Below are 62,917 nucleotides of genomic sequence, written 5' to 3'. Positions count from 1 at the left end.
CACTGATAAAACCTCTGTATTACTGGTCTGGTAGCGCCCCCTACAGTACAGGGAGGTATTACATGTTCTGGACTATTCTTTACCTGTATTACTGAAGTGTATGCACTGACTGGTGTCTAATAGCGCCCCCCCTTGTCTGGTTGGGGGAGAGCGGGGGGTTTATCTTTTATTTTTGTGTGTTTGTGTTTTGTGTATTATGTAAAAATGTACAATAAAAAAATTTCAGATTTAAAAAAAAATAGCGCCCCCTACAGAACAGGGAGGTATTATATGTTCTGTACTACTCTTTACCTGTATTACTGAAGTGTATGCACTGACTGGTGTCTAATAGCGTCCCCCTACAGTACAGGGAGGAATTACATGTTCTGTACTGCTCTTTACCTGGGCCAGGGTTACCTGCTCCTTTGGACACCAGGTGAAAGCGGCTCCATGTTCCTTTTTTAGGACATTGTGTGTACTGTACAGGACCCCCAAAGAAGCTCCTGTCCTCTACATTGACCAGTGTTTCCCAAGCAGGGTGCCCCCAGCTGTTGCAAAACTACAACTCCCAGCATGCCCGGAAAGCCAAAGGCTGTTATCTACTTATTTTTCTTTAACTCTCAATTTTTCCTATTTTTGATGACATTTTGGTGCCTTTAGAACCAATTACCAGGTTTCCATAGTTCTGGTCTCAACATACAATGGTTTCAACAAACAACAGTCGTCCCAGAACCAATTAATATTGTAACTTGAGGGACCACTGTAGTTTTCTATTATGGAGACTGCTATATGGCTCCAAAGGACTTCATGGTTTCTTCTTAATAGAACATTTTATGGGGGTACCGGGGTTCATCCTATGTGGGACCTTAGGGACACTGGGTCATACTTTTTTTTTTTCGGGACTAGTGAAAACCAAGTGGTACTAGCTATGGTGGATCTATGGGGTACTGTGACTAGCAATGGGGACTTGTAGCTACTGTTGTGGGGCAGTGCTAGGATGTAATGAGGGGGTACAGTTGGGTCTTATTTATTTGGCTGCATTTGTGTTTTTGTTGCATCAGTCGATCATGGTAGAGAGTAGGAGAATAAAATATTTCTTGTGGGAAAACCTTATGTCTTGCTGCAGCGCTGCATCTCCTGTAACAAGGGAACAGACAAAATCCAGTATTAACCCCTGGTAGTGAATGGGAAGACTGCCTCCTGAATCCTCCCATTCACTACCAGGAAGCAGAGATCTTGAAAATGGTAAAAAAAAAAAAACTACACAAATGGAGGAATTTATGATTGGTTCTATTCTGGTGGTAAGTTTTAATCTCATTTAGAATTATTCAAGAAAATCACTTGACTGTAGTGTGGCATGTTTAGCTTTTTGCAGCGGTCGCTCATTTATCAACTGCGACTGTCGCAGAATTGTTGCACAAACACTCCCGTTATTTTTTTTAATGAAATGTGTGGTCCAAAAGACAGGGCCACACTTACAGACTTGTTTACATCGAAGTTACTTGGCTATATATGAAGAACATGCACTTCTTCAATAAATGTGGGGAATTCACATGAGTTCATGGGCCAAGTTCTGGAGATAGTGGGGGGGGGGGGGCAGTGGTCTGGGTCCCTGCCGCTTAGGGTTGACACCTGTCCGGTATTTTACCAGCACAGCAGTTATTTTGGCCACCCTGCCAGTATTTTTATATTAAAAGTACCGGCAATGCAATGGCTGGTATTTATCCAACCAATCCTCCAACTCCCGGAATGTTGCACCATAAACTATACCAGTGTTTCCCAACCAGAGCGCCTCCAGCTGTTGCAAAACTACAACTCCCAGCATGCCCGGACAGACGTTGGCTGTCCGGGCAGGCTGGGAATTGTAGTATTGCAACAGCTGGAGGTGCTCTGGTTGGGAATCACTGACCTATACTATATACTAGGGATCGACCGATATCGTTTTTTTAGGGCCGATACCGATAATCGGTGGAGGTTAGGGCCGATAACTTATACCGATATTCCGGTATAAGTTATCGGCTATTTAACCCCCCGTGACACCGCTGCAGATCATTGATTTAAAGCAGGCGCTTTAAATCAATGCATTGCAGGGGCTTTTGCGGTGCCATAGGTCGCTGCCGCTACCACCCGCTCCTCTCCCCCTACCTGTCAGGGTGGTCGGGCCATCCATCGTTCCTGTAGTGTACGGGGGCGTTCCGGGTGAACCGGTCCGAGCTGTCCTTCTTCTCCGGCGGTCATCTTCTCCACTCCGGGCAGGCTCCGGCCTAGTACGCTGCATAGACGCCGCTGCGCAGTGACGCCCGTGCGCAGCGACGCACCTGGCATCGCGGCGTCTATGCAGCGCACTAGGCCGGAGCCTGCCCGGAGTGGAGAAGATGACCGCCAGAGAAGGACAGCCCGGACCGGTTCACCCGGAATGCCCCCGGACACTACAGGAACGATGGATGGCCCGGACCACCCCCATTACGGGTAAGTTTAATTTTTTTTTTTATTGACTCTGAGGGTGGAGGAGGGGCCCGACCGGTATAGCGGTATGGGCAAAAATTGCGGTGCGGGGCATTATCGGCAAGGTAATTGCCGATACCGATAATGCCCAAAATCGTGATTATCGGCCGATAATATCGGCCATACCGATAATCGGTCGATCCCTACTATATACTACTATATAGTCCAACATGCTGGGAGTTGTAGTTTTGCAGCAGCTGGAGGCACCCCTGACTGGGAAACACTGACCTATACTATATACTACTATATAGTCCAATAGGGGTGTAAGAAAAAATCGATTCACTCGATTATCGCAATTTTTCATTTTGCGATACTGTATCGATTCAAAATATTTTTGCATCGATCCTTTTATGTATGTGGAATTCGTATCTCCAGACGCCCGGGACATGCAGTTCAGGGCGCCAGGCAGGTGAATTTTTCCGGCTCGTGCAAGCAGGGCCGGACCTGACAAGCGCGGCGGCGCTCTGGGTGTATGGAGCGGGCTCACGACTCCTGCCGGCTCCATACTCTGCGGCCCCCAGCTGATTTCAGTAGCCGGGGGCCGCCGCTAATAGCCAGCATGCGGCAATCGCCGTGGATGGCTATTAACTTTTTAGATCGCCGCTATCAAAGCTGACAGCGGCGTTTAAAGGGACATGTGTATGCTCCCTGGTGGGCTAGTGGGGTGTCCCCCCGCGATCGCGGGCGGGCGATCCACTGTGGAGGTAGCCGGCAGGCTTACCTCTGCTTCCTGCTGTCTGTGGCTCTGTCATTGATTGACCCTGGCTTGACTAGGCTCTATCAATGGATCGCAGATCAATGGAGTTCAATAGAACTCTATTCATCTGTTGGGGAATCTAATGATTCCTCCTAAAAGTCTAATAAAGTGTAAAAAAAAAAAAAAAAGTTTTAATAAAAGTGTAAAGGACATTGTTGTTGAGACAGAATCAAGATATATCGTCTCGTAAACAGAATCCGGATATATCGGGATATATCGTATCGTCATACGTGTATCGCGATATGTATTGTATCGTCAAATTCTTGCCAATTCACACCCCTATAGTCCAACATGCCGAGAGTTGTAGTTTTGCAGCAGCTGGAGGCACCCCTGGTTGGGAAACACTGACCTATACTATGTACTACTATATAGTCCAACATGCTGGGAGCTGTAGTTTTCGTTTAGGGCAGCTACTGAGCCACAGGCTGTATCAGGGCATGCTGGGAGTTGTAGTTAGTAACTAACTGCAGCTCCCGAATTTAATTTAAAAAAAAATCGATCAAAAAGTCACATCAAAACATGTTATAAGGGTCAGAATAGGACATTTCCCGCGCAAATGTTTATCCTGTGATGCTACGCATATGTAATTATGCAAATTAGCATATCCGGTATTTTTTTTTTTTTTTTTTTTTTTTTTTTTGCAAGAAAGGTGGCAACCCTACTGCTGCTGGACTCTTACGACTTGACTTTTATCCCTCATCCTGTGGATTTGGGACAAGTTCAGTTCCCCAGACTACCCCTCTAAGGCTGCATTCACACCACGTTTTTGCTATACAGTTCCTGTATAAGGTTTTTGATGAAAAACGGATTCCTCAAAACCTGACTAAACTGTATCCAAACGTGTGTACAAATTTCAACCCCTATACAGTTAAAAACCGTATACGGTTTTAAAAAATGATGTCCGGTTACATCCGTTTTTTTAAGAAAAAAAGTATACGTTTTTAACTTTTCACTCCATTATGAATAAAGTTTCACTTGTTTGTTTGAAATTCCAAGGGAAAAAACTGCAAAGTCAAAAACCATATAGTGAAAACCAGATGGAACCGTATGCACACGGTTCTGTATGGTTCCCATTAACTCCCATGTTTAAAAAAAAAGTAAACGGTTTAAGGCTGGGTTCACACTAAGATTTTCAAATACGGTAACTGTATACGGTTTTCCGCAAAAAAACGTATACGTAAAGAGAATGCATTGTAAACCGTATTCCAAATGTTGTGTACGGTTGCATCCGTTTTGCCTCAGATACGATTTTGCCGATTTTTCAAAATCATTTTTGCCTCCGGTTGAAAAAACGTATGCAGTTAGTTTAACATTGTTGTCTATGAGAACTGTACACAGAATTTCAGAATACGGTTGCACACGGTTTTTCTAATGCGTTTTTGGAGTTGACATATGCGCAGAAGGAATTTCAATAGAACAATAGTAACTTTATTAAATTGCTTGAAAACGAATTCCAACAAAATAGCAAAACCGTTGGCAAAAACGGATGCAAATGGATAGAACTGTACATATGTTTTGGAACCGTATACGGTTGTATATGGTTACATACGGTTTTTGACATGTTTTTTAGCTGAAAACCGTATACGGTAACCATATTTGAAAGACGTGTTGTGAACCTAGCCTTATACAGTTTTTCACCCGGAACAAAAACCGTGGTTTTGGGTACAGGAAAAAAAAACTGACAACCGTACATGATGCAAAACGGACACAACCTGACGCATCTTTTGGCATACGGTTTTCAATGGAGAGTCAATGCATTTGGTTTTCAATACGTTCCTTACGGTTTTCACATAGAAAACGTATACGGGAATTGTATTGCAAAAATTGTATTGCAAAAACGTGGTGTGAATGCAGCCTAAGAGTGGTCTGCCTTGGTGTGGATCTATCTCCAAAAGCCAATGATTTCAAGGACATGCTCACAACACCAATAATAAAACGCAGTAAACACTGATTACATGATTTTTCTCAATAGGCATAAAAACCGCATCATAAGTCTAGACTTTTCAGAGTCGCATCATGTAAACAATGTCAATCGCTGCGCAAGCTTTATAACACTACGGATGATGCATTAAGGTGGGAGGAGCGTCGTTTCCTCCTTTCAGCGCCGATTCTTTTCGTCACGTGATGATTGCCCCCCCCCACCCTTCTCTGCGCAGTTAGGTGGTGACGTCAAGGTGGGCGGTTACAATCTCGCGAGATGTGTGGTTTGCGCGCCTGCCAATGCCCTGCATCGGTCCCGCCCACGTGTTTTCCTGAGGCGGAGCGGAAGTGATTGTCGTATTGCATTGTGGGGAGTGTGGTTCCGGTGTGTAGAAGCTGCCCGGGCCGGAGCAGACTACAACTCCCATAATCCTAGTACCGAGCGACCTCTGCGGATACTGAGCTCACCCGGAGACCCCCGCAGACCCGCCCGGTGACCGGACAACATGAGAGACAGACAAAAGCGCCGCAGGGAACGCACGTGGGCCGAGGCCGCCAAGATGGTACCGACAGGGGCGGGGGCGGAAACCGAGTTTAGGGGGGGGGGGGGGGGGTTATATGAGGAGCCATGATGAAAGGGAGGGGGGGGTTGTAAGAGTACACTGGGGGGCAATCTTGAGGCTGATCAGTGGTGATATTAAGGAGCTGAGGGGTTTATTATGGGGGTGGTGAGGGGAATGTTGGGGGACTTCACCTAGAAGACACAATGGAACTTATGGGAAAGAATAAGGGGACATGAGTAGGTTTATTATAAGGGTGAGTTATTGTGGGGGAGGGGCATATAAAGATTAATAACATGAGCTCCAAAATATATTTGAAGTGTAAGACATGGTTCCTGCAATTCCCAACTGTGGGGCGCAGATCCCCCTAGTGACATCTGCAATATATGTACTCACAGCATCAAACGTTTCACATGACGTATCCTGTATTATACTCCAGAGCTGCACTCACTATTCTGCTGGTGCATTCACTATGTAAATACAATACATTACTTATCCTATACTGATCCTGAGATATATCCTGTATTATACCCCAGAGCTGTACTCACTATTCTGCTGGTGGGGGTCACTGTGTACATACATTACATTACTTATCCTGTACTGATCCTGAGTTATATCCTGTATTATACTCCAGAGCTGTACTCGCTATTCTGCTGGTGGAGTCACTGTGTACATACATTACATTACTTATCCTGTACTGATCCTGAGTTATATCCTGTATTATACTCCAGAGCTGTACTCACTATTCTGCTGGTGGAGTCAGTGTGTACATACATTACATTACTTATCCTGTACTGATCCTGAGATATATCCTGTATTATACCCCAGAGCTGCACTCACTATTCTGCTGGTGGAGTCACTATGTACATACAGTCAGGTCCATAAATATTGTGACATCGACACAATTCTAACCTTTTTGGCTCTATACACCATCACAATGGATTTGAAATGAAACGAACAAGATTTCCTTTAACTGCACTCTGTCAGCTTTCATTTGAGGGTATTTAATCAGGTGAATGGTGTAGGAATAACAACAGTTTGCAAATGTGCCTCCCACTTGTTAAGGGACCAAAACTAATGGGACAATTAGCTTCTCAGCTGTTCCATGTCCAGGTGTGTGTTCCCTCATTATCCCAATTACAATGAGCAGATAATAGGTCCAGAGTTGATTTCAAGTGTGCTATTTGCATTTGGAATATGTTGCTGTCAACTCTCAAGATGTGATCCAAAGAGCTGTCACTATCAGTGAAGCAAGCCATCATTAGGCTGAAAAAAAAAAAAAACAAACCCATCAGAGAGATAGCCAAAACATTAGGCGTGGCCAAAACAACTGTTTGGAACGTTCTTAAAAAGAAGGAACACAGGGTAGACCAAGGAAAACAACTGTGGAGGATGAAGAACACTCTCCAGGAGGTAGGTGTATGTGTGTCAAAGTTAACAATCAGAAGACTTCACCAGAGTGAATACAGGGGGTTCACCACAAGATGGAAACCATTGGTGAGACTCAAAAACAGGAAGGCCAAATTAGAGTTTGCCAAATGACATCTAAAAAAGCCTTCACAGTTCTGGAACAACATCCTCTGGACAGATGAGACCAAGATCAACTTGTACCAGAGTGATGGGAAGATAAGAGTATGGAGAAGGAAAGGAACATGATCCTAAGCATACACCTCATCAGTGAAGCATGGTGGTGGTAGTGTCATGGCATAGTGGGCCTGTATGGTGCCAATGGAACTGCTTCTCTTGTATTTATTGATGATGTGACTGCTGACAAAAGCAGCAGGATGAATTCTGAAGGGTTTCGGGGAATATTATCTACACATATTCAGCAAAATGCTTCAGAACTCATTGGACGGCGCTTCATAGTGCAGATGGACAATGACCCAAAGCAAACTGCAAAAGCAACCAAGAAGTTTTTTAAGGGAAAGAAGTGGAATGTTATGCAATGGCCAAGTCAATAACCTGACCTGAATCCGATTGAGCAGCATTTCACTTTCTGAAGACAAAACTGAAGGGAAAATGCCCCAAGAACAAGCAGGAACTGAAGAAAATTACAGTAGGGGCCGGGCAGAGCATCACCAGGGATGAAACCCAGCAATGTCTGCTGATGTCTATGCGTTCCAGACTTCAGGCTGTAATTGACTGCAACCAAGTTTTAAAAATGTAAAGTTTGATGTATGATTATTATTCTTTCCCATTACTTTTGGTCCCTTAAGGATTGAGCGTTTTCCATTTTTGTACTTTCGTTTTTTCCTCCTCACCTTTAAAAAAAAAAAAAAAATCATAACCCTTTCAATTTTGCGCCTAAAAATCTATATGATGGCTTATTTTTTGCGCCACCAATTCTACTTTGTAATGACATCAGTCATTTTACCCAAAAATCTACAGCAAAACAGGAAAAAAAAATTGTGCCCCAAAATTGAAGAAAAAACGACATTTTGTAACACTTGGGGGCTTCCGTTTCTACACAGTACATTTTTCAGTAAAAATGACACCTTATCTTCTGTAGGTCCATACGATTAAAATGATACCCTACTTATATAGGTTTGATTTTGTTCTACTTCTGGAAAAAAATCATAACATGCAGGAAATTTTATACATCTAAAATTTTCGTCTTCTGACCCCTATAACGTTTATTTTTCCGCGTATGGGGTGGTATGGTGGCTATTTTTTTGCGCTGTGATCTGAAGTTTTTAGCGTTGCCATTTTTGTATTGCTCAGCCTTTTTGAGCGCTTTTTATTCATTTTTTACATCACATTAAAAGTGACCAAAAATACCCTATTTAGGACTTTGGAATTTTTTTGCGCACACGCCATTGACCGCGGTTTGATTAATTATATATTTTTATACAATATGTATAAATGTGTATCGGCGCCCTAATAATAAAAACTACAAGTAATAGAGGCTCATTTACTAAAATCCTGATGGGGAGTGTACTTGGAATCTCTGCCCAGAGGGAAGTTCTTGTCTCCCCTGGAAGGAGAAAAGTATATATAGTCCATTGACCACTGTATCAGGAGCAGGATGATGACATGCAAAATAACTCTCCTGGTCCGGCTCAACTTACTCCTAAAATCCTATAGACCAAGTGTATCCTCCTCGTAGGATGCAGAATGCACGGCTAGAGTAAAAAAATCGATCACTCTTGTTCCTTTCTTACTTAGTCCCTTATATTGTGCTACATTATAGAATAGGTAATGATATGGTTAATCCGAGAGTCCTAACTATATCCAGTATAACATACACGCAGATTTAAAAATACCTTTAAGATCCAGCAAAGCTGTAAGTCCGTGTCCTTGATAGTGTGGAGCTTGTCCCGTTGTACTTGCTTTTTGTGCTTGGAGTAGTTTTTAGGAGTCCGTGGCTCCAGTCAGCCTATTAGCCGGGAGATCTGCCCCGGCCAGTGGCGTCTCACCGGCTTGATGTACTCTTGGTGGATTACGGAGTGCTGTGACTTAGCGCTGCGAGTGACGTCACTACTACAGGGAGAGCGCGAGGCCAAAAACCACGGACTCCTGAAAACTTCTCCAAGTACAACGGGACAAGCTCCACACTATCAAGGACACGGACTTACAGCTTTGCTGGATCTTAAAGGTATTTTTAAATCTGCGTGTATGTTATACTGCATTTAGTTAGGATTAACCATATCGTTACCTATTCTATATGTAGCACAATATAAGGGACTAAGTAAGAAAGGAACAAGAGCGTTGATCGATTTTTTTTTTTTTTTTTTTTTTTTTTTTTTTTTTTTTTTTTACTCTAGCCGTGCATTCTGCATCCTACGAGGAGGATACACTTGCTCTATAGGATCTTAGGAGTAAGTTGAGCAGGACCAGGAGAGTTATTTTGCATGTCATCATCCTGCTCCTGATACAGTGGTCAATGAACTATATATACTTTTCTCCTTCCAGGGGAGACAAGAGCTTCTCTCAGGGCAGAGATTCCAAGTACACTCCCCATCAGGATTTTAGTAAGTGAGCCTCTATTATTACTTGTAGTTTTTATCAGAGCGCTGATAGACACAGAGATATATATATATATATATATATATATATATATATATATATATATATTATAAAAATATTATATTGTATACAGCTCAATTTTTTTGTGGTTTTAGCTGAGATCCACCTGTTGTATCTAGGCACGATCTATTCAGCGATGGTGTTATCTTCTCATTTTGTTATACACAATATATTTTTATAATTCGGACATTTCCGCACGCAGCGATACCACATATGTTTTTATTTTTATGTACACTTTTTTTTTTAAATGAGAAGAGGAGGGTGATTCAAACTTTTATTGGGGGGGGGGGTTAAATGATCTTCACTTTTTTTTTTTTTTTTTTTGCAGTGTTATAGCTCCCATAGGTAGCTATGACACTGCACACACTGATCTTTTACATTGATCAATGGTTTCTCATAGGAAACCATTGATCAATGATTCTTCCGATTGACTGCTTATGCCTGGATCTCAGGCACTGAGCAGTCATTCGGCAATCGGACACCAGGAGGCAGGTAACGGGACCCTCCTGCTATTCGGGATGATGCGATTTCGCCGCAGCGATCCTGAGCTGACCGGCAACGCTACTTTTACTTTAGATGCGGTGTTCAATTTTGACCGCTGCTTCTAAAGGGTTAATAGCGCACGGCACCGCGCGCTATTAGCCACGGGTCCCGGCTGTTGTTAGAGGCATGGCACCGCGTACTAGAACGGGAGCGGACTCAAGACCTACAGGTACGCCCTGAGTCCTTAAGGGGTTAACAAGTGGGATGCACATATGGAAACTTTTGTAATTCCTACACCGTTCACCTGATTTTGATGTAAACTCAAATTTAAAGCTGACAGTCTGCAGTTTAAGCAAATCTTGTTTGTTTCATTTCAAATAGAATAGTGTATAGAGCCAAAAATATTAGAATTGTGTATGTCCTAATATTTATGGACCTGACTGTACATTATACTATGTATCTAGTACTGATCCTGAGTTATATCCTGTATTATACTCCAGAACTGTACTCACTATTCTGCTGGTGATGTCACTGTGTACATGCATTACTTATCCTGTACTGATCCTGAGTTATATCCTGTATTATACTCCAGAACTGTACTCACTATTCTGCTGGTGATGTCACTGTGTACATTACATTACTTATCCTCTACTGATCCTGAGTTATATCCTGTATTATACTTCAGAGCTGTACTCACTATTCTGCTGGTGGCTCACTGTGTACATACATTACTTATCCTGTACTGATCCTGAGTTATATCCTGTATTATACTCCAGAACTGTACTTGCTATTCTGCTGGTGGGGTCACTGTGTACATGTATTACATTACTTATTATGTACTGATCCTGAGTTATATCTTGTATTATACTCCAGAGCTGTACTCACTATTCTGCTGGTGGAGTCACTGTATACATACATTACATAACTTGTCCTGTACTGATCCTGAGTTATATCCTGTATTATACTCCAGAGCTGTACTCACTATTCTGCTGGTGGGGTCACTGTGTACGTACATTACTTATCCTGTACTGATCCTGAGTTATATCCTGTATTATACCCCAGAGCTGTACTCACTATTCTGCTGGTGAGGTCACTGTGTACATACATTACATTACTTATCCTGTACTGATCCTGAGTTATATCCTGTATTATACTCCAGAGCTGTACTCACTATTCTGCTGGTGGGGTCACTGTGTACATACATTACTTATCCTGTACTGATCCTGAGTTATATCCTGTATTATACCCTAGAGCTGTACTCACTATTCTACTGGTGGACTCACTTGTGTACACACATTACATTACTTATCCTGTACTGATCCTGAGTTATATCCTGTATTATACCCCAGAGCTGTACTCACTATTCTGCTGGTGGACTCACTTGTGTACACACATTACATTACTTATCCTGTACTGATCCTGAATTATATCCTGTATTATACCCCAGTGCTGCACTCACTATTCTACTGGTGGACTCACTTGTGTACACACATTACATTACTTATCCTGCACTGATCCTGAGTTATATCCTGTATTACACTTGAGAGCTGCACTCATTCTCTTACTGGCTCTTACTGAAAGCAGTCTAATAAAAGATTGCAAATACCCCCTAACAGCTTTACTGAGTTCCTATGATGCAGGGGCACTCAATTTACTGCTGTATTAGGGATGAAGATGTTGCTAAACCAGCAGGGAATGCTGGGCGATTTCTGCTCTCAAGTTGTATTATAGTTACTGCATTAAAGGAGAACAGTCAGCTTTCTCCCCCCGCACTAACCAGTGGTACTGGCTGGTAGTGTGGGGGACGCTGATCCGTTTGATCCTTACCATGCCCGGATTCACTGCGCCGTTCAGCCGAAATCTATTTTTAGTATATGCAAATGAGGTGCTAATTGGCATCGGCAGGGCTAACTGGCACTCTGACATCAGTGCCGATGGCCGCAGTGCCGCCCAGCTCATCAATATTCCTCCCTCTTCTCCCCCCTCTGTAATGAAGAGGGAGGGGAGGAATATTGATGAGCTGGGCGGCGCTGCGGCCATCAGCACGGACGTCAGAGTGCCAGTTAGCACCTCATTTGCGTATACCAAAAATATAAGATTTTTGGCCGCACGGCACTGTGGATCCAGGCACTGTAAGCATCAAACTGATCAGCGTCCCCCACACTACCAGCCAGTACCGCTAGTTAGTGCGGGGGGAGAAAGCTGACAGGTTTCCTTTAATAGCCATGTGATAAATAAAACAGAAAAATATCGGGTGATCAGCAGTTGTGCCCCTCTGATCATTGAGTTATGGTGGAATCCCTTAGGTATGTTCCTTACCGTTGTGTACCACTTGTAGGGATAGAATGAATGAGCAATAGGGTTTTATTAACCCCTTCAGGGCTGAGTGTTTTATAGTTTTTGCACTTTCATTTTTTCCTCATTACCTTTTAAAAATCATAACCCCTTTCCATTTTGCACCTAAAAATCCACATTATGGCTTATTTTTGCACCACTAATTCTACTTTGTAATGACGTCAGTCATTTTACCCAAAAATCTACGACAAAACAAAAAAAAATAATTGTGCGACAAAATTGAAGAAAAAACACCATTTTGTAAATTTTGGGGTCTTCCGTTTCTACGCAGTAAATTTTTCGGTAAAAGTGACACATTCTCTTTATTCTGTAGGCCCATATGATTAAAATGATACCCTACTTATATAGGTTTGATTTTGTCGTACTTCTGGAAAAAATCATAACTACATGCAGGAACATTAATACGTTTTAAAAGCATCATTTTCTGACCCCTATGACTTTATTTTCCCGCATACGAGGCGGTATTAGGGCTCATTTTTTGCGCCCTTATCCTGAGTTTTTAGCGGTATCATTTTTGTATTGATCGGACTTCTTGAACGCTTTTTATGCCATTGACCGTGCGGTTTGAGTAACAACAATATATTTTTATAGCTCGGACATTTACGCACGCGACGATACCACATATGTTTGTTTTATTATGGGTACGTATTTTTTTATATGGAATTTGGGAAAAGGGGGGGGTGATTAAAATGTATAATAAGGAAGGGGTTAATGGGTGTATTTTAAACTCTTTTTTTTTTTTTTTTTTTTTTTTTTTTTTTTACACTTTTAGTCCCCTTAGGGGACTTTTATGAGGAATCAAATGATTCCTCCAAAAGATTAATGTGGCTCCATAGAACCACATTGATCTGTGTGCTCTGCGCTCAATTGATAAAGCCTGGTCCTGCCAGGCTTTATCATTCACAGTGCAGCAGCCAGCAGAGGAACAGCGCTAAGCCTTCCGGCTACCTCTACAATGGATCACCTTTGACAGTGGCGATCTAAAGGGTTAATTGCCGATCTCCGCATGTCTGCTATTATCGCCGCCCCCCAGCTACAGGAATCAGCTGGGGGCCGGCCGGTATGATGCGGGCTTGAGTCGGGAGCCAACGCCGTACAACGGTTGCCGTCTCAGGACGAGCCGGCTCGTCTTTAGACGGCAACCAGTTAAACTGCTCCTTGGGACCCCAATACTGGAACACCGTGACTGTATAAACAATGGACCCTAAAGGCATTACACAGTCACATGACTAATTAATGTAGCACCTTTCATGGGGTCCTGCGACAATTACTGTGCCATTCCCACCGCCTGAAGTAATTCAGACTCTGCAGCTAAGTGGTATTCCTGATCACGATGTCTCTAAACCCCTTAAATTATAGATACAGGTTAACCGCACCTCAAGGATACTACTGGGCACACAATGAAAATGAGTAGAAACAGTTTCTGTGAAAAAAGTGGACTATTTATTAAAATTAAGTTACCTAAAATGAGCATGAAATATAACATTATTAGAGCGAATGAATTAAATTACAATTATTATGCCATTGGGCCCTAATGGCAAAAAAATATAAGATAATAGGTGTAGTACTGCCGATAATAAAAGTCTGCAATTAAGTTTGGTGCAAAAAAGCAGATAATCCGGAGGAAACTGATAATCCGGCAATTGGATGTTATATGTTTTTAAGTCTCTGCGGAGGTTAAAACATGCTGCCCGTAGTCTTTGCACAAAAGAATGATTTTCTCACCGCATCCAGAGCTGCTGGTCCCGTACTGCGACGGGCCGGTGTTGGCAGATCCTGCGGTTGCTGGAAGGTCACTGGCGGTTGTTAAATATAGAGATCCTCATGAGCCTGCAGAGCTCTGGCATGAGACTCCTCTGTGCGGGGTCCGTACTGGCAGTGTGCCCGTGTTGGTGTGTCGGACCCTCGCTGTAGAACTTGTAGCAGGATACTCGTGGTGAGAGCGGACAAACTGGAAGTACACCCGGTGGGGAGGACAGCTTATTTGGGAAACGGGTGCAGTGGGCGGTAGGGCTGGGCGGTATGACCAAATATGTGTATCATGGTATTTTTTTTAACTTACGGTGGTTCCACGGTATACAACTGTGTATTTTCACCCGCCCCAATCATGTGACCCGCGGTGTTCGGCTACCCATCCCCCCCCCCCCCCCCCCGCCAGCACTGTTCTGCTCCCCCCAATTAATGATCAGCCCAGCGGGGTACTACTCACATATGTCACCTTCAAGCACTGCCCTCCTCCTCTATGTTGGGGGCCGCTGACGCTGGAACTCACTGTACGCCAGTGGTCTCCAACCCGTCGGACCTCCAGTTGTTGCAAAACTACAACTCCCAGCATGCTTGGACAGCCAATGGCTGTCCGTACATGCTAGGAGTTGTTGATTTGCAACAGCTGGAGGTCCGCAGGTTGGAGACCACTGCTGTACGCTGTATCCCTATGCCCGGGCTGCAAAAGATACAGAAAATAAACTTTAAACTCACCTATGTTGCCCACACGCTGGGGACTGGAACGTCAGACAGCCGTCAGCCTGTCACCGGCTGGAGCGATGTCCCGCCCCGGCCAGCGATAGGCTGAGCCCACTGTCATGTAAGGAACTCTGGCCGGCTTCTTACATGACAGTGCGCTCAGCCTATCACTGGCCGGGCGGGACATCACTCCTGCCGGTGATAGGCTGACGACTGTCTGACGTTCCAGTCCCCAGCGTGTGGGCAACATAGGTGAGTTTAAAGTTTATTTTCTGTATCTTTTGCAGCCAGGGCATAGGGATACAGCGTACAGCAGTGGTCTCCAACCTGCGGACCTCCAGCTGTTGCAAAACGACAACTCCCAGCATGCCCGGACAGCCGTTTGCTGTCCGGGCATGCAGGGGGTTGTAGTTTTGCAACATCTGGAGGTCTGCAGGTTTGAGACCACTGGCGTACAGTATAGAGCTCCGGCGGCCCCCAACATAGAGGAGGAGGGCAGTGTTTGAAGGTGACATCTGTGAGTAGCACCCCGCTGGGCTGATCATTAATTGGGGGGGGGGGGGGACAGAACAGCGCTGGCGGGTCACATAGGTTTAGTTCCCCGATGTGGGGACAGCGCTGCGCTTGGCTGATAATACATTCCCGAGGGGGAGGGGCTCAACTGGTATTGTGGTATGGGGGAAAATTCATATCATGCAGCCCAAAAAATTCGGTATTCGTTATGAACCGGTTTACCGCCCAGCCCTAGTGGGCGGCCTCCTTTTTTTTTTTTTTTTTTGTATGTCGGCTGGGATAGTCAGCAGTGCTATATTGTATCACTCAATTCAGATTTGGATATAAGCCTCGACGCGTTTCAAGGTGCTAAGAATGACACCTTCCTCAGTAGGCAAATGGTATGATGTAAGCAAATGGTGCCAGAAAGTTACAGATTTGTAAATTACTTCTATTAAAAAATCTTAATTCTTCCAGTACTTATTAGCTGCTGAATACTACAGAGGAACATTTTTTCTTTTGGAACACAGTGCTCTCTGCTGACATCATGACCACAGTGCTCTCTGCTGACATCTCTGTCCATTTTAAGAACTTCCCAGAGTAGGAGAAAATCCCCATAGAAAACATATGCTGCTCTGGACAGTTCCTAAAATGGACAGAGATGTCAGCAGAGAGCACTGTGATCATGTCAGCAGAGAGCTCTGTGTTCCAAAAAGAGAAATTTTTTTTTTCCTCTGTAGTATTCAGCATCTAATAAGTACTGGAAGGATTAAGATATTTTTATATAGAAGTAATTTACAAATCTGTTTAACTTTCTGGCACAAAGCTTGCCACCAGAGTACCCCTTTAATGACACAGCCCATTTTTAGTTTTTTGCATATTTTGTTTTTCCTCCTTGTCTTTTAAGAGACATAACTTTATTTTTTTTTCCCATCCACAACTTTTATTTTGCTATGAAATGTGTGATGCAGTAAAAAATTTTGAGGGTGGGGGATTGATAAGATAACCCGCAAGTTTGCGATTTTTTTATTTATTTTTTATAGGGTACACTTTAGGGTAAAACGGACATTCTCTTTATTCTGTGGGTCAATACCATTAGCATGATTTCTAAAATTAAACACTTTTCTATTGTACTGCTTTTAAAGAGTCAAACTTTTTGCTCTGACTGTTTATAATTGTGCTATTCTGACCCCCTATAACTTTATTTCTCTGTTTATGCTGCTGTATAAGGGCTCATGATGCTCCGTCCTAGAGAGATGGGGGGGTCCCAGAAGTTGGACCCCAGCGATCTAAAGCTTATCCCCTATCCTGCAGATAAGGGATACGTTTTTATACTGTATGTGATACTTTTCCTTTAATGCTATACTATGTTTTTATTGGGAGGGGATTTTTCAATTTCTTTTTTCTTTTTACAACTTTTATGTCCTCCATAGGGGACTATCTATAGCAATCATTAGATTGCATAGACATAGCACTGATCATTGTTATCGGCGATCTCCTGCTTTTGGTCTGCTCGATCTCAGACCCGAGCAGAAGACCCCAGGAGATGGACGTAATCAAGTGAGGGGACCTCCATCCGCCATTATAGGCTATCGGATCCCCGCAGAAGCGCTGCGGGCGATCCGATCATCCATTTGAAGTGCCACAGATGCCGTCATCTGTATTGATCACAGCATCGGAGGGGTTAATGGCAGACATCATCGCTATCACTGATGTCCATTACTGGAAGGTCCCTGGCTGCTGATAGAAGCCGGGACCTGCCGTGCAAGATGTGAGTGCGGTCATGTAAGATGTAAATGTCATGGTGCATTAAAGAGTACCTATCATGAAATAAATTGTCCCTGACTCTACCTGGCACTAACTCTGCGCTTGTTTTTTCTCTGAACACCCCCTGCGTACCGCTTTTTTATTTTATTTTTTACTGTAAATTTTTATTAAAGTTTTTCATTACGGAAATAAAATAATGCAAGATATTTTCTAGCACAAAACATGAGTCAGAAACAGGCACCAGGAAAATATCAGGCAGTAAGTAGGACGACTGAGCAAGGAATTTCACCGGCATCTCTCACAATGCTGTCAATCAGTGCGTATACTTTATGAAATCTCCTGTGTCAGGCCCCTGCAAAACAGAAAAAACTATTCTCTACAAGACAAAACTGACAGAAACAGGACTACACAAATACGACAAGGAAAGTAGGAAAAGGTGGAGGGGAAGCACTAGGAAGGGGGAGGGGGAGAAGGACAGCATCAGAAGAACTACTAAGGTGGTTGCCTATCCGATAACCTATCCCAGGGCTCCCAAACACAGGAAGAGCGGTAAGGAATTAAGTGAGGCGGTAAGTGATTAGAGAGAACGTATCTCCCTGATACTCACTACTAGATCCGTCTCAGGTGGAGGAAGGGGTTGCTTACATCATTTTGCGATAAAAGTTTTAGCCGCTAAGACAACAACTTGAAAGGCCGTTTGGGTAAGGCCTTAGTGGAGAGAGGTACAACAAGGAGACCAGGGGGTCCAAGGGGACCTGAACCCCAAGCACTTCTTCCACCAGCCTTTTCACCACTTCCCAATAAGGGACAATCATAGGGCAGGACCAGAATATGTGAAAGACCGTGCCGAGCCCCACACGCCAACATTGAGGGGGAATACTTGGGTTAAATTTATTAAGCAGTGCAGGGGTATGATACCAGCCCATTAACATCTTAAATTGAATTTCTTTATAGGCTGTAAAAATGGAGGCCTTAGAGGCCATATTATCCGCAATTGGGGCAGGGTGATAGTGGTGTTCAAAACCTCCTCCCAACGACTCATGTTACGATGAGATGGGGCATTCCCGTCAAGGGGAGCATTAATAATAGAGTAAATGTCCGAGAGAAGACCCTTTGTCTGTGGCCCTGAGCGGCACAACCGCTTGAAGGCCGTAGGCAGGGAAACCACATGAGTTCCCTGCACAGACGTCATAAAGTGCCTGAGCTGGAGGGAAGACCATGTCGGGAGACTAAGTTCCCAACAGAAGGCAGTGTACGGGATAGGGGGTCAACTAAGTCTGCCCAACAGAAGAGCCCCCTACCTCCCCACTCCCTAACCATACTGGAAGTGAGGCTTGGGGGGGGGGGGGGGAAGCTGGGTGGTAAAGGAAAGACTGCAGGGGGGAGACACAGGAGAAAAGCCGGAATTTCCTGGAGCAATACCCCCATACATATCTAGAGAAGGACATGGGTCCTAGCAAGGGGCCTGGGGGAACTGCAGAGGAGGAGGGACTCCAGAGGAATGTATTTGGGTGAATTGGTGCCAACCACAATTTCTCAAGTTCCATCCAGTGGCTATAAGCATGATATTCGGTCCAGGCAGCTAGATGGCGTAGATGAGCAGCTCAATAATACTTAGTAACATCTGGTACGGAGAGGCCCCCCCATATGCCTACCTGCCAACATAACCGACATAGGGAGGCGATGCCTCTTTATCATCCCAGATAAAAAGAAAAATTGCTGATTGGAACATTCGCAGGGCAGACAACGGTACTCAAATAGGCAGCGTTTCGAAAAAATAAAATAAGTATGGTAATTTTTACCGCCACTATATGCCCGAAAAAGATGTATTGGGACCGCCACTTTTCTAAAGGTGTTGGAATAGAGGACAGTAGTTAGCAGTTAGCTGGAAGTGAGGTGGACACCCAGATAGGTAATAGCAGCTGGAGACCACCGGAAAGAATAGGCAGGTCGCAGTTGAGTGGAAAGAGGAGGCGGGAGGTTCAAAGGTAGTACTTCAGTTTTAAAGAGATTAAAGGGGTATTCCAGGCAAAACCTTTTTATCCCCTATCCAAAGTATAGGAGATAGGATGTCTGATCGTGGGGGGGGGGGGGCCCGCTGCTGAGACCCCCCGCGATCTCCCTGCAGCACCCACTTTCTATGCGGGTGCTGAATCTCCAGTTTCGGAAACCTCAGGGTTTCCGGGACTGGGGATGTGACGTCACGCCACGCCCCCTCCATTTATGTCTATGGGAGGGAGACCCCTAGTGGCCATATTTTAGATTGAAAAATAAATATATAAATAAACATTTTAGGTAATGACCATGAAATTAGAAAAAGTTGTTCGTGAAACATTAATGAATAATATATTAAAAGGGGTACTCCGCCCCCTGGAAAACATTTTCTTTTAAATCAACTGGTGCCAGAAAGTTAAACAGATTTGTAAATGACTTCTGTTTAAAAAAATAAAAAAATCCCAGTCCTTTTAGTACTTATCAGCTGCTGTATAATACAGATGACGTTTCTTTCCCCCCCCCCCCCCCCCCTTTCTGCCTGACCACACTGCTCTCTGCTGACACCTCTATCCATTTTAGGAACTGTCAAGAGTAGGAGCAAATCCCCACCGTAATCCTCTTGCTCTGGACAGTTCCTGACATGGACAGAGGTGTCACCAGAGAGCACTTGTGGTAAGGCAGAAAGGAAATTCAAAAAGAAAAGAACTTCCTGTGTATTATACAACAGCTGATAACTACTGGAAGGATTGGTATTTTTTAATAGAAGTAATTTACAAATCTGTTTAACTTTCTGGCATCAGTTGATTTAAAGAAAATGTTTTCCAGTGGAGTACCCCTTTTAAAAGTTTTTTTGATGACAGGTACTCTAGAAGTCCCACCACACCGTGACGCACATTTACGTCCGATGTTGTTAAGGGGTTAAAGGGGTACTCTGGCCCTAATACATCTTATCCAAAGGCTAGGGGATAAGATGTATGATCGCGGGGGTCCCGCCGCTGGGGACACCTGCAATCTGTCATTCCGCACCCACCTTTGTGAGCTCTCCGCAGCGCTGGAGTCTCCGAGTGTGAAGCTTGACGACCACGGTCCAGAGTATCATGACGTCACGACTCTGCCTCGTGTGATGTCACGCCCCGCCCCCTCAATGCAAGTCTATGGGGGGGGGGAGCGTGACTGCTCTGCTGTTTTTGTGCGCCCGCATTCTCCATCTCTCCTCTTGTTGATGAAACACATGGGGTGGGGGATTCTGATTATCTGTGTATTTTCAGTATTGTGTGGGTGATACTATAAAAAGATGCCTTGAGATGCTGCAGAGGAGGTGAAGAGGTGTATTTTTCGCTACATAACCAACAAATTCTGTGGGGGCGCCATTTGGTGGCTGCAATTTTCCCCAGTAGTTGTGTTTGACCATACTCTGCCCCCTTGAGTCTTTTATTAGAACACACAATATATGTATGCCTTTCATTGATGGTCTAGTGTAATCTATCATTCTTTACTGTTCAGTTATGGGTGGTGTTTTGGGGGCATCTGTTTCTATCACCTTCTGTCTGACTTGTTCACTGTGGGGGGCAGTGATTGACCAGTCACCCATTGTCAAGCATTTCACAAGTCCACTGAAATAAATGGAGATCTGTGTAATACATTGCTCCTGCTGTTTCACCTATTATCTGTGCTCGGATTGGTGGTGGTTTGGGGTGCTCCCAGTTTTTTCCTAAAATGTTAACGATTAAAGGAAAACTGTTTAGAGCAGGAACCGAGGGGGTGGGACTTAACTCAAAAACACCAGCCTTGTTTTATGCTCTGCCCCCATAGAACTTGCACTGTGGAAAGGTATTGCTTGTTGTGTTATTGTGTCTTCTGGCTGGTGGCACGGGGGACACCCTCCTCATTCTTCCTCCTTTTCTTGTAGGTTCTAGAGAATTATTCAGATGCACCAATGACCCCCAAACAGATACTGAATGTGATTGAGGCCGAGGGTCTAAAGGAGACAAAGTAAGTCAAGGAGGCAAGAAGGTGAAGACATGGGGGGGTGGCGGGTTTGTTGTTGCTCATTTGTGTCTGCTGCTTTTACTACGTTTAGGATGAATCAAGTATTCCCATGATTGTGACTCTTTTTTTTTTCTCTTCTTTTTTGTCTGCTTTTTCTTCTGCTTGCCTGTGTCAATGGAATCTACAGGAGGTAAGATTGGTGGGAGAAGTAAGGGGTGGTCATGTGGACATCCATAGATTTAAAGGGCTTGTTCAGTCTTATGTTGATAGAGCTCTAATTGTTGAATAATGGCACATTCCTCCATTTTCTGCATTTGCATAACGATTTGTGGCACAGATATGATTTCTGAGACTGGCTGCAATTGTAGTCCTATGGTTGTCAGACTATTCACTCGGATTGAAAAAATATATATAAATCGTGACAGACCACGATTTTCAGTAAGTCAAAAGTAAAATAGAAAATGACCCAAACATAGTCACTAGATGACTGCCATCAGGTCTGTGCTGGTCATAGGAGTATATGGGGATTGCACCTAATTTGAGCTTCAGAATAAATCATGATGTGAATGCGGCCTAATGCTTTAACCCCTTAAGGACTCAGCCCATTTTGGCCTTAAGGACTCAGACAATTTAATTTTTACGTTTTCATTTTTTCCTCCTCGCCTTCTAAAAATCATAACTCTTTTTTATATTTTCATCCACAGACTAGTATGAGGGCTTGTTTTTTGCGCGACCAGTTGTCCTTTGTAATGACATAACTCATTATATCATAAAATGTATGGCGCAACCAAAAAACACTATTTTTGTGGGGAAATTAAAACGAAAAACGCAATTTTGCTAATTTTGGAAGGTTTTGTTTTCACGCCGTACAATTTATGGTAAAAGTGACGTGTTCTTTATTCTGAGGGTCAATACGATTAAAATGATACCCATTATTATATACTTTTATATTATTGTTGCGCTTAAAAAAAATCACAAACTTTTTAACCAAATTAGTACGTTTATAATCCCTTTATTTTGATGACCTCTAACTTTTTTATTTTTCCGTATAAGTGGCGGTATGGGGGCTCATTTTTTGCGCCATGATCTGTACTTTTTTTTGATACCACATTTGCATATAAAAAACTTTTAATACATTTTTTATAATTTTTTTTTAAATAAAATGTATTAAAAAAGTAGGAATTTTGGACTTTTTTTTATTTTTTTTCGTTCACGCCGTTCACCGTACGGGATCATTAACATTTTATTTTAATAGTTCGGACATTTACGCACGCGTCGATACCAAATATGTCTATAAAAAATGTTTTTTACGCTTTTTGGGGGTAAAATAGGAAAAAACGGACGTTTTACTTTTTTATTGGGGGAGGGGATTTTTCACTTTTTTTTTTACTTTTACATTTTTTTACATTTTTTTTTTACACTTGAATAGTCCCCATAGGGGACTATTCATAGCAATACCATGATTGCTAATACTGATCTGTTCTATGTATAGGACATAGAACAGATCAGTATTATCGGTCATCTCCTGCTCTGGTCTGCTCGATCACAGACCAGAGCAGGAGACGCCGGGAGCCGCACGGAGGAAGGTGAGGGGACCTCCGTGCGGCGTTATAAATGATCGGATCCCCGCAGCAGCGCTGCGGGCGATCCGATCGTTCATTTAAATCGCGAACCGCCGCAGATGCCGGGATCTGTATTGATCCCGGCACCTGAGGGGTTAATGGCGGACGCCCGCGAGATCGCGGGCGTCGGCCATTGCCGGCGGGTCCCTGGCTGCGATTAGCAGCCGGGATCAGCCGCGCATGACACGGGCATCGCTCCGATGCCCGCGGTTATGCTTAGGACGTAAATGTACGTCCTGGTGCGTTAAGTACCACCTCACCAGGACGTACATTTACGTCCTGCGTCCTTAAGGGGTTAAAGGGGTACTCCGGCGGAAAACTTTTTTTTTTTTTTTTTTTTTTAATCAACTGGTGCCAGAAAGTTAAACAGATTTGTAAATTACTTCTATTAAAAAATCTTAATCCTTCCAGCACTTATTAGCTGCTGATTACTACAGAGGAAATTATTTTCTTTTTGGAACACAGAGCTCTCTGCTGACATCTCTGTCCATTTTAGAACTGTCCAGAGCAGCATGTAAAATGGACAGAGATGTCAGCAGAGAGCACTGTGGTCATGATGTCAGCAGAGAGCACTGTGTTCAAAAAAGAAAATAATTTCCTCTGTAGTATTCAGCAGCTAATAAGTACTGGAAGGATTAAAATTTTTTAATAGATGTCATTTACAAATCTGTTTAACTTTCTGGTACCAGTTGATTTAAAAAAAAAAAAAAAATGTTTTCCACCGGAGTACCCCTTTAACCACTTAGCCTGTAAAAGAGAAAAAAGAGAGACCGGAGGGAGGCGCCTCGTGTGATACCGTATGGGTAAGCAACATGAAAAACTTGGGGGTCGGTTAAGACACACCCCTAGGTAGTGGCTGCTCACCTGAGAGCAAGTGAAAACTTGCGTGTCAACCCACAATGGGGTTACCAGAAGTGGCAAAGATGGTAGGACTGCTGCCAAGCCGGAGGTCACAGGGGAGGAAAGACAACCAATCCTGATGAAACTTTAGGCAGGTAGAACAAAAAGACCCCAATAGGCGCTGCAGATTCCCACGAAGTAAACCAAACCAGAGATGAAGTGGTAATAGTGCAAAATACTGGAAGGTTTATTGTAGTAAAAACAATAAAATACAGATTACGCGTTTCGGGGGAGCCACCCCCTTCTTCAGATCAGAGTATGTACAACTAGATGCAGACAGGGTTTAAATACATGGAGACTAAGTGCCAACCACTTAAGTGGGAGGAGCTAGTCCTTTCATAAGTAAATTCAGTGCAGGTGAGCTGCTATCTGCTCTCCCATCTCACCTGGAGCTCCAGGTGAGATGGGAGAGCGGATAGCAGCTCACCTGCACTGAATTTACTTATGAAAGGACTAGCTCCTCCCACTTAAGTGGTTGGCACTTAGTCTCCATGTATTTAAACCCTGTCTGCATCTAGTTGTACATACTCTGATCTGAAGAAGGGGGTGGCTCCCCCGAAACGCGTAATCTGTATTTTATTATTTTTACTACAATAAACCTTCCAGTGTTTTGCACTATTACCACTTCATCTCTGGTTTGGTTTACTTCGTGGGAATCTGCAGCGCCTATTGGGGTCTTTTTGTTCTACCTGCCTAAACTTTAACCACTTAAGTACTGAGCGTTTTTCTGTTTTTGCATTATCGTTTTTTCCTCCTTACCTTTTAAAAATCATAACCCTTTAAATATTGCACCTACAGACCCATATGAGGCTTGTTTTTTGTGCCACTAATTCTACTTTGTAAAGACATTAGTCATTTAACTTCTCTCTTTATTCTGTAGGTCCATACAATTAAAATGATACCCTACTTATATAGGGATCAATATACTTTCTAGAATACCGTATTTATCGGGGTATACCACGCACTGGCCTATAACACGCACCCTCATTTTACCAAGGATATTTGGGTAACAAAAGTTTTTTACCCAAATATCCTTGGTAAAATGAGGGTGCGTGTGTGTGCGCATGCGTATACCCCGATACACCCCTAGGAAAGGCAGGGGGAAAGAGGCCGTCTCTGCCCGCTTCTCTCCCCCTGCCTTTCCTGGGGTCTAGAGCCCTGCTGCCGCCGCTTCCCTCCCGCTGGCTATCTGCGCCGCTGCCCGTTCTCTCCCCCTGACTATCGGTGCCGGCGCCGATAGCCAGGGGGAGAGAAGCGGAGCCGGCAATGGGGCAGCGGTGCCGATAGCCAGGGGCAGAGAAGGGGCAGCGGTGCCGATAGCCAGGGGGAGAGAAGGGGCAGCGGCACCCATAGCCGACGCCGCTGCCCGGTTGACTCCCCCATCCCCGGTTGCATAATTACCTGTTGCCGGGGTCGGGTCCGCGCTGCTTCAGGCCTCCTGTGTGCGTCCCATGCTTCGTTGCTATGCACAACACGGCGCAATGACGAGTGACGCCATTGCGTCTCGCTGCGCATAGCAACGACGCAGGGGACGCACACCGGAGGCCTGAAGCAGCGCGGATCCGACCCCGGCAACAGGTAATTATACAACCGGGGATGGGGTAGGCAACGGGGCAGCGGCGCCGGCAATGGGTGCCGCTGCCCCTTCTCTCCCCATGTCTGTCGGCGCCGCTGCCCCATTGCCGGCGCCGCTTCTCTCCCCCTGGCTATCGGCGCCGGCAATGGGGCACCGGCACCGATAGGGTGAGAGAACGGGCAGCGGCACCGATAGCCAGCGGAAGAGAAGGGCCGGCAGCAGGGCTCTAGACCCCACCACAGGCAGGGGCAGAGAAGCCGTCAGCGGTGGCAGTCACTGCAGCGGCTTATCGGCGTATAACGCGCAGTTAGACTTTAGGCTAAAAATTTTAGCCTAAAAAGTGCGTGTTATACGCCGATAAATACGGTAATTACTTCTAGAAAAAAAATCATAACTACATGCACAAAAATTTATATGTTTAAAAAAGCCCTCTTCTGAACCCTATAACTTTTTTTTATTTTTCCGCATATGGTATGTATGAGGGCTTATTTTTCGCGCCTTGATCTGGAGTTTTTATCAGTACCATTTTTTGTTTTGGTAGGACTTTTTAATCGCTTTTTATTCATTTTTTTAATGGTATAAAAAGTGACCAAAAATATGCTATTTTTGACTCTGGAATTTTGTACGTGTCTAGGTCCCTCTTGTTTATGATTGCTGCTTGCTTTTCACGATTAGACATTGCTGTTTACATTCAGAGACTACAGACCTAAATCTTGTAATAGCCGAGGGTGTGCTGCAGTTATATCCAGTCTAGACAATCCTCTGTGCTACACATTGATAAATGTAACAGTGAGGGTATCCTGTATCTAGCTATCAGCACAGGAGGAGAAGTTGTGCTGCATACATCACTAGCGCTCTTAGGATTGTCTTGGCTGGATACAATTGTGAACTGTGCCGTTTTTCAGTCTCCATGTAACAAAGAATGTCTTCAGAAGCTCTCATTAAATAATGGTTAAGTTTAAAGTTGAGATAAACCAGACCCTCTATTTCTTCTCCTGCAGCGGATCTTCCCCTCTCGCTTGCCTGAACGCCATGTTACATTCCAACGCCAGGACACGGGAGGCGCTGTTCTACAAGCTACCTGGCCGCATTAGTCTTTTCACCATGAAGGTTAGTCGGGTCATTAGTGATTGCTCACAATAACTGGCGCTGGATTATCAAGGATTCTGGACTGTTCATATAAATTCACATATTTCTTCTGTTGCAGAAATTTCTACATTTGCCCTATTCATCTGAATGGAGCTTGTAGACATCCATAAGTGTGGCTTGATATGTCATGACCTGTCACACATGAACCTACTTGTGTTGTAGTTCTGTAGAGTTGTCTGTGTGTCAGTGCAGCCTTTCATACATGTCTGTTCTCCTGCAGAAGAATGCAGTGCATTGGTCTCGTGTGGTGTCACTGCCAGATGATGGAGGCACAGAGGACACAGCAGATGAAGAAGGAAGCCAGTGGGAGGAGGGCAGCTCAGTGCCTGCAGGTGAGAACAGGGAGAATCTCCAGAATTTAACCTTGATGCTCTCCATCTCTATTTGTGACCTCCTCCCATAAATCAGTTTGTTCATGTGTTAGTGATCAGGGGTGATGCATCTTCTCTTAGGTCCCAGCAGTTTAACTACTTAGATGCTATGGTCAATAACATCTATATTGTTAGGTTGGAGGGGAATCCCTCGCTTGAAAAGTGATTTATAGACTAATAAATTGTCAGTTGTAAAGGCGAGCATTATGAAGTGTGGAAGTGATCAGCAGATTGCTTTTTTTCCTATGTTTTCCCAAGAGAAAGGATTTATAGTTGATTAGTAAATGTATATACCAAGATGGTGCCACTGAAAATTACAGCTGTGGCTCTCCAGCTGTTGCAGAGCTTTGACTTCCAGCATGTCTGAAAAGCCAAAGGCTGTCTGGCCATGTTGTGAGATGTAGTTTTCCAACAGATGGAGAACAGGTGAGTGAACACTATATGACTTGAGTGTAATTTGCCCTTTAAAACCTCCCTGCTTTACACTAGTCTGCATTCAAAACTAAGAAAAGTACTACATATAAACAAAGTTAATACATTCACTTTTTGTTCCCCTTCTGTTTGTCTGTGTTGCAGCAGAAACGTCCGGCAATGCATCCTCCTCTCGCGAGTCACATGTCAGGGAAACCCAGTCCCTAGTACAGGTCAGTACGGGATGTGCACACTGTCATGACACAGCCCCATAGGAAGCAGTAGGAACCCTATTCCCATTGCTGCTTATGCAATGGGGTTACATGAAAGTTTAGGAACCCCTTGACATGTTTCCTTACATGATCTTTGTGTTTAGATAAATAAGCAGAAAAGAAGCGGGGTGTTGCTGCCTCGGGTCGTCCTTACTCCACTCAAAGTAAATGGGGCTCATCTGCCATCTACTTCAGGTTAGTTTCTTGCTTTGTATTGCAGTGAGCTCCCTAGTGGGGGTTCCATGCAGTCACAATTCATCCTGTGACACTGGGGTAGTTTGGAGTTGTGTATCAGATAAAATAAAAACCAAACAAAAAAACATTTTTTTTGGCGTATCGGATTCTGGAATAAAGGAATTGCACTATGCTAGAGGTTTGTTTTGTACCCACATAAGTAGGGTGCCTATTTACCAGTTGACTGCATCATTCTGGCTCCAGGTCTGTCTGTCCGCCGTGTAGAAAGCGAAGCCTCTGGTAATGCGGCTCTGAGAGACAGCCTGACTTTTCACAGGCAAACGACTTTAAGTGGCAACTCCACCCATCATCTAAGAAGCATCAAGAACATCTCTGTCCCAGGTTGGTTTAGTACATTGAGGACAAGTTTGGATGCAAGCTTTTTATTCTTCGCTGGTGGTCCTGAATATAATGAGAAATAGGTAAACAGCATTAAAGGCATAACAGTTCCCAACTTCTTTTCCCAGGACAAGTGAAGAAGAAGGAGGAGGAGATTGATTTTGAGACTCCTGGCTCCATTCTGGTGAACACTAATCTCCGTGCCCTGATAAACGTGCGAACGTTCAATGCTCTACCAATGCACCTCCAACAGCAGCTACTACTACTTCTTCCAGATGTGGACAGGCAGGTAGGTTTATGAGCGGTAAGCTAGAGCAGATAAGGGGCAATAAGATGTGAGAAAAAAGGCATTCTTAATCATTGTATGAGATAAGAGTAGTAATGGATACGAAAACTCCTAAGGATAGGGAATAAGTGTCAGATCGTGGGGGTCCGACCGCGATCTCCTGAATAGGGTGGGGTCTACCACAGCCTGAAGCGACGGCCGACATGCCCCCTCAATGGAGCATGTCGGTGCCGCTTCGTGCAGTGGTTGTACACTCCCCATTCATAGGAGGCAGGGCCCCATACATGAGATTGTGTGGGGCCCAGCGGTCAAACACCTTATATAGTACTATATTTGACCAAACCCGTCACCTTTGGCTGCTCAAGCTGACTGTCCAAGGTGTGTGGTGGTCTCCACATTCTCCACCAATAGATATTGGTGGAGAGAAGCATGAGGCAGACTGTATTGTTCTGGGAGGGGTAAGCTAGCACCAGTGGAGTCAGGCTGCAACTTAACCCTTCCCCTCCCAGAATGGGTTTTCAGACGAATAAATGACAGTTATTGAAAATGTATGGCCTCCTTTAGTGATCACTTTTTTTTTTTTTTACCGTTTTGAAGATCTCTGCTAGCTGACTGTAAATTGGAGGATGATTGTTTAAATCCTAACATATCTGACACTTGAAGGTTTGTTATCAGTGTCTAGTCAGTCCTATACTGTTACAATGTATCCGAGCAGGTGAAATGTAACAAACTACCGGGACAGGAAGAGATTTGTGTTTTAGATGTTAAGTTCAGAGAATTGTCTAGAATAGTAACAAATTCTCAACTGTGAGCAGTATTGGGGTGCATTTACACCACAATTACGAGATATGGCGGCTTGATCTGGCTGGGAAATCTACAGAGTGGACGCTCCCATATCCCAGCCATACCAGCGCCGAATCTCATTCGTTTATATGCGCTGGCCGAAGTGAAAACTGCAGTATACCACTGTTTTCAGTCCAGCCACAAGACCGGATGTGGGGCAAAAATGAGCCGACTGAGTCACTATCTGACTCTGGTCAGTGCATTTTTTGTTTTTTGTTTTTTTTATCAGAAATTTTTATCAAAGTTTTTTTTATACAAAAACATAAACCCATCCCATTTACACAGAAATAACCTCTGCCCCCAAGCCCCGCAATACACTGAATCGTCCCACAAACGAGAGGCATATTCAGGGCTAAAAACAAATTCAAAAACCCTGTATGGGCTTCACAGAAGAGAAAATAGAACAATAGCACAAGAGAAGTGGCAACAACAGGTGCCAAAGGTAACCCGGACACAAAAAACAGGAAATTAGACTGCGGACAACGCACCAAGGCAAACTCAAAACAGAGGAGTAGACGAGACAAGGATAGTTTACAAGCAAAACACAGACAATATTAGTGATTAGACCCCCTCAACCTTCCCAGAAACACCTCCATGAGAGTTCCCGCATATATGTGGATGGCAAACAAGGGGTATCAATCCAAGGCCCCCAAATTGACTCAAATTTACGCATAGCTTTGCTCTTAAGGTATACACCTTTTTCCAGTCTATTTAATTTTACAATCAATTCGGATATAGTGGTGGGGAAGCCCGCAACCAATACTGTGCAATTAGTTTACTAATACCAATGTACAAGCCACCATCCTCATCCAGCCCCTCCAGATATCCCAATACACGTCAGAGCGGACAAACTTATTGGACAACCATACACCCGGCTAATCAATCGTTCCCACATCATTCCAAAAAAGAGAAGTACAGTCCCACATCACATCAAGCAAGTGAGCATCGGGCAATGAACCACAGCTGAACCACTGAGCTGCCGGGAATTATTATTATATATATTTTTTTGACTCCTCAATCAACCTTGAATGTGTGGTGTCTAAGGAGTTAATGCCAGACATCAACGTGATTGGTGATGTCCGCATTAGACACAGGCCCCTGTAGGCCACCGGGACCACCCCGCTATGATGCGGAGTCAGCTCCTGAGCCCACGTCGTAGAAGGGGAGCGGGCGCAGGGTGTTGAGGTATGCTCTACATCCTTAAAAGGTTAAAGTAGGTGGGCTTACTAGGAGGGGGTGTGGCCTCCCACAACCAGGCACATTTTTTATAATTTAATTTCAGAAATTGCTGTAAATTGTCTAAATAACACCAACTTTGCAGTTTGTGGAAAATGGACAGACTTAGGGGCTCAAAATGTAATAAATTCAGTGTATTTTTCTCCAGCATATTAAAATAAAACTTTTTACATTTTTCAAGTTTGCAAAACGTTTCACTCTGCAAAAATTCCACTTTTTGTACCTAATACCAAAGTGGCCTGTTACCTTTTTGTAGGTGAGCCCGGATGGACAGCTGCGGATGAGCTGCAGCGCCCTTAACAACGAATTCTTTGCTCATGCGTGCCAAAGATGGCGGGAGAGGCTGGCAGAAGGTAGGAGTTTGTCCATCTGCAGTTTTGTCTCTGTTGGGGTACTCTTGTGGAAAGAATTGTTCAAATCAACTGGTGCCAGAAAGTTAAAAATATTTGTAAATGACTTCTATTTAAAAAAAATAGGGATGTCCTGATACCATTTTTTTAAGACCGAGTACCGATACTTTAATTCTAGTACTCGCTGATACCAATTAAGAGTACTTATATTTTAAAGGGAATCTGACACCAGGGTGACCTGGTTTCTGGAGCTGCTTACTGTGCTGATATGTGTAACATAGTTCATAAGGTTGAAAAAAGACCGGAGTCCATCAAGTTCAACCTATATCCCTAATGAATCACTGCTGAGTTTATCCAGAGGAAGGCAAAAAACCCTCATACTAGAGGTAAAAATTCCTTCCCGACTCCAAATATGGCAGTCAGAATAAATCTCTTGTTCAACGTTCTGACCCTATAAATCTAGAATCCATTACCTGTAACGTTATTATTATTCTCCAAAAATGCATCCAGACTAGGGATCGACCGATATTGATTTTTTTTTAGAGCCGATACCGATAACGTGAACTTTCAGGCCGATAGGCGATAACTTATACCGATATTCCGTGCATTTGGTTGGAGTGGTTGGACTCAGGACCCCAGGACAGGCAGGGGGAGAGAAGCGGGCAGTGGCGGCGGTCTCTGGCCCCGCAAAAACCGCTGCAGTTCATTGATTTAAAGCTCCCGCATTATCGGCAAGGTAATTGCCAATACCGATAACTTAGAAAATCATGAATATTGGGCGATAATATCGGCCAAACCGATAATCGGTCGATCCCTAATCCAGACCCCTTTTGGAACTCTCTTCCGGAGTTCCCCATGACCACCTCCTCAAGCAGAGAATTCCAGTCTCACTGCTCTTACAGTAAAGAACCCCCGTCTGTGCTGGTGTAGAAACCTTCTTTCCTCTAGACGTAGAGGATTCCCCTTGTTATGGATACAGTCCTGGGTATAAATAGATCATGGGAGAGATCACTGTACTGTCCCCTGATATATTTCTACATAGTTATTAAGTCGTCCCTAAGCCTTCTTTTTTTCTAAATGAAATAACCTAATTCTGATAATTTCCACTAATAGAGATTAGAACACACACTGCACTGCTGCTTTCTGTATAGCGTCAACGTGATAGTACCTCTGCTAGCTGATCCACGCCAGGTGGTGCTCTCTGTATAATAGATCTGCGTTTCTGCGATCTGTATAATCAGTGTTTTCTTCACCACTTCTTTATTCAAGAACACATGAAGGATACAGACAGTGCAGGACACGGATGGAGGATAGACACGGGGGGGGGGGGGGGGAATGTAGTTTGGGCTACAATGCCGTTTCGCAGTGTATACTTCAACTGGCAATGTAGCCCCGAACTACATCCCCTGTGTCTATCGTCTACCCGTGTCCTGCACTGTCTGTATCCTTCATGTGTTCTTGAATAAAGTGGTGAAGAAAATGCAGATGGTGAGTTGCCCTAATTCTTATTATCTTTCTGGGTACTGTAGTCCTCCAATTCCCCGTATTACCCTGGTTGCCCGTCTTTGAACCCTCTCCAGCTCCACTATATCTTTCTTGTACACTGGTGCCCAGTACTGTACACAGTATTCTATGTGTGGTCTGACTAGTGATTTATACAGTGGTAGAATTATTTCCTTGTCGTGGGCATCTATGCCCCTATTGATGCACCCCATGATTTTATTTGCCTTGGCAGCAGCTGCCCTACACTGGTCACTACAGGTAAATTTACTATTAACTAAGGCTCCCAAGTCCTTTACCACGTCAGTCGTCCCAAGTGTTCTTCCATTTAATACATAATCCCAGCCTGGATTTTTCCTCCCCATGTGCATTACCTTACATTTATCAGTGTTTTACCTCATCTGCCATTTTCCAGCCCAAACCTCCAACCTATCCTGATCAATTTGTAACAGTGCACTGTCCTCTATAGTGTTTACCGCTTTACAGAGTTTAGTATCATCTCAACCCCTCTACAAGGTCATTAATAAATATATTAAACAGAACAGGACCCAAGACGGACCCCTGTGGTACCCCACTAGTAACAGTCACCCAATCAGAATAAGTACCATTAATAGCCACCCTCTGTTTCCTATCACTGAGCCAGTTACTTACCCACTTACACACATTTTCCCCCAGCCCCATCCTTCTCAATTTATCCACCAACCTTTTATGTGGAACTGTATCAAATGCTTTGGAAAAATCCAGATATACGACATCCAGCGATTGCCCATGGTCCAGTCTGGAGCTCACCTCCTCATAAAAGCTGATCAGGTTAGTTTGACAGGACCGATCCCTCATAAAGCCATGCTGATATGGTGTCATACATTGATTTTTATCAAGATACTCCAAAAAAGCATCTCTTAGAAAACCCTCAAACAATTTACATACAACGAAGATTAAACTAACAGGTCTATAAATTCCCAAAGTCACCTTTTGTCCCCTTTTTAAATATTGGCACCACATTTGCCATGCGCCAGTCCTGGGGAACAGTCCCTGTCACTATAGATTCCCTGAATATTAAAAATAGGGGTCTGTCTATTACATTACTTAATTCCTTTAGAACACGTGGGTGAATGCCATCTGGACCTGGTGATTTGTCTATTTAGATTTTTTGTAGGCGGCACTGTACTTCTTCCTGGGTTAGACAGGTGACCTGTACTGGGGAGTTTACCTTTTCTCGCTGTATTTCACCTGGCATTTCATTTTCCTCGGTGAATACAGTGAAGAACAATTTGTTTAATATATTTGCTTTTTCCTGATCCCCGTTTATAATTTCTTCCTCGTCATTCTTTAAAGGCCCACACTTTCATTTTTGACCTTTTTGCTATGTATATAGTTAAAGAACATTTTGGGGTTAGTTTTACTCTCTTGGGCAATGAGTCTTTCTGTCTCTATTTTTGCGGCTTTTATCTGTTTTTTACATATTCTACATTTTTCTCTATAGCTTTTTAATGCTTCTTCACTGCCGTCCTGTTTTAGTTGTTTAAATGCTTTATTTTAGTCATTTATTGCCCCCTTAACATTTTTATTCATCCACATTGGTTTTCTTTTATTCCCATAAGGTATATACTTTTTACAGTGGGTTCCATGTTGTTTACAGTGGAGACGGCTGCTATAGTATGAGCAAAGATTTTTCTCTTCTCCATTGGACAGAACAGTGAATTTGCATTGGGGGTGAGACCAATGTCTCTGGAGTGATTGCGCTGATGTTCACATGGTGAGCAGCGGTAGAAACCAGGTCACTTGCACTTTCTACCTATAAATTCAACTTAGTCCAGGTGACTCTGCTGTAAGATTGCCTTTAATAGTAGGTAGTATAACCTTGTAGGTAGTATAGATAGTTGCAGACATTAGTAGCAGCCCTCTGTATACAGCGCCCCCAACACCACCCGATCCACCCCGACCCCCCTTTGTAGGCAGCAGGCACAGTGCTCTCTGCTGACACCTCTGTCTGTATCAGGAAGTGTCCCGAGCAGGAGAGGTTTTTCTATGGTGATATGCTTCTAATCTGGACAGTTCCTGACATGGACAGAGGTGTCAGCAGAGAGCACTGTGGTCAGACTGGAAAGAATTGCACAATTTTATCTGTAGTATACATCAGCTAATAAGTACTGGAAGGATTAAGATTTTTTAATAGAAGTAATTTACAAATCTTTTTAACTTTCTGGCACCAGTTGATTTGAAAACTTTTCCCGTTCTTTCCACCGGAGTTCCCCTTTAAGTAATTTTTGCATCTTCTCCAGGTGAATTTACCCCAGAGGCTCAGATGAGGATGAGGCAGGAGATGGGAAAGGAGAAGAAAGTTGAAGACTGGAAAGAGATGTTTTTTGAAGATTTCTATGGACAAAAGTAAGTAGCTTTATGGTGTTACTAAGTTCTTCTAGACTGGTCAGGTCTGGACTGTACTAATGCCTCCTGCGGAGTTGTTCTGATATTTGGAGGTTGTCCATTGGGAGTCTGTGGGTGGAGTTGTCCGTTTCGCTCACTTGTTAACTATTTTTCTTTGTCCTGTTTCATAGGCTCGGATATTCAGAGGAGCTGGGGTCTGATTTGGAAGAGAAGTCTATGGAGACGACCTGTCTACAGCAAGAGAAGCCAAGAACCACCCCAGAACCTGCTCAGAAACAAGAAAAGGTTCCTGAGGTTCACATCAGAACTCGGAGAAGTCTCTACAGGAACACAGAGAAGATCCAGAGGAACGTACCAACGGCTGCAGAGGTCAAAGCCTCTACCACCTTTCCTGCACCTCCAGAGAGAACAGAGTCTGATCCTTCATCTGTGGAGAACAGATTGTCACCACAAGATGACCTGAGCCTCCCATCTACCTCTGAGAGAGTGCCGGAGCTTCATCCTGAGACTGCTTCAGAGCAGAAAAGGAAAAGCGCCGAACCAGACACCTCCAGCCCCTCCATCGAGAAGAAGCCACGGATGGAACAGCGTCAGTCCTTTCGTAACACAATTCAGAGCGTTCACCCCGAAAAGCCACAGCCTACCAAAGAAGAACCAAAAGTCCCTCCAATCCGGGTATGAGACGAACGTTCTTTCATTATAGAATGAATATCTTCTGTATATAATTATAAATGGACAATGCTGGTATATACTGTATATAATTATATATGTACAGCTGGTATAAGTTATATATCTTCTGTATATAGTGATATGGACCATGCTGGTATAACCTGGGTATATACTGTATATAATTATATATACACAGCTGGGATAAGTTATATATCTCCTGTATATAGTGATATGGACCATGCTGGTATAACCTGGGTATATACTGTATATAATTATATATGTACAGCTGGTATAAGTTATATATCTCCTGTATGTAGTGATATGGACCATGCTGGTATAACCTGGTTATATACTGTATATAATTATATATGTACAGCTGGTATAAGTTATATATCTCCTGTATATAGTGATATGGACCATGCTGGTATAACCTGGTTATATACTGTATATAATTATATATGTACAGCTGGTATAAGTTATATATCTCATGTATATAGTGATATGGACCATGCTGATATAACCTGGGTATATACTGTATATAATTATACATATATATTTTTAGCAGTGTATATGCTAATAATAGATTTTTCTCCCCCCTGTCTCCTTTTCCCCAGATACAGCTTTCTCGGATCAAACCTCCCTGGGTGGTTAAAGGTTTGCCAGCTTACCAGATCTGCCCCCGGATCATCCCAAACCCTGATCCCACTGGGTGCTGGCCTTTTTCCTGCTCGCCTGCTGACAGTCAGACCTGTGACAATCACTCCCAAGCCTCCGGTGGTGAAGGTAGAGGCGACAGTGGTTTCCTCTGCCATCAGCCAGACAAAAGAAGCTGCTGCTCCAGAGGTTCCAGAAGAAGCAGAAAGAGACATAGACATAGAGAGAAATCAGCAAATCACTGCAGAACACAATTACTGCCGGCCATTACAGTGAAGCCAGAGAAACCAGAAGTTCCAAGGGTCAAAATCAGGGTGTCAAGTGGTACAGTCGACATCATAGATGACTGTGGCCTGACTGACTCTCTTACCAAAGAACACCACCTCGATAATGTATCCCCCCCAGAGGACCTCTCCCAGTGTGGAGATCAGGCAGTTTCTATGGCAGATGCAGAGGAGGAGAATATGTGCAGTGATGAGAGGATGTTGGCGCCTTCTGTAGATGGCATCTTGGGACAAGCATTTGAGACCGCATCGTGTGTTCTGGGTGATGTCTCCAACACATTTCAAAACCGGATCAAACAGGCCACGTCCTGCTCTACTGAAAAGGATTCCTCAGAAAAGAAACCGGATGCAATGCCGGCGGATATTGCGGAGCACCATGTACTCCCTACATCCTCCCTAGTGCAGCTACACTCATTGGACACAACTAAAACCTCACCCCTAGGACAGTTGCCAGTGCATGTGAATGACCCCTCAACACCTGGCACTCTGTTGGACGCGGTAGTTGACCTACATGGTAATGGTCGCCATCATGATAGTGTTCCTTATCCTTCAGTTAGCAACTCGCAAGAGCCAAATGATTCTGATCCTCCCCATGGTGCTTTACAGGCAGAATCCTTTCAGGAGACATTGGTGACCCAACAGTCGCTCACCACTGAGAATGTTGGCGCGTGTACGCCTGTACCTGACTCCTTAAATGATGGTTATAAAGGAAATCTAGAGGTTGCCTCCCCTATCGGTGCCATTCTTTGCACAGCAGAGGATGATCTTCCCAAACACAGTAAAGTTAGTGATTTTTCAGTGAGTACTAACAGACTGGAGAGGTTATGCATGCCCTCTGGTTTGTCACCTCCGAATCTTGAGCCTGGAAAGCACGGCAGCCCTGGCTCCACCACCTCCGTGCCATCATCCGACCCTTGCCCCTTTAAGGAGACTATTCAATCACTGAATAATTCATTTGGAATTGCTGATAAGATTCCCTTATTACTAGATATGTCCTTCCTCCAATTCCCAAAGGAGATGGGGGTCCGTGTCCAGTTGCCAGTAGACCTGGCGAGGTCTCCCCATCACAAGATGAAAGAATCCTTCTTGGAGATGCTGTCACAGGATGTTGGCTCCTACCATTACTCTGCAGGGGTTCGTCTTTCCTCATCGCCCGGAGTGACGGGCAGCGCCTCGCTTTCTGTGGAGGTCTTCTCTGAACATAGCGATGGTGGGGAAGAGCAGGTGTCACTGCGATGTTCTTGCAGCTTCAAAGCCATGACCTTGTGTGAGGGGTGTGGGGCTTTTTGTCACATCGACTGCATTGGACCTTCCAAACTCTGTGTATCGTGCCTTGTCATAAGATAGTGGACTGACAGCTTTGAAGGCGGCATTTTTGTTTAGCAAGATAGTCGGCAACCTGCTCTCTTTCCGGGTGGGGGTGAAACTACAGCTCCCAGCATTTGTTCTACCCCCACCTCCTGGAAAGGAGCACAGGATGGCGAGCACTGGTTTTTAGTGTTGGTATTTTACCTGTTATCCGGAGTTCCGGGATGTTCATATTGTATTATGCTTCTTTTTGTTAGAAATTGAAAAACCTGCTGATGAATATTATTCAGCTCTTATTGTGATACAGACCCTATTGAGGGGGCAGTAATGGGGGCGCTGTTTGGTCACCTGGCTACTTTGCGTTTTGTACCCATAGTGTCAGTTACACCCAAAACCCACAAAATTTGCATAGGAGTGTATCAGTTGTTTCCAGACTTTCTTCCCTTCTAGTAAAGTTTCAGAGCCTGATAGGAAAACGCTGCAAAAATAAACAGTTTCCTATCCTGGCCCAGTCCAGTGTCCCCCATTGACCAGATGACTTGAACGGACAGTAAGATTGGCTCTGGCACCAGTTTCCCTCCAGAGTGGTAGTAAAATACCAAAGGTAAGCTGATGCCAGGACCGAGCCAGTTATTCTCAGAGATTGTTTAAAGGAGTACTCCACCCCTAGACATCTTATCCCCTATACAAAAGGATAGGGGATAAGATGTCTGATCGTGGGGGTCCTGCCGCTGGGGACCCCTGCAATATAGCATGCAGCACCCACCTGTTACTGCTCCGGAAGCGCTGGAGGGTCTGACTCTCGACCACGGGGACGGAAGTTGTCACGACTCCGCCCCCGTGTGATGTCACACCCCGCCCCCTCAATGCAAATCTATGGGAGGAAGCGTCACGCCCCCTCCCATAGACTTGCATTGAGGGGGCGGGGCGTGATGTCACACGGGTGTGGAGTCGTGACCTCACGGTCTTCCGTCCCTGTGGTCGAGAGTCAGACCCTCCAGCGCTTCCGGAGCAGTAACAGGTGGGTGCTGCGTGCTATATTGCGGGGGTCCCCAGCGGCAGGACCCCCACGATCAGACATCTTATCCCCTATCCTTTTGGATAGGGGATAAGATGTCTAGGGGTGGAGTACCCCTTTAAGGCATCTGGCTTTTTTTTTTTTTTTTTTTATACGGTTGTAACAAACACTCAGCTGTGTGAAGCATTAAGGGTTTTTTATCATCTGTGATTGTAATACTTTCATGGATACATATATAAAAAGAGAACAGAAAAAAGAGGCGCTCTTTAAGTGTAGCAGTTTCCCAATCATTGTCAGAAAATGCAGAAATGGCTAATTGTGCAATCTCACCGTTGTGTTGCGCTGCAGGCACAACACTGTAATGCACATAGATGAGTGTATATACTCAAAGTAGAACCTTGTGGCAGCCTTGCGTCCTGGTCCCGGTCAGCAAGGATGGCGGTCTGGTGAATCAAAGGTATGGAGAGATGTGCACCCCTCACTGGTGTGGATCGCAGTTCGGCGCTACACGGTGGCTGCCTGTCACAAATGCACAGAGGTCAGCGGAGGTAAAACCAAACTGGTTTAATGGGTAAAATACATGCAGAGACAACGCGTTTTGCAAGGCTCCCCTTGCTTCGTCAGGTCTCTGGAGCCTTGCAAAACGCGTTGTCTCTGCATGTATTTTACCCTTTAAACCTGTTTGGTTTTACCTCCGCTGACCTCTGTGCATTTGTGACAGGCAGCCACCGTATAGTCCCGAACTGCGATCCACACCAGTGAGGGGTGCACACCTCTCCATACCTTTGTAATACTTTCATGGGCAGCTGAGGTTTTGTTACAGTCTTATTCCGTGTAGGCACTTATCTGGGAGTCTTCAATGCGAAGTTATAATGGGCAGCAGCGACATTCCAGGATTCAATTGTTTATGGAGGAGGTTTGACTTCTCTTTATTGGAGGATCGTACAGTGTTTGGGATGAACAATAAATCTCCCATAATGCAGCAAAGCATACAGACAGAAAGTACAGTGGTCCCTCAACATACGATGGTAATTCGTTCCAAATGACCCATCGTTTGTCGAATCCATCGTATGTTGAGAGATCCGTGCAATGTAAAAAGTGCATTTAATACTCACCTGTCCCCACCGCTCCGGACCGCGTCCTCACCGCTCCCGATGCTGTCCCAGGGGCTCCCGATGCTGTCCCGCTGCTCCGTCGTCTTCTTGGGGATCCTCCGGCTTTTTCCGCATCTTCTGCAGGGTCCGGGCCTCGCTTTCTGGTGAAGTTATTACGTTGCGGCGCCGGGACGGCGTGTAGCGGCGACGTAATAACGATGCCGGAAAGCGAGGCCCGGACCCCGGAGAAGATGCAGAAGACGCCAGAGGATCGCAAAGTGGACCCGGAGCAGCGGGGATAGGTAAGTGAACCTGTCCGGGATGCTTAAACTGCATCCGACAGCAGCTTAAGCATTTTGCGCTGTCGGATAGCAGTTAATGCGATGGCCCCGACATATAAAAGCATCGTATGTCGATTTGATCATATGTCGGGGCCATCGCATGTCGGGGGGTTACTGTAATGTTTTCCATGTTCTTGATCGGACGTGATGTTCGAATGGTTTTTAAAACATTTCAATGCGTACACGCTAGCAGGGGTACTGGCCCTTTAAGCAATGCATAGTGTTGTCATCAGCTGGTGCCCATTGTCTTTTCACCTTTGCTACCTTACTGCCCCTTCAAGCCTTGCACGCTCATGGAGAAGAGTGTATGGGGGTATGGGCTGCATGGCAGGGCTTTGGTCAGTGTTCAGGGGTGGGTGGGAGGGTATTTAGGGGTAATGGGGTCGTCCATCTTTTGTAATGCATGGACAGTATATCTGGAAGTAGCAGAGCGTGTGGTGTCACATGTGAACAGCTGTATATACAGGAGGAGATATGGCTTCTGCATTCCAGTGTTTTATCCCTGTACTTATTATGGTGTACACATTTCTGACCTATAATATAAATGTATATTCTGTATAGATGGCTGAGTGTGGCTCATTTACTGCACATCTGGGACTGGTGCTTCTTATCCGCCTCATGAGAACCTCTGGACCTAATAAGTGATCCCACAAAAAAAAAAAAAACTTATGTTACTCAGTACCTCATCCTGATCACGGACATATAAAATATGATATCACCTATATTTCACACAAATAGCATATTAAGGTTCTATTCACATGTACAGTATTCTGCGCAGATTTGATGTGCAGGATTTGAAGCTGTGTTTAGTCATACAGTTTACATTGGAATCTGCAGCAGAAAATCCTACACATCAAATCTGCGCAGAATACTGTACATGCGAATACACCACAGCGTTTTTCTGTTTTTGCACTTTAATTTTTTCCTCCTCACCTTTTAAAAATCATAACCCTTTCAATTTTGCACCTGAAAAAAATCCATATTATGGCTTATTTTTTGTGTCACCAATTCTACTTTGCAGTGACATTAGTCATTTTACCCAAAAATCTTGGCGAAATGGGGGGAAAAAATCATTGTGTGACAAAATTGAAGAAAAAACACCATTTTGTAACTTTTGTGGGCTTCTGTTTCTACGCAGTACATTTTTCGGTAAAAATGACACCTTATCTTTATTCTGTAGGTCCATATGATTAAAATGATCCCCTACTTATACAGGTTTGAATTTGTCGCACTTCTGGAAAAAATCATAACTACATGAACGAAAATTAATACATTTAAAATTGTCATCTTCTGATCCCTATAACTTTATTTTTCCACGTACAGGGTGGTATGGGGGCTCATATTTTGCGCCGTGATCTGAGTTTTAATCAGTACCATTTCTGTTTTGATCTGACTTTTTGGTTGCTTTTTTTTTTTATGGTATAAAAAGTGAAAAAAAACGCTATTTTGGACTTTGGAATTTTTTTTGTTTATATATATTTTTTATATGGAATTTGGGAAAAGGGGGTGATTTTAACTTTTAATAAGGAAGGGGTTAATGTGTGTTTTTTTTTTTAAACTTTTTTTTTTTTTTATACAATTTTAGTTCCCTAGGGGACTTCTAAGAGGAATCATTTGATTCCTCATACAGATCAATATGGTTTCATAAAACCACATTGATCTATGTGCTCTGCGCTCGATTGATAAAGCCTGGTCCTGCCAGGCTTTATCATTCTCAGCGCAGGAGCCGCCGTGGAAGGAGAGGTAAGCCCCCAGGCTACCTCCACAGTGGAACATCCCATCCCCCCCCCCCGCGCTGTGGGGGGGGGCGGGGGCCCATCAACCCCACTGGACCACCAGGGATGGGATAAAGGCACCTTTAGATGCCGCTGTCAGCTTTGATCTAAAGGGTTAATAGCCGGCCGCGGCGAACGCCGCATGTCGGCTATTAACGCCGGCTCCCAGCTACAGGAATCAGCTGGGGGCCAGCCAGTATGACGCAGGCTCAAGTCAGGAGCCCGCGTCCTACCCCCCTTTACGTCCATTGGACGAGTATAGACGTCCATGGTCGTTAACAGGTTAACATTGCTCTTTTCCATCGTGTCTCCTTCACTCTGCTGAATCACTGCGCTTTGAGGAGCATGGCAGCCCTGCTCTGTAACACTTTCCTCTCTGGATTTATGCTCTACACACACAATGATTATTGGAGATTGCCTGTACTTTAGCACCAAAAACAATATGGTGAGTGTATAACTTACATCTTTCTGTATCATTAATGTGTGTCATCCTTTGCCAGTCCTGTAATGCTGGGACTTGTAGTTTTGGAATAGTTGGAGGTACAGTGTTTGGATAACTTTTTTCCAGCAGTATTTCCTTCAGCTGTGTGCCTACCGCCACTACGACTCCCACCATGCGCAGATATCCTTTGACTGTCCAACATTAAGGATCGACCGATATTGATTTTTTAGGGCTGTTTCCTGATAATATATTAACTTTGAGGCCGATAGCCGATAACTTATACCGATATTCCGGTATAATTTATCGGCTATTCCCCCCAAACCCTCCCCCCCCGGGCCCCATAGAGGCCGCTGCAGAACAATCATTTAAAGCGGGCGCTTTAAATAAATGAACTACAGCGGCTTTTGTGGGGCCAGAGACCACTGCCGCCACCCGCTACTCTCCCCCTGCCTGTCCTGGGGTCCTCCTGAGTCCAACCACCACCGCTGCTGCCCCATTGCCTCCCCATCCCCGGTTTTATAATTACCTGTTCCCGTGTCCGTGCTACTTCTGGCTCCAGCAGCGTCCTGAGCTGTCACTGTGCACACTGACGGTGACATCGCGTTGAGGACGTCACTCCTCATTGCGTAGCGCACAGCAATAGCGCAGGACGTCGCAGAAGCCATAAGTAGGGTGGACCCAGGGCCCCGAGAACAGGTAATTATAAAACTGGGGATGGGGGAGGCAATGGGGCATTATCGGCAAGGTAATTGCCGATACCGATAATGTCAAAAATCGTGAATATCGGCCAAACCGATAATCGGTCGATCCCTACCAAGCATTCTTGGAGTTGTAGGTTTGCAACAGCTGGAGGCACATGTTTGGTAAAACTCTGTTTACAGCAGTGTTTCTGCACGCTGTGTTCCTCCTGCAGCCTTGTCAATTAGCCATCTCGTGTCCATGACCCTTGGACACCCTCATGTTGCTGTGGGACTGTGTCCCAGGAGCTCTATTGGTTTTCAAAGGCAGTTTTCTTTAATAGAATGTGAAATTAAAAATATATATATTAGAAAAACTATTGTTTTGCCAAGATGTACAACATATAAAGTTTTTATCTAACAGTGCTCATTTAACTAATAGGCAAGACATAATATCCTATAAAAATAAAAAAGGTAGAGGGTCACTTGGGCTTTAGTGACCACAACAAGAGAAGACGTTTTTGGTGGTGGGGGGGGGGGCACTACAAAAACAATCTTTAGTGTCACAAATTGGGACTTCCCTTGGACTTAAAAATACACAAGTCACAATTGAATTGGGACATTAGATCTTGTGAACAACACGTACCTTATGGTATTGAGTTTTACAAATAGGAGGAAACCAGTGTGGTTAACTAAAACTGTAGTAAAAACTATAATAAAGCAATCAGATGACTGAAACAAGGTAGGGGAAGGTATTAACCACTTAAGGACCACGGGCGTACAAGTACGCCCTGGTACATAGGGACCAAGGGCGTACCTGTACCGCAACGGGATGACTGTTGATATCCCCTCCGCCACCCCTCCCCAAGTCTGCGATTGACGCAAATCGCTGGTGAATTCACATCGGCGATTCCGGGTCATACGGGTCTGGTGACCCGGAAAATAAGACCCCCGATCCCCCTGAAGGGATAGGAGTGAGGTGGAAGGAGTGCCACCCCTCCTATCCCTGCTATTGGTTGGTCAGAGGCGACCGACCAATAGCAGATCGGGGGCGGGGGGGTTAAAGTTCGGTTCCCCCGTTCTGCCCACCCACTGTAGTCCGGACAGCGAGGGAACCGATGGTGAACGGCGTCGCAGGTCCACTTACTGGCAGCAGAGGACGGCGATGCGACTCCCTGGGGCGACGATCCTACAGAAGCCGGGTGAGTAGTTGCCTGGCAACATCTGGAGGGCTACAGTTTTGAGACCACTATACAGTGGTCTCTAAACTGTAGCCCTCCAGATGATGCAAACCTACAACTCCCAGCATGCCCAGACAGCTGTCTCAGCATGCTGGGAGTTGTAGTTGCGTACCTCCAGCTGTTGCATAACTAAATCTCCCAGCATTCCCTTTGGCGATCAGTACATGCTGGGAGTTGTACTTTTGCAACAGCTGGAGGCACCCTGGTTGGAAAATACTGAGTCAGGTAACAGAACCTAACTGAAGGTTTTCCAACCAGTGTGCCTCCAGCTGTTGCAAAAGTACAACTCCTCTTCCCCCCCCCCATATGTGAATGTACAGGGTACATTCACACAGGCGGGTTTACAGTGAGTTTCCTTCAAGTTTGAGCTGCGGCAAAAACGTATCCTACGGCAATATTTCTAAAACGGAGCCTCCAGCTGTTGCAAAACAACTTCCAGCATTTCCGGACAGCCACGGACTGTCCAGGCATGCTGGGAGTTTAGGAACAGCTGGAGGTACCATGTTTGGGAACACTGGCGTAGAATACCCCTTGTCCACCCCTATGCAATCCCCTAATTTAGTCTGCAAATGCGCATGGCGCTCTCTCACTTCAGAGCCCTATCGTATTTCAAGGAAACAGTTTAGGGCCACATATGGGGTATTTCCGTACTCTGGAGCAATTGCACTACAAATTTTGTGGGGCTTTTTCTCCTTTTACCCCCTGGTGTTGCCCCATACTTTTTATTTTCACAAGAGGTAAAAGGGAAAAATAAAGACCCCAAAAATCCTGAGTACGGAAATACCCCACATGTGGGCGTAAAATGCTCTGCGGGCGCACAACAAGGCTCAGGAGTGAGAGCGCACTATGTACATTTGAAGCCTAAATTGGTGATTTGCACAGGGGTGGCTGATTTTACAGCGGTTCTGACAAACGCAAAAAAAAAAAAAATACCCACATGTGACCCCATTTTGGAAACTACACCCCTCACAGAATGTAACAAGGGGTATAGTGAGCCTTAACACCCCACAGGTGTTTGAAGAATGTTCGTTAAAGTTGGATGGGAAGATGGGAAAAATTTTTTTTTTTTTTTTTTTTTTCACTAAAATGCTGGTGTTACCCTAAATTTTCATTTTCACAAGGGAACATAGGAAAAAAAAGCCCAATTTCTTTTGAGTAAGAACATACCCCATATGTGGATGTAAAGTGCTCTGCGGGGGAACTACAATGCTCAGAAGAGACGGAGCGCTCTTGGGCTTTTGTAGAGAATTTTGTCCGGAATTTAAGGCCATGTGTGTTTACAAAGCCCCCATAGTGCCAGAACAATGCACGCACACATGTGACCCCATTTTGGAAACTACACCCCTCATGTAATGTAATAAGGGGTACAGTGAGTATTTACGCCCCACAGGTGTCTGACAGATTTTTGGAACAGTGGTCCATGAAAATGAAAAATGTAATTTTTAATTTGCTCAGCCCACTGTTCCAAACATCTGTCAAACGCCAGTGGGGTGTAAATGCTCACTGCACCCCTTATTAAATTCGGTCCACTGTTCTGGCACCACAGGGGGGCTTTGTAAACTCACATGGCCCCTGACTTCTATTCCAACCAAATTCTCTCTCCAAAAGCTCAGTGGCGCTCCTTCTTCTCTTCTGAGCATCGTAGTGCACCAGCAGAGCACTTGACATCCACACATGGGGTATTTCCATACTCCGGAGGGATGGGGTTATAAATTTTGGGGGGCATTTTATCCTATTACCCCTTGTAAATATGTAAATTTGGGGAAAAACCAGCATTTAAGTGAAAATAAATTAGTTTTCATGTACACATTGTCAGTTGCCAAACACATGTGGGGTGTTAAGGCTCACTGTACACTTGAGGGGTGTAGTTTCCAAAATAGTATACCATGTAGATCCGTGACATGCCCCCCAAAAACAATTTCAGCAAAATTCCCTCTCCAAAATCCCATTGTTGCTCCTTCACTTCTGAGCCCTCTACTGCGCCTGCCGAACACTTCACATACACATGAGGTATTTCCTTATTCGAGAGAAATTGGGTTACAAATTTTTTTTTTTTTTTTTGGGGGGGGGGGGGGGGGGCTTTTTTTTCCTATTACCCCTTGTAAAAATTCAAAAACTGGGTCTACAAGAACATGAGTGTAAAAAATGGATTTTGAATTTTCTCCTTCACTTTGCTGCTATTCCTGTGAAACACCTAAAGGGTTAACAAACTTTCTGAATATCATTTTGAATACTTTTAGGGGTGCAGTTTTTATAATGGGGTCATTTATGGGGTATTTCTAATATGAAGACCCCTCAAATCCACTTCAAAACTGAACTGGTCCCTGAAAAATTCAGATTTTGAAAATTTTGTGAAAAATTATAAAAATTGCTGCTGAACTTTGAAGCCCTCTGATGTCTTCCAAAAGTAAAAACATGTCAACTTTATGATGCAAATATAAAGTAAATTATATATTGATTCACATATACAATATATATAATATATATTTATATATTTGGGTTGTCTATTTTCCTGATAAGCAGAGAGCTTCAAAGCTAGAAAAATGCTAAATTTTCAATTTTTTTCATAAAATTTTGGAATTTTTCACCAAGAAATGATGCAAGTATCGACAAAACTTTACCACTAACAAAGTAAAATATGTCACGAAAAAAACTATTTCAGAATCAGTATGAAAAGTAAAAGCATCCTAGAGTTATTAATGCTTAAATTGACAGTGGTCAGATGTGCAAAAAACGCTCTGGTCCTTAAGGTGAAAATGGGCGTGGTCCTTAAGGGGTTATCCAGCATTTAACTTTTTTAAATTTTATTTATTTAAATTTTTTTTTTTTTCAAACATCTCCAAAATGCTGCCATTTAAAAAAAAAAAAAACTGGACTTACATGGCATGGGCACAGATGTGGCAAATGCAATATGTGGATAAATGTTATGCACTTGGGCTGTAAATACAACATGTACAATTATGTGCTTAATAATAAAACATTTAGGTAAAACTTCTACCAAAAAGGACTTTAGGGTGGACAGTAAACTCTACTTTAGTGATCAGTGCCAGGCAGCTGCTTCCAAGGCTAATAAAATCATGTGATTTATCCATCGAGGCTCATGCCAGGGACATAGGGGGAGATTCATCAAAACCTGCCCAGAGGAAAAGTGTGAGTTGCCCCTAGCAACCAATCAGATCGTTTCTTTCATTTTTCAGAGGCCTTTTAAAAAAATAAAAAGCGATCTGGTTGCTATGGGCAACTTGTCGACTTTTCCTCTACACACGTTTTGATAAATCTCCCCCATAGTTTTGCCTCTGCATAAAGCATTTGTCAGACCACATATGGAGTATTGTGTCCAATTTTGGCCACCTGTATATAAGAAGGGCATGTCAAGGTGAACTGGAGAGGGTGGAGAGGAGGGCGACAAGGATAATTAATGGTATGGGACGATTACAGGAGAAAGACAGGTTATCAAGCTTGGGGTTAGGGCTGGGTGGTATACCGGTTCGTACCGAATACCGAAATTTTTGGGCTGCATGATTTGAATTTTTCCCATACCGCAATACCGGTTGAGCCCCTCCCCCTCGGGAATGAATGAATCAGCCCAGCGCTGCGCTGTCCCCACATCGGGGAACTAATCATATGTGACCCGTGAGCACTGTTCTGCTCCCCCACCAAATCATGTGACCCGCCAGCACTGTTCTGCTCCCCCCAATTAATGATCAGCCCAGCAGGGTATTACTCACATATGTCAAGCACTGCCCTCCTCCTCTATGTTGGGGGCCGCTGGCGCTGGAACTCACTGTACGTCAGTGGTCTCCAACCTGCGGACCGCCAAGTGTGGCCAACGGCTGTCCGGGCATGCTGGGAGTTGTAGTTTTGCAACAGCTGGAGGTCCGCAGGTTGGAGACCACTGCTATATGCTGTATCCCTATGCCCGGGCTGCAAAAGATAAAGAAAATAAACTTTAACTTACCTACGTCGGCCTTACGCTGGGGACTGGAACGTCGGACAGCCTATCACCGGCCGGAACGATGCCCCGCCCCGGCCAGTGATGGTCTGAACTCACTGTCATGTAAGAAGCTCTAGCCGGCTTCTTACATGACAGTGGGTTCAGACTATCACGGGGCGGGGCATCGCTCCGGCTGGTGATAGGCTGTCCGACGTTCCAGTCCCCAGCGTAAGGCCGACGTAGGTAAGTTAAAGTTTCTTTTTTAGAGATGAGCGAACTTACAGTAAATTCGATTTGTCACAAACTTCTCGGCTCGGCGGTTGCTTACTTTTCCTACATAAATTAGTTCAGCTTTCCGTTGCTCCAGTGGGCTGGAAAAGGTGGATACAGTCCTAGGAAAGAGTCTCCTAGGACTGTATCCACCTTTTCCAGCCCATGGGAGCACCTGAAAGCTGAACTAATTTATGCAGGAAAAGTCATCAACTGCCGAGCCGAGAAGTTTGTGACGAATCGAATTTACTGTAAGTTCGCTCATCTCTATTTATTTTCTTTATCTTTTGCAGCCCAGGCATAGGGATACAGCGTACAGCAGTGGTCTCCAACCTGCGGACCTTCAGCTGTTGCAAAACTACAACTCCCAGCATGCCCGGACAGCCGTTGGCAGACAGACCACTGGTGTACAGTGAGTTCCAGCGCCAGCGGCCCCCAACAAAGAGGAGGAGGAGGAGGGCAGTGCTTGACATATGTGAGTAGTAACCTGCTGGGCTGATAATTAATTTGGGGGGGGAGGGGGGCAGAACAGCGCTGGCGGCTAACATGATTGGGGGGGGGGGAGCAGAACATCGCCCGTGGGTCACATGATTTTGGGGGGGTGAAAGAAATACCGTTATATACCGTTGAACCGCCATAAGTTACAAAAATACCGTGATCCACATATTTGGTCATACCGCCCATCTCTACTTGGGGTTATTTAGTTTGGAGAGAAGACGTCTTAGGGGCGATCTGATCACCATGTACAAGTGTATGAAGAGACAGTACAGAGATCGTTCGTGATCTTTTTATACCTAGGCCGGTAACCATGACAAGGAAAGGAGGTTTCACCATCATCACAGACAGAGATTCTTTACTGTAAGAGCAGTGAGACTATGGAACTCTTTCCCACATGATGATTTGATGTCTGACTCATTAAACAAGTTCACGGAAGCGCTGGATGTTTTTCTTGAAAAATAAATCATCGGTAATGGATACGAGATTTATGTGGTTAGAACATTGATCCTGGGATTTATTCTGATCACCATTTTGGGGTCAGGAAAGAATTTTTCCCTCTGGTATGCTGCCCCCCCATTAGGAACAATGTAACTTGAGAGGGGCAGTATCGTGGGTACAGAACTCTTGCAGCAGCAAGAACATACACAGATCTTACTGAATGAATACATGGAGGAATTTATCATTGGTTTTACCATTTTGTGGTGGTGGTTTGTTGCACAATTTGTTGCAGTTGCTATTTAGAGACTTTTCATTGCGACTTTTGCTTTAGAAGCCTTTTCTAAAATTGTGTAGCTAAGCCATAGTCTGGTTAACGTTTTGCAGTGGTTTTCCTGCAGCAGGAAATCAACTGCGACTTCCGCTGCCATTCATTTCAACAGATCCGCAGTAGTGGGCGATTTGCAGACTGACCGCGGGCCCGTTCAAATGAATGGTAGCATAACCTGCAGCGGGAAACTCTCTGCTAGATCTCTGTCCACCACTAGAGATGAGCGAAGTTACAGTGATTCAATTCGACACAAACCTCTCGGCTCTGCAGTTGTTGACTTTATCCTGCATAAATGAGTTCAGCTTTCAGGTGCTCCGGTGGGCTGTAAAAGGTGGATACAGTCCTAGGAGAGAGTCTGAAAGCTGAACTCATTCATGCAGGATAAAGTCAGCAACTGCTGAGCTGCGAGGTTTGTGACGAATCAAATCACTGTAACCTCACTCATCTCTATCCACCACCTTCCAGCTATGTCTCACCCTCATCCAGCTACATCTTCAGATGCTTACCCTTAACGACGAAGGACGTAAATATACAGCCTGGTGAGGTGGTACTTTAACGCACCAGGACGTACATTTACGTCCTATGCATAACCGCGAGCATCGGAGCGATGCCCAGATCATGCGCGGCAGGTCACGGCTGTTGATCGCAGCCAGGGACCCGCCGTTAATGGTGGACATCCGCGATCCCGCGACTGTCTGCCATTAACCCCTCAGATGCCGTGATCAATACAGATCACGGCATCTGCAGCATCGTGGTTACTTAAATGGATGATCGCCCGCATCGCTGCCGCAGCGATCCGATCATCCAGCATGGCAGATGGAGGTCCCCTCACCTGGCTCCGCTGCCTTCCCGGTGTCTTCTGCTCTGATCTGCCTTCCTGCAGCGCAGAAGAAGACCGATAATGCTGATCAGTGCTGTATACTATACATAGCACTGAACAGCATTAGCAATCGAATGATTGCTATAAATAGTCCCATATGGGGACTATTAAAGTGTAAAAATAAAAGTTAAATAAAAACATAAATTGTCCCATTTTCCCTATTTCATCCCCAAAAAGTGTTAAAAAATATTCTATATACATATTAGGTATTGCCGCGTGCATAAATATCTGAACTATTAACCTCTTAAGGACCCAGGGCGTATGGATACGCCCTCACACCCTGGGCCTTAAGGACCCAGGGTGATCCATACGCCCTGGCGTTTTCCGCTCTCTGCCGCGCGCCGGGCAGAGATCGGAACTGGATGCCTGCTGAAATCCTTCAGCAGGCATCCAGGGCAAACGCCGAGGGGGGCCATGTAGGCCCCCCCCCATGTCGGCGATCACCGCAAATCGCAAGGGAAATCGCCCTTGCGATCTGCGGCGATACCGGGCTGATCGGGTCTCTGGGACCCGACCGCCCGGTAATTTCGCATGATCCCGGCTGTCACAGACAGCCAGGACCATGCTGGAGTATAGGAGCGAGGTGGCAAGCCTGCCACCTCCTCCGATCCCCTGCGATCCGTCGGTTAACTAACCGACCAATCGCAAAGGGGGGGGGGGGCGGTTACTTCCTCCCGTCCTGCCCGGCCCTTTGAAGCCGGAGAGGACGGGAGGAAGACCGGAGGACGCGGCGGGGGACGGGGGAGTGTTGGGGACCGGCCCCGGTACTTACCTAGTCCCTGAAGACCCGGATCCCGACTATGAAGACGACGGCGGCGGCGGCGACAGGTGAGTTGATCTTCAGCCGCGGTCGGGCCCTTTACAGCAATGCACGTAGCCGTAAAGCGACATGCATTGCTGTAATGGGACCCTGTAAACTACAACTCCCAGCATGCCCAGACAGCCCTTGGCGTCTGGGCATGCTGGGAGTTGCAGTTTTGCAACATCTGGAGGTCCACAGTTTGGAGACCACTGTGCCCTTCCAGATGTTGCAGAACTACAACTCCCAGCATGCCTGGACAGTTTTGGCATACTGGGAGTTGTAGTTTTGCAACATCTGGAAGGGCACAGATTGGGAACCACTGTATTAGTGGTCTGCAAACTGTAGTCCTGCAGATGTTGCAAAACTACAACTCCAAGCATGCTGGGAGTTGTAGTTCAGCTACATCTGGCTCTAAAGATGTTGCCGAACTACTACTCCCAGCATGCTTGAGAATGCTGAGAGTTGTGGTTTTGCAACAACTGGAGGCACACTGGTTGGGAAACGTCTGTTTCCTAACTCAGTGTTTCCCAACCAGTGTGCCTCCAGCTGTTGCAAAACTATAACTACCAGCATGCACTGATAGACTGTGCATGCTGGGAGTTGTAGTTTTGCAACAGCTGGAGGTCCCCCCCCCCCCTGTGAATGTACAGGATACATTCACATGGGCAGGGGGCTTACAGTGAGTATCAGGCTGCAAGTTTGCGATGCAGCAAATTCTGCGCGGCAGCTCAAACTCGCTGTAACCCCCCGCCCATGTGACTGTACCCTAAAAACCTTACACTAACACAAAATAAAAAGTAAAACACACTACATATACACATACCCCTACACAGCCCCCCTCCCCTCCCCAATAAAAATGAAAAACGTCTGGTACGCCACTGTTTCCAAAATGGAGCCTCCAGCTGTTGCAAAACAACAACTCCCAGTATTGCTGGACAGCCGTTGACTGTCCAAGCATGCTGAGTTTTGTAAAAGCTGGAGGCACCCTGTTTGGGAATCACTGGCGTAGAATACCCCTATGTCCACCCCTATGCGATCTCTAATTTAGGCCTCAAATACGCATGGCGCTCTCACTTCGGAGCCCTGTCGTATTTCAAGGCAACAGTTTAGGGTCACATATGGGGTATCGCCGTACAAAATTGCCTAACAAATTTTGGGGGGCTTTTTCTCCTTTCACCCCTTATGAAAAGGTGAAGTTGGGGTCTACACCAGCATGTTAGTGTAAAAAAATAAATTTTTTACACTAACATGCTGGTGTTGCCCTATACTTTTCATTTTGACAAGAGGTAAAAGGGAAAAAAGCCCCCCAAAATTTGTAATGCAATTTCTCCCGACTACGGAGATACTCCATATGTGGGCGCAAAGTGCTCTGGGGGCGTACAACAAGCCCCAGAAGGGAGAGTGCACCATGTACATTTGAGGTGATTTGCACAGGGGTGGCTGATTGTTACAGCGGTTTTGACAAACGCAAAAAAAACTAAACCCCACATGTGACCCCATTTCGGAAACTACACCCCTCACGGAATGTAATTAGGGGTGCAGTGAGAATTTACACCCCACAGGTGTCTGACAGATCTTTGGAACAGTGGGCTGTGCAAATTAAAAATGTTGTACAGACCACTGTTCCAAAGATCTGACAGACACCAGTCGGGGTAAATGCTCACTGTACCCCTTTGTTATGTTCCTCAAGGGGTCTAGTTTCCAAAATGGTATGCCATGTGGGGGTTATTTTGCTGTCCTGGCACCATAGGGGCTTCCTAAATGCGACATGCCCCCGAGCAAAATTTGCTCTCAAAAAGCCAAATATGACTCCTTCTCTTCTGAGCATTGTAGTTCGCCCGTAGTGCACTTCAGGTCAACTTATGGGGTATCTCCATACTCAGAAGAGATGGGGTTACAAATTTTGGGGGGTATTTTCTGCTATTAACCCTTGCAAAAATGTGAAATTTGGGGGGGAAACACACATTTTAGTGACATTTTATTTTATTTTTTTTACATATGCAAAAGTCGTGAAACACATGTGGGGTATTAAGGCTCACTTAATTCCTTGTTACGTTCCTCAAGGGGTCTTGTTTCCAAAATGGTATGGCATGTGTTTTTTTTTTTTTTTGCTGTTCTGGCACTATAGGGGCTTCCTAAATGCAATATGCCCTCCAAAAACCATTTCAGAAAAACGTACTCTCCAAAATCCCCTTGTCGCTCCTTCCCTTCTGAGCCCTCTACTGTGCCTGCCGAACACTTTACATAGACATATGAGGTATGTGCTTACTCGAGAGAAATTGGGCTACAAATATAAGTATACATTTTCTCCTTTTACCCCTCGTAAAAATTCAAAAATTGGGTCTACAAGAACATGCGAGTGTAAAAAATTAAGATTGTGAATTTTCTCCTTCACTTTCCTGCTAGTCCCGTGAAACATCTAAAGGGTTAAAAGGCTGACCGAATATCATTTTGTATACTTTGGGGGGTGCAGTTTTTATAATGGAGTCATTTGTGGGGTATTTCTAAGATGAAGACCCTTCAAATCCACTTCAAACCTGAACTGGTCCCTGAAAAATAGTGAGTTTGGAAATTTTGTGAAAAATTGGAAAATTGCTGTTGAACTTTGAAGCTCTCTGGTGTCTTCCAAAAGTAAAAACTCGTCAATTTTATGATGCAAACATAAAGTAGACATTTTATATGTGAAAAAAAAATTTAAATATTTTGAATATCCATTTTCCTTACAAACAGAGAGCTTCAAAGTTAGAAAAATGCAACATTTTCTAATTTTTCACCAAGAAAGGATGCAAGTTAAAAAATTTTTTTACCACTATGTTAAAGTAGAATATGTCACGGAAAAACAATCTCGGAATCAGAATGATAACTAAAAGCATTCCAGAGTTATTAATGTTTAAAAATACAGTGGTCAGATGTTCAAAAAATGGCCGGGTCCTAAGGTGTAAAATGGCTGGGTCCTTAAGAGGTTAAAATAAAATGTTAATACCGTATGGTGAACGGTAAAAAACAAAAAAAAAAAAGTCCAAAAAAGCTGCTTTTTTTTTAAATAACATTTTATTCCCCAAAAAATTTATAAAAAATGTATTACATTTACTGTTTACAGTTGATCACACAGGGCGACGGTCCGTATCATGCTGTTGCGCTTCCTTGGGCCCCTGGCGTGTGACGTAACCGGACAGGTGTGTTTAAATATCATGTGACTCATCACCAACGTGAACATCAACAAAGGAGAGAAAAACTTAACCCATTATAACACCTAAAACACATGAATATTAAAGTTAAAACCATATCCTTAACAGTGCTCAGCTTTAATGTTAACCGGAATTATAAAAATGCTGAAAATTCTTGGCGGTCATTTAAACCTAGAGGTCCGTTGGCATCCAGCCGGAGGATCCAACGTGCCTCTTTAAGCAGCAGCAGTTGATGTTTGTCCCTACCTGGGGTGGCAAATTCCACTCTTTCTAAGGCAGCGAATCGGACAGCTTCCACATCATTATTATGCATGTCTGTCATATGTTCAATAAATCTTGCTGATCCTATTCCTGTCGGTAGTAGTGTGAAAGAAATCTGATTATGAAGCTGAGGCGGAGTTTCAACTAAATAATGAGGAAGTCTATTTAAAGGATTAAGAAGGATCCTACGGCTAAGATCCTAGATAATTTAAGAACCCTACTCAGGAAATTTACTGAACTAAATAAGTAATAAGCACCAAGGTAGCAGAAAAATTGCTCCCACACAATCCCCGAAAACCAAGGTGGTATATCCTGTCTAAAATACATAAGCAGCAGCGCCTTCCACCAGGGCAACCAATTGTGGCAGGAACAGGTGGTCCTACCGAGTTCCTGTCACAAAATATTGAGTGGTTAGTATCCCCCCTATAAAAAATTATTCTTACATATTTGAGGGATACAGGGGATTTGATTACGGTTTTAGAAGACTTTCAGTGATACCCAGAGTTCAAACTGGCTTCCATTGGCATCGAGAGCCTGTACACCCGCATCCCACATGATGTGGGTGTACAGGCTATGATGATGTTTTTGGAATACACAGATAAGACAAAAAAAATTGTTTCCTTTGTGGCAGATTCCATAAATTTCATACTGACAAATAACAGCTTCAAATACGGACAACAATGGTACACTCAAAAGACTGGCACAGCAATGTGCATGCCCATCTCATGCTCATATGCCAATGGAATTTTTGAGCGGAATTATGTTTTTTCACAACTCAACCCTTTTGTTAGACACATAAAATTATTCTTAAGATATATGGATGACCTCTTCATAGTGTGGGACAGCACTAAGGATAGATTTCAAGAATTTGTGATGTATCTAAATGATATAAACAACGTTAGCATGCGTTTTACTTCAGAATTTGGGGACCAAAGGTTGGAATTCCTAGATGCACTGGTCCAGGTTCAAGATGGTCAATTACAAACGTCTGGTTATAGAAAACCGATAGCAAAAAATGCTGTACTACTCTATGAATCGTCTCATCCTAGTCAAACAAAGGATAGTATCCCTTTTAGTTAATTTTTGAGAATAATACAGAGACCACTTTTCAGATACAGGCAGATGAGATTGAAAAACGTTTCCTAGAGAGGGGGTACCCCTATCAGGTAGTGAAGAAGGCCCACAATAAAGTTGAAGCTACTTCTCAGGCTTCTCTACCAAAAAAACACTCCAAAACATAAAAATATAGATAGGGCAGTGTTTTCTTTTAAAAATTCTCCTATGAATAATTGTATTAGAAAATCTATAATGAATAACTAGTTTATGATCCAACAGGACCCAGGTTTAAAGGGGTTCTCCGGTACTTAGACATCTTATCCCCTATCCAAAGGATAGGGGATAAGATGCCTGATTGCGGGAGTGCCGCCGCTGGGGACCCCCCGTGATCTTGCACGTGGCACCCCATTTATAATCAGTCCCCGTAGAGTGTTCACTCCGGGTCAGATTACTGTAGATCACGGGGCCGGCGGCGTGTCACGTCACGCTCCGCCCCTCAATGCAAGTCTATGGGAGTTATCAGGCCCCCTCCCGTAGGCTTGCATTGAGGGGCGGAGCGTGACGTCACACCCCGTCGGCCCTGTGGTCACCGGTAATCAGACCCGGAGCGAACACGCTTCGGGGACTGATTGCAAACGGGGTGCCGCGTGGCGGAGTACCCCTTTAACTTCATTGTCAGCAGCAGCCCCCCCCCTCCCCCCAGTAGTGACTTAAAAAAGAATAAAACCATAAGAGATCTAGACAGTGATATTGATAGTCGCCCCCGTGTGATCACCTGTAAACCCCTCTCACTAGATCTGTCCATATTCCCCGTTTTGTCTATATGTACTGTAAGAAAATAAAGAAGTAGCTGTCAACAGTATTGGAAGCGGTGAGTGCTCCATTATTCTTGTCTTTGCTGGATATATATCTGCTATCTGTTATAAAACGTGAAGTACCATCTGAATAGACAGCATACGCTAAGTACATGACAGGCTATATATGAGAAAAAAAACGCACCTTTGTGACTTACAAGAGCAGTAGTGCCAGGAGGTTCTTTTCTATGAGAGTGGCCTAATCCCATAGTCACTTTATGGCGCAGCGATAGCGAACCTTCCACACAGGTTTTTTTCTGGCATAGTTTTCGAGCCAAAGTCAGAAGTGGATGCAGTAAAAAGGAGAAGTATAAGTCCTTCCTTTATATGTCCTATTCCTTTTGAATACACTTCTGGCTTTGGCTCAAAAACTGCAGTGTCAGTATTCTGAAAAAACACCAGAAAAAAACCCAAGTGGTAATCTAGCCTGAGGGCGTTTCCTCAAAAGCTATGCAGGGGAAAAGTTGTGCCGAAGCTCCAATTAGATTGCTTTTATTCTCCAGAGGCTTTTTTTTTCTTTTTAATCTGACTGGTTGCTATGGGCAACTGGTCAATTTTTCCTCTGCACATGTTTTTTTTTTTTTGCCTTCCCAATTAGAGCAGACCGGCATGCTCAACATAACAATAAAACAGAATCTAGCACAGCTAGGACCATATAGTATTTAGGCCCACTATACTGCCCCCCCAGAGTATTTAGGCCCACTATAATGCTCCCCCAGAGTATTTAGGCCCACTATGCTGCCCCCCCAGAGTATTTAGGCCCACTATAATGCTCCCCCAGAGTATTTAGGCCCACTATATGGTCTCCTATATAGCATTAGGACCCTTAGAGTATTTATATTCCCATATAATTAGCACCCCATACTGTCCTCCATAAAGTAAAGGTACCTTATGTACTAAATAGGGGACAGCCTCAATACTATATGGAGGACAGTATGGGGGTGCTAATATATGGGACAGTATGAGACCTAAATACTGTATGGGGATCATAATATTGTATAGGGAACCTAAATACTCTATAGTGACAGCATGGGGAACCTGAATACTCTATTGGCAGGGGGAGCAACAGTATGGGGTTCCTCATACTAAATAGGGGACAGTATAGTGTGCCTAAATACTCTATAGGAACAGTATGAGGGACCTATACTGTCATCCATAAAGTATTAAACCCACTATATGGTCCCCTGTATAGTATTAGAACCTCCCCCATACAGTATTTTTAGGCCCTTATGCTGTTCCCTTCAATGTATTTAAGTCTTCTATATAATATTAGGACCTCCAAAGAATATATAATTCCCTCATGCTGTCCCCCATAGAGCAAAAGGGCCCCTCATACTGTTCTCAATATAGTATTTACAGAGGACAGTATGAGGTACCTAAATACTCCATTGGGGTCCTAATACTATATTGGGGACAGTATGAGGGATATAGTATTAGGATCCCATACAGTACTGACTCCCATATTGCAGGCAAACTGGAAAACAAACAGACCACCTCTACTTGTCCATGGTTTGCCACAGCTCCTCTTTTGAGCACCGTGTGGGCAGTATCATGAAGAGATGCTCTTCTGACAGGAAGCAAAGGCTGAGGTGACAGGACCGTGCCACCGGAAGCCACAGCAGCTTACGTGCACTCATTTGGAGATCTACAGGCGGCACTGAGCTATTTTATTGCATCAGTAAGAGCAAATGCCCTCCGTATAGTCCAGCCTGGTTTCCGGTCTGGACAGGTAAGGACCAGTTATTTTTGTTGGCTAATTAATTTAGGTCATAGTTTAAGTCAACAACACTTTTTGGTGACATAAAAAAAGTGGGACTAAGCTATGATGACTAAAACTAGACTAAAATGGTAGTTAGGCTTTTTAAGTGGGAAAAGTTTTAAGACCTTTACATACTTAAAGGGGTTCTCCATCCCTAGACATCTTATCTCCTATCCAAAGGATAGGTGATAAGATGTCTGAACACAGGGGTCCCGCCGTTGGGGACCCCTCATGATCTCTCCTGCAGCACCCACCTATCATCAGCTGCATGGAGCGGAGTTCGCTCAGTACCTAATGACTCACTATACAGGGGCCCGAGGATTGTGATGTCACTCCCCGCCTCCTCAATGCAAGTCTATGGGAGGGGCCGTGGCAGCCGTCACACCGCCTAGGGGACTACTTGCGAGGCGGACGGGGGGAACTTTATAAAATGTCCCCCAGGATGGTGATGATAGCGATTTTAGGGCATATATAATGCATTGGCAAGCGTTATATACTAAAATCTGCCGATTGGTTCCCTTTAAAAGGGTAGGGCCACAAGTGCCGCTATTTTGCTGTTGTGTATTTGCTGTTGCATATTTTCCTACCCATTGATGTCAACGGAAAGCAAAACCAGCTGCGTATATTGCTACGTATTTACTTAATTGGGTAGGGAAATACGCAGCAAAATACAGTACAAGTGACCCTACCCTAACAGCATATAAACAAATAAACCTTTTCTTACCTCCAGTGTTTCCTCGCTGTTTCTGGTGTCTCGTTCTGTTCCCCGGCTGCTATCCCCTTCATGTCAGAAATTGTGACGCCTGGATCCGGAGTGATGTCAGACTCTAGAGTGTCACACTGACCAATCACTGGCAGAAGTGAGACATCACTGCAGGAAGTAATTGGTTGAGGGGTAGGGGTTGACCCTGATGTTACAATTTCTGTTGGGAAGAGGTTTGCAGCTGGGGACTGGATTGAGACACTGGAGGAATGCTAGAAGTAGGAGAAGTTCTAACCCCCTCCTCCCATAGGATAGTCCTGTCAGTACCATAAGTAATAACAGGTTAAAGGGGTACTCCGATAAAAACCTTTTGTCTTTTAAATCAACTGGTGGCAGAAAGTTAAACATATTTGTAAATTACTTAATCTTAATCCTTCCAGTACTTATTAGCTGCTGAATGCTACAGAGGAAATTCCTTTCTTTTTGGAACACTGATGACATCACGAGCACAGTGCTCTCTGCTGACATCTCTGTCCATTTTAGCAACCATGCATAGCAGATGTATGCTAAGGGCAGCATGGTGGCTCAGTGGTTAGCACTGCTGCCTTGCAGTGCTGGGGGCTTGGGTTCAAATCCCACTAAGGACAACCATAAATAAAGCGTTATTATTATAATAGCGTCAGCAGGGAAAACTGTGCTTGTGATGTCATCAGAGAGCATTCCAAAAAAGAAAATAATTTCCTCTGTAGTATTCAGCAGCTAATAAGTACAGGAAGGATTAAGATTTTTTAATAGAAGTAATTTACAAATATGTTTAACTTTCTGCCACCAGTTGATTTAAAAGAAAAAAGGTTTTCACCGGAGTACCCCTTTAATAGTTATTTACTTTAGGAGTGTATCCTCAGTTTGTCTTATTTAAGCATTTTTCTAGAATTTGCATCTAACCCGTTAGTTGAATAAAATCTAAGTCTACAGTAGATCTAGTCGACTAAAACCAAATCAATTCATATTACTAAAATAGGACTAAAAACACAATCAAAATTTGCTGTCACAATTAGTAATGTTGAGGAACCCTGGTTTATAGCACATGCTCAGAAGCAGCATAGTGGACATTATAGAGCGGGGTAAGCTGTGAATGATAAAACACAAAGCACCGCTGCACCCACATTTCAACTCTTAGCACCACAACCTGCTGGGAGTTGTAGTTTTGCAGTATCTGAAAACCACAGATGTATCCTATGGCAACCAGTTAGTTTTTTTTGTATGTTACTCTCCAGAATCAGGTTACTCTGGGTGACTACAGTCAAACCTTTTAGTATATAGAATTCTGTGTGTACCTACCTCCGCCGTCCATCCGGTTTCACGTGTTGTGGCAGGAAACACGAGTCACATGCTCATTCTGAAAGTTGGGATACTTTATTATGCAGTGTTTGTAATTAGTCAGCCTTATACATTGAGTAAAAAGAAAGGTTTCCACTTGGTGGCGAGTCAGTGCACTTAGCCTGGATAATAATAATAAGGGTGGGGGATGGGTGGATATATCATAGACCGCACGGTGGTCTCTGTCCCGGACGGTGGGAATACATCACATTGTATGACAAATAAAAACATCCTACAAATCATTAAAACCACGCGAACCGTCAGTAACAATAAATAGCCTTGTCTTATATATTATATATCATAAGGTTTATTGAAATTTCTTATCTGCTTAAAAGAGGAGGTGGACAGCGGAAGCGGAAGCTTTAGGAGTGCAAAAGGAAAGATGGAGGTGCAAGGGGGATGACAGACGTGCAGGGTGTCGTGGCGCAAATAAATAAGCTGTGCATGTCTTTACCTGAGTTCTAGGGAATGGAGCAATTGGTAATAAACATTACTGCAGCATATCCCAGCCTGTAGCTGACGCTAAACTACAACTCCTATCATGCGGACTGATGTCAGGGCATTATGGAAGCAGTAAGTTTGCAAAAGTTGGACAGCTGCAGATTGGGGAAAACTGCCTTACTGCATGCGCAAGAGGGAGTGGCTTTAGTAAGCAGAAGAGCGCCCCCCGTAGGTGGTACTGCTCGTCTACAATGGGTCATCTGTACATGTAAACAGGACACTCACGTAGTCCAGAAATCATATTAAATTAAGTCAAATACACACAAACACGTTGGCTGCGGGAGGACATCACCAATCTAAAAGCACCACATAAAAAAAGACACAAATCCTTGTTCTGAAATAAGGAAAACAATTTTAAAAAAAATAAGAGGGAAAAAAAAAGACGTCTCTTAAAGAGACAGTGGCTTTGGGATATAAGGTCAGCAGAAAAAAGCTTGGTGCCAGGCAGATGTTTCTGGAAAGTGTCAAACCCACAGCGACCTCAGGGGGGGGGGCCCTCCTTTGCTACGGACAGCCCCATGACATTTAAGTTCATGCCAGACGGGAACGGGGGTTAATGATGGCCAGAACTATTAAAAACACGGATACAGAAAAAAACTAAAATGTGAGAGGAGCTGAAATGACACGGACCTGGAAGGATATTGGAGGGGAGGGAGGCGGTCGGGGGCTTGAGGTCAGAAGGAATCGGAAGTTCAGATTGAGTGTTGAGCCGGTTTTCTGCCTGAGTTTTGTGGATAAAATAGACACCGAATTTGCTACGTTCTGTGAAAGATTTTGGAAACCCATAGCAAAGCGGGAGAGGTCAGATGGTTAAGAATCACAAGGTGGGCTCCGTGTGGAGGAGACCAGAGTTACCTGAAATAAAGGAGGGGGAGGGGGGGTTCATAGCAGCAGGAAGCCAGAAGTAGTGTAGGAATGGTTTGGCTTCCCCGGGGGTGGAACAGTGTAAAACTATTCAGTTAAGAATGGTATGGTCCAAGGGACAAACAGTGTGGAATGTTATCAGCCAGTGTGAAACTGCTCTGTGCAGAATGGTATGGTCCAACATGTGGGGGTGTTGTGGCCTAATAAGGTGCACCTGATCATTATAATCCTGCCTGGAATTGTTTATGTTTTAACCGGATGTATAGTGCTGGGTTATCAACATACACTCCATGAGATGGGCTTAGTGCAATGCTGTGTATTTAGAGTGGTATGATCCAGTGAAAAAAAAAGTGCAGAAAGGTATAGACCTAAGGAAATAGAAAAATGCAGAATGGTTTGGTCCAACATAAAACCATGCAAGGGTATAATGGTATGATCCAGAGTAACCTACTGTGTGCAGAATGGGTCCAGTGAGAAAAGTAAGTGCAGAGTGGTACAGTCCAAAGGCAAAACCATGTGAGTGAAGAGCATTATGGTATGTTATGCTCTAAAGGTTTTTAGTAAAACATAACCAAACCAGAGGTACAGGGTTATTTCATAGTGTTACAGTGCAGTGACCTATGGATTGTCTATGTCCTCACTGGATGCATGTGGTTGCTAGGCAGTGCAGTAAACATGCTTTTCGCATGGCCTTGGTGCGTTGATAGGTGTCTGGAATGGTATGATCCAGTGGCATAAACGTAAAGAAGTGGTCTGCAATAAAAGCGTGGTCCAAAATAACTTAGTGCAAAATGTTATAGTCCAAACTAAAATTATTTAGTGCAGAAAGATCAGGTTCACAACAAAACCATGTGAGTGCGGAGTTATGGTCCAGTGAGAAAATAGTGGGAGTGCAAAATGGTATGATGCTTAGGGAAATGATTTGGGGTG

The 62,917-nt window shown here is 44.3% G+C and overlaps 2 protein-coding genes across 10 annotated transcripts in view; one reads left to right on the top strand and one right to left on the bottom strand.

Annotated features, from left to right (window-relative positions):
* Positions 1–5,473: 5,473 nt before the first annotated feature.
* ASXL1 (ASXL transcriptional regulator 1) lies at positions 5,474–38,372 on the top strand. Of its 4 annotated transcripts, none has more exons than XM_056549333.1 (12): positions 5,474–5,724; positions 21,212–21,295; positions 26,389–26,499; positions 26,759–26,870; positions 27,489–27,553; positions 27,697–27,787; positions 28,031–28,168; positions 28,294–28,454; positions 30,787–30,883; positions 34,663–34,768; positions 34,939–35,443; positions 36,052–38,372. In XM_056549333.1, exons 1-12 carry the CDS (start codon positions 5,668–5,670, stop codon positions 37,720–37,722), a joined length of 3,198 nt encoding a protein of 1,065 aa, XP_056405308.1. In that variant the 5' UTR covers positions 5,474–5,667; the 3' UTR covers positions 37,723–38,372. The 4 variants fall into 4 exon arrangements, with proteins under 4 accessions (XP_056405308.1, XP_056405309.1, XP_056405307.1 ...); XM_056549334.1 differs by having other exon boundaries at positions 27,486–27,553; positions 36,058–38,372; XM_056549332.1 differs by having other exon boundaries at positions 27,486–27,553.
* Positions 38,373–60,641: 22,269 nt separating this feature from the next.
* The window catches only part of NOL4L (nucleolar protein 4 like), a 48,239-nt gene continuing 45,963 nt past the window's right edge, over positions 60,642–62,917 (bottom strand). For all 6 annotated transcript variants that reach the window (XM_056549336.1, XM_056549337.1, XM_056549338.1 and 3 more), the window contains one exon: positions 60,642–62,917. This exon is cut by the window's right edge and continues 1,192 nt beyond it. The gene's annotated coding sequence lies outside the window, so the exon portion shown is untranslated.

The sequence above is a fragment of the Hyla sarda genome, chromosome 12, assembly GCF_029499605.1.
Source record: "Hyla sarda isolate aHylSar1 chromosome 12, aHylSar1.hap1, whole genome shotgun sequence".
Taxonomy (NCBI): domain Eukaryota; kingdom Metazoa; phylum Chordata; class Amphibia; order Anura; family Hylidae; genus Hyla; species Hyla sarda.
This window is presented reverse-complemented; position numbering and strand designations above follow the sequence as displayed.

What these genes read in the sequence shown, in the direction of transcription:
- ASXL1 (XM_056549332.1), top strand. Translation starts at nt 5,668, where the DNA reads ATGAGAGACAGACAAAAGCGCCGCAGGGAACGCACGTGGGCCGAGGCC. An exon ending in TTAGTCTTTTCACCATGAAG is followed by an intron (nt 26,500 to 26,758) that starts GTTAGTCGGGTC and finishes GTTCTCCTGCAG; the next exon opens with AAGAATGCAGTGCATTGGTC. An exon ending in GGGCAGCTCAGTGCCTGCAG is followed by an intron (nt 26,871 to 27,485) that starts GTGAGAACAGGG and finishes TCTGTGTTGCAG; the next exon opens with CAGAAACGTCCGGCAATGCA.